Here is a 59,514-nt window from a genome sequence, read left to right on the forward strand (position 1 = left end):
AAAAGGCTCTATCAACCGTTCAAAAACCTCATCACCAAGGTTCCGACGAACAAACTCTTCAACCGATTCCTCATGACCCTGTCACCTTTGTCAACATTATATTCCATGAGAAAACAAAATTAAGAACAGTTGCCCTTTATCCTTCCGGACATTGCATTTGACAAACAAAATCAAAGAAAGGAAAGAGGACACACTGGAGGAGGAGGCCGAATTCCAAGCGCACCAAAGCCAGCCCTGATTTTGCCACCAATGCTCATCAAGTCAAAGAAAGGCAAATCAGTCAGCTTCCCGGGCACCGGCCTCAACTTCCTGTTCCACAACACAAACCGAGGTGCATCAGGATCCCCCAAAACAAGCTCATCCTTTAAACCACTGTCCACCTGCCAAATGCAAAAACCAAAACTACATTACCAACAATTCAACTGCGAGGAGTGCTAGAGACACACTATTTTTACTAGACACTCTACTAATAGTTAAAAATTATTGAAAACTACAAAATAATGATAAAGACTCATTAAGTAAGTAGTGGGACCAATGAAAATTTGTAATTTCCAATAAATTTCAGACAACACTCAATGGTATAATGTTGTGTTAGAAAGTACTACTTTGTTCCTAGCATTTCTCACTCAAACAAAGACATTGAATTGTGTTGCAGATCCCACATCAGTAATAATATGACCAAAATAGTAAGTGGAAGTAACCCTTATCCTATGAGCTACTCCCTCTATCCCTAAATAAAAGATAATTTTCAGAAATTTGTTTGTCCATTTTTATAAGATCAATTTCTAACTTTTAGATGCATTAATTATTTTTTTCCCTACATATTTTTACTTAATTATTCTCTCTGCAAACATCAATGAGAAACAATTAAGTGGATAAAGAGATAAAAAAAGATAATTTTGAAATGATAATACAAATAATTGACCTATTGAACCCGAATTAACTTTTAGGGTCAAGTTAGGCTCAAAACCGAATTCCGCGAAAGAAACATCACATACCACCATGGTGAGCATTGGATCAGAAGGCTGGAAGCTGTTGGGGCCTTCTTCCCAGAGGTATCCGTCCCTCTCCATCGTGGTGATGTTGCCGCCGACGCGGTCTCGGGCCTCCGTGACGACGACGTTGGCATTGGCGTGTTTGGTGGCGAGGGCCTGGGCGATGCAGAGGCCGCTGACGCCTCCGCCGACGACGACGCAGTCCACGGGGGCGGAGTCTCTGGTTTTGGGCGGAGACGCGGTGGATTCCTCCGCAATGGAGCAGCGTAGAATAGGGTTAGGGCGAGAGCGAGGGAATTTTCGAGTGGGAGAGGTGAAGAAAGAGGTTGGGGAATGGAGGGAGGGGCGAAGAAGGGTTTGGTTCGGCGGGAATAGGATCTCGTTGAAGACGGAAACCATGGTTGGTTACAGTAATGGCACTATTCGTTCGTTATCTTCAACACTGTGCTAAAGATAACCAAAATGTGCAACACGCTGATAGTACTCGGCCTTGGTTGGTTACAGTAAAATACACAATTGCCTCCATCTAAACTTTACCTTTAACGTTCTTGAAAAAATGTTTTCTAAGTACTTTTTTTATCTATTAGTTTTTTTTTTTTATCATATCATTATTATTATAAAAGCAATAACTTATTTTGAAGTCAAATAAAAGCTAATATTTAGAATAATTTTTTTTATAGGACGATTATTATAAGATAAAAACAATAACTTATTTTGAAGTCAAATAATAAGTTTCGGACTTTCGGCACTCAAACAATTTATTTTTGTATTTGATTCGAGTTTAGTAAAGGAAAGAAACATAATTGAAAAATGACGTATCATTAAATATTTTTAGTAATTTTTTATAAAGATTAATCATTAAAGCTAATAAAAAATATAAGTCGCTCATTTTATTTTCTTTGTAAGTAGATATAGTTATTGAACTATTTATTTTAAGGAATAATTATTAAACTATTAATAATGGCAATAGCATCATCAAGTTACTCATGATCTTTTTTTATGTTTTGTTTCATTCACGAGAATCAAATTTCATATACAAGAATTTAAGATAGATCTCCTTTTATTATTTTTTATGTAAATAAATATATTTATTGAACTAATAACAATATAAGAAATTTGTTCTATTGAATTACAAATAATATACTTATTACCTATAAGAGAAGAAATATCATTCGGGTAATATTTCCAAAGGAATATTAGTCTTTCTTATTTCCATTACGATTAAATTTTTAAAAATGAAATGATATGGAATTGAGAATTCTTATAGATTCTTCATTGATAGAATGGAAAGAATTAAGGAAAAATAATTCCCAAACAATAAAATCAAATGGAAAAATCGAAAAATTGAAAGAAAATTTTCTTTTTTTTGTTTAATGCATAGAGTTAGCTACGCATTTTCTCTGAACAAATATAAAACCAGATGTTACTTAGTTTGATAAACATTTTTAGAATAAAATATAAATTTATAATATTATTGATTAAAAATAATTAAATTAACTATTCAATTGATCTTAATTAATTTATTTTTTGTTTCTTGTTTAAAAGTCCAGAAGTAATATTGTTTCCTAGAATAAAATGTATCTTAAGTCTCTTATAATTTGGTTGAAATTGATTTTAATTCCTTTTTTTTTAAGTAGTTTTAGTTCCCAATCTCTTTGTAAGCTTCTTAATCCCTCTTCTTTTTTAAAAGTGATAGAATTTGGTTTTTGAATATTACATTTTAATTTGACAAAATAATAAATAGATAAAATAGAATGATAGTTTTATAAAACTAACTTTATTAAATAGAAGAAAAATATTAGTATTAATATTATATTAAAAAAACTAAAGTAACATTTATTAGGATTATTGGTGGAAAAAATTAAGATTACATTGAAAAACTAAATGTGATACTTATTTTGGAATGAAGGTAATAAGGACTAAAATCAATTCAAATCAAATCTTAAAAGACTTCAAACACATTTTATCCTATTTTCTAATTAAGATTAAAGTTTCACTTTAGTAGCTTGGGTGATAAAAAAGGTTAAATTAATTTGTAAGTCCTTGATTATTTGATAATTTTTAATTAGGTTTATTGAACTTTTTTTTTTAAAATAGAGTCTTTGAACCTGTATTTATTTTGTTAATTGGATCCTTTCGTTTAACTTTGTTAAGGAAAATTAATGACAAATACTCAATTAAAAAACAAATATAAGTTTTAGGAACCATATCGGAAAAAATATTGTTTAGAGATATTAAAAATTTCTAAATACTTATAACAATGATAATGCTAATAATGATCAATAATAGTTATGATAATGATGACAATAATGATAATTATTCATATTGGTGGTGATTAAGGTTATGTTAAGAAATTTTATGGCCAAAGGTAAATTTTATGGACAACGCTCGTCCATACTTGGGGGATTTGACAAACTCGTCATCCTCTGCTTGTCAAGATTACCATTCTTGACATCAGACAAGCTCCCTCGACACGGGACAAAACTCTTTCAGTATTGGACAACCTCTTTCGCCCGCAAACCAACTCAGAGCTTGGGGGGCTTATGTTCTGTCCAGGACCCACAAATTCTATGTGGCATCCTACATGGCTACCAAACCAAGGAAACAGTGCTACTCAAGTAATTTCACATAACGAAGTCTCTCATCCCAGGGAAAGCGACACCTAAGCGGATCTACCCTCCAAGCTAGCCAGCAACAAGAAGGTTGGGCACCTTAAGACCATCATCCAAGAGACGCTCCAAACTGTCACCACAGATGCTAAGGAAATTATGACTAAAGAAAAGGAGAAACCAAACCGGATGACCCCTTATAAGAACTTCTTAATACGGGGGGTGGGGGTCCTACCAATGAATGAGGACGAAGCCCAACGCCTTAGACGAAAGACCAACTGCTAAGTCATCCTTGATGGCAAGCTATTCAAAAGGGGTTGACAACACCCCTACTCAAATGCCTAAACAACCAACAGGCAAACTACGTCATGAGAGAACTTCACGAAGGAATCTATGGACTCTACACTAGAGGACGCTCCCTAGCCACCAAAATGGTGCGAGCAGGCTACTACTAGCCAACACTGAGGGCAGACGCCCTTGACTTCACCAAGAGATGCAAACGATGTCAATAGTTTGCAAATGTGCCACATACTCCACCTAATAACCTTAAGCCTGAGCTCTCCTTGGCCCTTTTCCATGTGGGGAATGGACATATTAGGACCGCTGCCAAAAGCCCTAGGAGCTGTCACATACTTACTAGTCGCAATTGACTACTTCACCAAGTGGATAGAATCAAGACCACTTCGGGACATTACGACCAACAAGGTGGAAAAATTCACCTGAAATCACTTCATCTACAAGTACGACCTCTCATACGCCATTGTCACGGACAACGACACCCAATTCAAAGCTCAGACTTATGAAGACTTCTTGACAAGGCTAGGCATCAAGCACCTAATCACCTCTGTCGAGCATACCTAAACTAACGGACAGTCAGAGGCAGCTAACATAGTCATCCTCAGGGCCTTGCAAACTAGGCTCAATAAGTCTAAGGGCCTATGGAAAGAAGAACTCCACAAATACTCTGGGCGTACCATTGCACACCCTAGACAACCACCAACGAAACTCCTTACCGACTCACATATGACACAAACGCCATGATCCTCGTAGAAGTCAAGGAATCGTTGACAAGGAGACTACTATTTCAGCAATAGCAGAATGAAGAGAATATGAGGATAGAACTTGAAACCACCAAAGAAGTTCGCGAAATGGCAAGTATTAAGGAGGAAGCAGCTAAACTTTGAGCGGCCAGAAGATACAATACAAAGGTTCAACCACGAGCCTTTCAACCTGGCGACCTCGTATAAAGAGTCAAAGGTGAAGCCAGAAAAAATCCCCAAGTGGGAAAGCTTAGCCCCAATTGGGAAGGTCCCTTCTGGGTCACAACTAACCTCGATAACAGAGCGTACCAACTACAAGAACTGGATGGTAAAGCAATCCCACGAACATGGAATACCACCCACCTGAAGTTCTACTTCAGTTGACCTACACTCTGAACCCAATATTGTACTTTTTTCCCTACTCAAGTCTTTTGTCCCAAAAATACAAAATCTAGGGTTTTGGCTTGGAGGGTTTTTAATGCGGCTCATCTGGGGTAACAAGGGAATTTGTACTCAATTATATACATTGATTAAAATTTTGCATCCCTTCATTCTCGCATCTCTCTTATCAAAACAAAAACATCTATAGTCGTACCTATGAGACTCTTAAAACCCAAGGTTCGTCCTTGGTGAGCTCTTTTTCTAGCATTACGACTCCAGCGTGTGCCACGCACGGCGAGGGACACGAATGCAAGAGCATATCACGATGGTGACTCCAGTACATGTCACCCACGGCGAGTGACACACATGCAAGACCGTATCACGATGATGACTCCAGTACATGTCACCCATGACGAGTGACATGTGCACACGAGCACCCTACCAAGCCTCCAGTGTGTGCCACCCACGACAAGTGGCATGCCTGCAAGAGAATATTACTATCACGGATATAGTGTGTGCCACCCACGGCAAGTTACACACACACAAGAGCGTACCATCTATGACTCTAGTACATGTCACCCACACCGAGTGGCATGTGGACACGAACATCCTACTAAGCCTTCAGTACGTGTCATCCCCGATATGTGCGCACGAGCATCCTACTAAGTCTCTAGTGTATGACACCCACGATGAGTGACATACATGCAAAAGCATATTATCATTAAGACTCTAGTGTGTGCTACCCACAGCGAGTGACACACACGCAAGATCATAACACTATGTCTCCAGTGTGTGTCACCTACATCGAGTGACGCACATGCAAGAGCATAACACTATGTCTCTAGTATGTGTCACCCACGGCGAGTGGAATATATGCAAAAACATACTACAAAGCCTCTAGTACATGCCACCCACGACATGTGCGCACGAGCATCCTACTACAACTCTAGTATATGTCACCCACGACGAGTGGCATATATGCAAGAGCATATCACCACATCTCCAGTGCGTCCTTGGTCAATCCTCAACAGGGCTCGCAAAACCCAAGGTCTGCCCTTAGTGAGTCCCACTTATTCACACCATCAAGTCTCCATCACTTACCACTTTGTAAGATGCGCGTATGCAAGAGCAAGCCAGTTCATCTCCAGTACACGCCAACCACAACGAATGTCATGTATGCAAGAGCACGACACCTATGCTGCATACAAGACTCATCCAACTCAAAGCTTCATGTTGGGTGATCCTTATAGGTCTACAAAACCCAAGGCCTATCCTTGGTATGCCTCGACACAACTCCGAAGGTTTGACAAAACTTAGGACAAACACGTCCCTAGTCCAAGGCTCGGCAAACCCAAGGACCACCCTGGGGAAGCCTCACATTACTAAAGTTCCATCTCCATGGGAACTTAAGGTATGCAAGGTCTACCATTGACAATCCCTCATATTTCTAACTTTTATACGTGCATGAATGCAAGCTTATCTAAAACCCAAGGTCTTCCCTTGGTACCAAAACTCAAGGTCCACCCTTGGTATCAAAACCCAAGGTACGCCTTTGGTACACACTCTTGCAAAACCCAAGGTCTGCCCTTGGTACCTACCTCTACCGAACCCAAGGCATCCCCTTAGTTCGCTCACATGGAGCAGCTAGGACGATCACCGTCAATGGTCTAAGGTCCACCAAGCGAACTGTCGCCCCACTATTTGGTAAGACTTTTAATCAGGTCGAAGCTCGTACTCACTCCTCATAACCATTAGAGGAGTACTTCTATAGGTCAGGGTGACCCACCACCTGATTGCATGGCAAGACCTTCAATCAGGTGCAACTTACACTCATTCCTGATAACCATCAGAAGATACACTCAGCAAGTCCAACGACCTACCCCCACACTGGTTAGGCAATACCTTCAAACAGGAGCTAGTCAAATATAACTTCTTACAACCATCAGGGGAGAAGCTCCACAAAATAGAAGGAAGCCCTACCAGATGGGTGACAAGACCTTTAATCAGGTTGAAATCAAACCTGAGATGACTCTGCAACACTCTTTACAAGACCACCACGGTCCTACTTCTACATCAACAAGGTCTTGCTTCCTACGTTGTCTACAGCTTATTCATACGACCACAAGTACGAAGTGTTGCAAAGACAAAGGCAACATACATACATACACACAAGATATATACAGTTCAAAATCCGTCATCAAAGGAAAGCTTGTGCATTGAAGAAAAACAGAATAAATTGTCATAGTTACAAGGCCTATGCGGCCAAATTCCAAAACAAAAAAGAAAAAGACAAAGACAAAGGCAACCTAGACAATGGGATCATCGCCTTGCTCCGTAACACCCTGCCCTTCATCAGCAGCCTCCTCCTCCTCCTTAGTAGCAATCACTTCCTCATCAAGCAGGATGTCATCCTTCACATCCTGACCCAAGTCGAGGTCCTTTGCAAACAAACTACCCTGCCTAACAGCCTTTTCAAAGCCTTTCTCATGCTGCTCCACAACTTCCTTCTTGTACAAGAGCAACTCCTCTTCAAGCTCCTTGTCGGCCTCCCTCTCTTTGGCCACCCGTAACTCAGACTCTACCAGCTTGGACTCTGAATCAGTAAGTCGGACCTCTAACTCAGTAATCCTCTTGGCAAGCTCATCCTTCTCAGTCGCCATGCTCTCCACTTTGCACCCAAGTCCAGCTTTTCAACCTGCAAGCCCTTGCAGCGCTTAAACAGGTCATCACCATCCAACCAGGCGCGCAGCAGTTTGGCCAAGGCACTGCCAACCTTGAAAGACAGTTGACGGTTCATCCTTACGACCTCAGCAAAAGCAACGGTGGCACCGACCACCTTCAGGTGCTCCACTCGCCAAAGAGTCCAAGCAGTAACCCTTCACTTGGCAACCTCCACTTCCAGAGACGCAATCTTTTGCACCGCCTCTTGGTGCCGCAATTCATTCTCCTCCAAAATCATCAAGCTCCTTTGGAGAAAAACCTTGGAAAAATCAGTGGCATTCTGCACCCCAGCCGACGTAATAAGGTTTATGTCGAAGGCTGACACAAAGCCAGTCGGGGTCTTCTGCTCCGGCCTATAAGTAGTACCCCATAGTGAATCAACATAGAGGTGTACAAATGATCCAGGGAGATGTGAGGGCACAAGGACGAAGAAGGCGACACCATAGCCACCAAGATAACAGCAAGGAGAGCCATCGAAGTCGACGAATGAGGCATGCCATAGCACCAATGGTCGTTACATCGACACTTAGTAAAGGAGCCGCAACAGGCAGAACCACAACAAACCATCCTAAGCAGCTAGCACAACTACTTCAACAATAACAAGAGTAGCCTCCTACACAACATCAACAGTAGGAGGTGAATGGGCAGGGATAACAGGAGTAGCTTCAATAGCAACAGCATGAACCTCAACGGTAGGCGCAGTCGGAGGCACATCTTGCTCGGTTGGAAGACATCACGCAGTAGGCATCAACCTCGTGGCCTGCCTCATGGCGTGGAGGCTTATAGAGGCCTTCGACTTTTTACAGCAAGACGACCTAGCAAAATCGTCTCTCTTCCTCTTTGCCAAAACAAATGAAGGAGCGCTAGGGGTGACCAAAGCAGCAGCAACAACAGGGCCAAACACACCAGCAGATTAACTCCCTTCTCCAGTAGACAGAGCAACAAAAGACGGTGGCACGATCCCACCTGCAAGTTCGACCTGCTTCATGAGTGGCCTCCAAGCAAAGTCACCCATTATTCCTACAAAACAGCCAAGACAATAACACAAACACATGTTAGACATAGGTTAGGCACTTACCATCCAAGGCAACAAGAGGATCACTTGCCAACGGAAGAGACAAAATGGACCGCGCATCCAGTGAGGCCGACAGCTGCTTCAAGATTTCTTTATCGACCCTCTTCATAAGGGTCAGTAGATCCTCGTCATACAACTTGAACCTGGTATGATCATACTGCCAGTAAAGCAGGAAACGGAGCTCCCCGTCCCTATTGAACATCAATGGCATTCCATCAACCTCGACATCAATAGCCAGAACCTTGAAAAAAGGGTCCTTGAAACGGAAAAATACGCTTGCGTCAAACTCGAACAGCTTCTAGGACACACTATTCAAGGATGCCCATCTAATCTTGCCAAACAGTTTCATTTGGAAGAAAAAAAGAAGAACAACACACTAGGCCGGATGTTGAAGAAAGGACACAAGATTTCAAACACCCTCACCATCGCCCAACTATTTGTGTGAAGCTAGGACGAGGACGTATTTAAGTGCTCCACAAAGCACATTGAAATGCGGTCAAGGGCAGAATAACACCCAAGACCTCGAACAAGCATATGCACATAAAAAAGAAGGGCGTACAACTGGGCACCGCCCTCAGAAATGGGAAGTCATCACTCTTACAAGCCTGAACGACCAGCTTATAGGAGTCCTCAGCATTCACCATCTTTACCTGGCTTTGAAGCACAACGATGCTCACCACTGAGGTCAAGGATGACCTATACTTCAGCACATCGTCCCTCACCTACTCATACCCAACAATGCCCGAGATGGACGACAATAACACAACACTCATGCTAGGTCGAACACGAGGAGATGACCTCACATCTCTACTGCCACCAACTCTCCTCACACCCACAAAAGCAGAAAGGGAGATAATCATAGTAACTAGGATTGACTCCCCAGCAGTCGCAAAAGGTTACACCCTTCTGCGAGGGCGAGAAGTTGCCCCACCTGTTCAATGCAAAGTTCTTACCTTTTCCGACGAGGACGACTTGCTATCGGAGACACCTCGGCAAGTATCCTCAAACGAGGGACCGCCTATCGAGATGGCCTCCCGATCTCTAATGGGCTGCTAAATCGAGCCCCCTGAATCACTATCACCCAAACCAATGGTGGAATCAGACAAGAAGAAGACATGATGAAAGAAGTACCTTAAAGAACGAAGAAAGAATAAGAGGCCAAAAAATCTAAAACCACAAGAGAGCAAATAAGCAAGAGGACAACGAACAATGACCTGAATCAAATGTCCACCCCATTTATAGGGGGAGATGGACTTTTGGGTAATTGGTGGCAGCTAAAGTGGTGCTCTAAAATTTCGCACCATAACGTTCCCCCACTCGCGTACGACCATTACTCTAGTACGTGCCCACTCTGCGTGTGACATGTATGCAAGAGTACCTCACAAGTGTCGTACGCCCCCGTTACAGCAGATAGCCATTACGAACTATCTTAAATAAACTCTCCAACAGTCAAAAAAAGGGCAGAGTTGTCAAATCTGATGAATTACCTCACCTGACACATGTCCATCATGGACAACTTGGCAAAAGCAGCTCGGACAACACATGTCCAAGCTCGGGGGCTTAACAAGCCACATCGACTCGCAACTCTCACATTTTTCAAGGCTACCACGCTCGACACCAAACAACGCTCATCCACACTTAGGGAGCTTGAAAAACTCATCACCCTCTATTTGAATAGTAGTTAAGTACTCGACAACCTATTTCGCCCGCAAACCGGCTCAAAGCTTGGGGGGCTTATGTACTGTCTAGGACCCACAAATCCTACATGACACTCAGAGACACGTGTCCACCCTCCACGTCAGCCTTGCTACAGGAGTAAAAACACATGGCCGTTAGCAGTCGGGCTCCCCAACAAACAGGTTATCTCTAACTTAACTACTATTCAAATATATTTGAATATCTTATCTATTGACATGTATTAAATTATCTATAACGCCACACTATCTACAAGGTACAAATATCTTCTACCTTTATCTATAATTCAAATATTTATCTCTAACATTATCTTTAAGCTCCCAATTATCATCTATAAGCCGAAAATTATCTACAAGGCTAACAAAAACCCCTACAAACAAGGACTAGCACCCTCGCTCATCTTCTATAAATACAGGTTTCATTGAACCCCTTTGCATGCAGTCATACATGACCTGCTCTCACACACTCAGCACACGGCAACAAGCCTGTGCCCCTCTCTTTCTCTTTCGCTCATACGAGCTATTTACAACATTACTTGTTTTACTCTCCTTACACACATTCTTACTTGAGTGTCAGAGTCTTTTGTTTTGCAGGTCCCCTCTCCTATCAAAGACACCCTCAACGTCGATGGGCAAAGTTCAGGACTTCACTCAACCACGTCATCCCTGACGTGCCAAGGTTCCGGATTTTGGTAAGAACAATTACCAAAGTAGTTAAGCCACTAAAATAATTGATGTAGATAAATATACATGTTAAAACTACACTACATTGAAAAAGTTTTAATTTATAGAAGTTACTCATGCATATTTGATATTGATTCTATTTATTTAAGAACTTATTGGTGGTACGTCTTAAATGCGACAATTTGAGGAATGCATTGAGAAACACTTGCTTGAGGTGAAATTTGAAAAATAACATTTTTTTTTCTGTGAATGTCAATCTTGTGTGTAACATGGATTTTATGGATTAATTGTTTTCCTTTCATATATCTAATGTCCTGTACTCCTTTCCTAGATATTGATCAACATGATAATTTTGTCATAACACCTTTGTATTATACCAAATAGAGCTTTTATAGGATTTTTCACACCCAACACATGTAAAAAGATAGGATTATGATTTTTACTTAGTTTCATATACTCATTCCTCATTTGTTGAGTTTAAAAGACATTCCAAATCATTCTTAGCATTGTCTCTCAACGCATAAACATTAGGAGCATTTATTTTCAACCCACCATTGCCACACTTGCCTTTGGAATTCACTCTCTCTTCTAAAGTATAACATTTACCTTCAATATTAACTGGATATCAAACAAAGAAACACCCTCAATAGTTTTCCACATAGGAACATCACTAACTAAATTATTACTCATAACATTACTGTTTAAACTTAAATTCTCCTTAACTTCACACCCCTCAGTCGCATTCTTTGCATCAAAGTGCCGACACTGGCGAAGTCTTCTTTGCATTGCAAAGTAATGCTTCCGGATACTTTTAGCTTTCCTCTTCTTCCCACCACTGCCACCTTTGCCAATCCCTGTGGCTTTGCTGTACTTTGTGACCTCTAAATTCACCATCGCGGTTAGAGTCGTAGGGAAAAAGTCGGAGTCATACAACAACACTTACCACCGATCCCACAATTCAGTAACGAAAAACTGTCACCAAGAACCAAACCGCTCATTTCGCCAACGATTTTAGGACTTCTACGCCCTTTCACAACAACACAATCAACTAGAATTTTGTTGGGTAATCAATGCTCCTACAAATAAAATTACCCACACCAATAAAGGATCATGAGAACACCATAAAGATTACACCGTAGAAAAAATAATAACAAACACAAGAATTTTACGTGATTCAACACCTCTTACCTACGTCCACGGAACCATCTCAAAAGTATTTCCTCACAAAATGATTACAAAATTATAACACACCTTAAACTGTGTATCACTCTACAAACCCAAGCACTCCACTCAATGGTTACAAGAAATGACAACACTGTCACACAAAGATATTTTTCTCCAACAAAGTGACTTTGTTTCACAATGTCTATTCTCACACTCTCTCTCTTCATGTGTTATTTCTCCACTAATTCTATTTTCAATGCATCCATTCAAATAAGTTCTCTTGGAAATTGAAACAAAAATAATTTTCAATGCATCCATTCAAATAAGCTTCATATAGTAAAATACAATCTTCCACTTTGCATTTAAGCCACCTAAATCTTAGTGGTAAAAATTCAATTCCCAATATGCATGCACCTTATCTTTTGGCTTGAAACTCTACAAATTCAAGTAAGAAACAAAAAAAAATATCGTAAGACAACGAAAGTAACAGAAGGAAAAGGGATTCCTTGCTTTCATAAGTCCTTTTCCTTTTCGCAAATGTCAAATAAGAAAATAATGCTTAAGAACAATCCAAGACCACCAATAACTCAAAAAAAATAATCAAACTGATCAAAATTCGAAACATCACTCTAATCCATGTCAAATCAAAAAACTAAAAAAAAAAAAGAATCCTCCACAGGACATCACATATGTAACAAGAGAGTAAAATTTTAGTACGCTGAGTGAGTAAATGACTTCAAAAAGCATAAAACTCAAGGGGTAATGAAACTATAACTTAAAAGGGATAAATCTTCAATTATGTTCTACACTGTGGAGTTGAAGGGAAGGAGGCATAAAAATGAAAGAGTGGGGAAAAGCTAGTGGGTGACTACGATTACTTAGTTTTAGTTGAATGGAATGGGTAATCCAAATTTTGTATTTCTCATTTGCAAATGATTCTTGTTATTTTTTTTATTAAATCATGTAAAGACTGTTGGTGTTTATTAGAGATAAAATCGTCTAGAAAAAGTGAAGACAAAAAATCATTATCAAGATGGATATCCATTTATCTATTATTATAGATATTCAAAATATAAACACTAAATGAAATAATTTTGATTATTAATAGTTATAGATTATTAACGATTATAGATATCAGTTGTTCCCAATGTATTGGTTAAGTTAGTTAAACATCACTAAATTTGGCAAGATTGACACATGAACTTCAATAATTTCTTAGTTTGACAAGTAAAATCTAGTAAAGACATAGTATTAGTTCAATTTTTTTTATAAGCATATTAGTTTAGTTATGGGGCTATAAAAAATGAAATTATCTTGATAAATAAGTACCTAAACATTTTCTAATTAAACTTGTTTTAACTTAAAATGTTGATGCAGAGTAAGAATAATTTATTTAATAAGAAATTTGTGTTTAATTTTTATCATGGATACAATTCTCTTATCTAACAACTATCATGTACTACGAACAAAATTAGTCTTTGATTCATCAAATAAAAAACACTCGTATTCTCTGAAGCAAAGTAAAAAATAAATAAACTTATTGTAAATTCCTATGAACTTTCAGGGTGTTATTTAAATAGTATTACACGGTATGAAGTCTTGAATCTTTTGGTCTTTCCTTCCCATCAATTAATTAAAAATCAAAACTACTAGTATTTTTAATACAATTTTAAATTGTAATTCAAATATATATATATGTATAGTGAACAGTCATGCGCAATGCGCACCATGCTGACAATATTAACTCGAAGACGGTTTGGCCTCTCACACCCTTTTCCCGCCTTTTAGTTTTCGGGTTTTGTTTCCATTTCTCGTTGCAGTAAATCAAATTCACACTCCTCATTTACTCGCTCCACAGAAGAGTGAGTTACTCCGTAAGTGTGTTTCCTCCTTCGCGCAAATCTCTATTCACACTGCAGCCTGTTTCTACGTGCCGATTCCCAATTCTTCAATTCCTCTCTCTCGGGTTTCTGCTCAGGTAATCGATTTGCGAGTTCCGATTCTTAGTTTGCTTCGGGTTAATTTTGGAATTTCCTTTCCATTTCCCTGTTCGCGTTGTTAGTCCCTTTGAACGCGATATGCATGCTTTTTCTTCTCGATTTGCGATGTTTTATTTGCACTCTGTTTGGCTGTTGAGATGATAAGGAGCTTCCGAAACTGATGGTTTCTTTTGTATTTTGCGTTTTGCTGACTTGAACAGAGGCTTCAGGAGCAATTGAACCGAGTTTTGTGTGGATTTGTTCTATTAAACTTTATTTGATTTTTTTTGTTACTTTTTTTTCAGGTTAGTTAATCACGTCCATGCTTAGCGGGGATTACAACTGAAAATGGATGCTGAAGCGCGTCAAATTTTGCATGATGTAAGTGGCTGCAAACTTGATTTGGCGACTTTTCTGATCTGACTTAGTTTGGTCACTACTTACCTAATTTATTTATGCTCCTTCGTTAATTCATTTATAACAATATGAAACACTGGGTAATTGATTCGTTAGGTTTTGTTTTGTTGATCACTGCGGAATTTGTCCTGTTAGTTAGTTTGTGCTTTTCCTTTGTTCTGACTTCTGACTAGTTAAGACCTTTAATTAATTTAACTAGTGATATTAAATTTATTATTAATTTGTGCTTGTAATTTTTATTATTATGATTCTGGTTTCTTAATCTCTTCCTATTTAACTAATTAATTTATCTCCACTTACGGATATTTTTTGTAAAAAACGCTATTAACAAAATTGGAAGAGATTTGTTAAAAACGATGAAGAAAAGCTTCCCAATAATCGTTACAAAAAGCACCCGATAATAAGAAATAATCTGTTGTCCATTACTTTCCAATGCCCTTCTCACTGTTATTGCTGGCTACGACCAATTATAATTTTAGTTTCAGTGTTTCTATTATTGAGGGACAAAAAGTTAAGATATTCATGGATTTGAACTATGTATTCAGGAGCGAACGAGTGGTTGTAGGAGTTTTGGCAGCAATATCCATCCCTCTAGCCAGACAAGGAAAATTTCTGTAGGAGTTATGGCAGATTCAATTGGTAGCACAAGAAATGGAGCCATGAAAGGTGACGGGGCTGTCGCGCCAAATACAGAAAGGGTAACCTCTAAAGTGGGAAATTATCCTGGAGAAAAAAGTCAAGTTGAAGGAGTGACACCTTCCTTTAATATAGAGCAAACTGGAGGTCCACAAGAGGTGAAGTGTTCTTGGATCTCTAAATCCTTTTACCAAAGAACACCTACTTCTGAGGCCATTTTGCAAGCCAACCAAGCCTCTACTTTACTAGTCTCTCCTGGTGGCCGGGATGAGCCTAATGGGATAGAGTCTGCAGCTGGGAAACATAAGGTTCAGTTTTTCTCACATCAGACTTCTGTTTTTGCTTCTAATAATTACAAGAAGTTTGATGCGGACACTGCCAGAATGAAGGGAAGGAAGGGCGGGACCACTGAAAAGGAAAAGGAATTTACATTTAGCACTGCACTGCAAGTCTTCATGTCTGACAAAACCGACCCAGAAGACAAAATAAATAGAACAGAAAACAGAACTGAGAATTTGAGGATGAAACTTTGCCAAATATTGGGGACCACTTCTTCCCCTAAGAGTTGCCATTCAGGTTCTCATGCTCGTAACACGGATGAGGAATGTTTACCACTTGAGCAGCGTTTGTACCAGAAGGAAAATAAATCCACTAAGACCATACAAAATTCGGATACTATAGAAACTGATTCAGAAAATCCTGATTGTACTCCTCAGAGGCCAATAACTCGTTCTTTGAGCAGAAAGAGAACGTCTTCCAAAAAGCAACTGGGAAAAGATAAAAGTGGCCCATCTTCAAAAAACACAGAGAAGCATGGAGAGAAAACTATATTCTCTTTTGAAGAAAAATGGACTGGAAGGCAAGATGCTTTTCCAAATGATGGTTCCTTGAAGAAAAAGAGTCAAAGAAAGAATTCCAAAATTGGGAAAAATAAGATCTGCTTAACTGAAAATGACACCATAGATAAACTTCATCAAGACACTTCGAAGACTGATCTACCATTGCATGACAGGACAACATTTTCACTTGGGAAGGTAGCTGGGGGATATAGCTCACCTGAATATCAGACAAAATGCCCTCAGACAGAGAACATAAACCAAGAAAAAGAATTTTACCAGCTACCAATAGTAAATACAGATCAGCATGGAGAACTTGAGGTTTCAGAAAATGGAAACCAGCAAGAATGTAGAAGTAATCCAGTTATACAAAACGCTGCTGCCAAGTCACAAGACGATTTTCCAAGTCCTACTTTTCAACCTAAGTCACCTATTTTAAGTTTTTTTCCTGACTCAACACCGAAAACAGGCCAAAAGGAAGATGATGTTAATAGTCCAGCATCAACTGAAAGGACATTTTCTCTGGGAAGCATTCATACCCAGGCTTCAGAGCCAGACTTCAATGGGCTAGGAGAACAAATGCAACTTTCTGTATCCTTATCACACCAAAGGTCTCAAGTTGATAATTTTGAGTGTTTTGGCCCTGAACTGGAAATGTTGCATTTCTGTCTTTTGCCATTCCTTATTAGATTTCAGGATATGGAAGAGCTCAAGTCTTTTATTCCCAGAAAAGACAAATCTTCTGACACAGAGAAAAAAGAGCAGGGAGGTGGTTCATCTGATCCATCATCTGAAGAGCACAACTTTCAAGGATATCATGAAGGTTTGCCTGTAATTAAATAAGGATATAATTGATAATGGTTTTGAGGAATGAAATACATGCCATTGCACTTGATACACCATGAATAATTAAAATTCATCACATATAATTGTTAGTAGTATGTAACATTGCATGCCCTCTAAAATCCCTATGTGTTAGTTATTTGATGCATTAGTTGCTTTTACTTCAGTTGCACAAACTGTGTTACCGTTATCTGATATTCTGTAGTTTTCCTTCCTTGTACACCATTGTGTCCTTTTAAAGCAGAGCCATTTTCTTAGTTATATCTAAACTCTGTAAGTGTAGGTTCAAAAGTTAGACATGCTTCCGAGAGGAAAAGTTTTGCTCTTCATCCCATCAAAAGGCTGTGCAAGCAAGAAGGCAGTAAATTTAATAACAAGAGTCCAGCTTCAGTGTCTTCAAAAGGCAAAAATTCACTTCACACTTGATATTTTTATCTAAATATGCTATTAAGATATATGCAATTTCTATACTATAATTTTGCACAATTGATTAGGGATAGGAGACAGTGATTGGATAGATGAAGCTTCTGAGCAGAATCAAGATGGGTTTGTAAGGTGTTTTATCTTTTCCCACGACAAATTGATTAATGAGTCCAGAACCATACAAATTACTGCTCATGTTTACACATGATTCTTGTCAATTTGATAGGGCTGTTGAACTGTTAGCCTTGGAATTGGGCAAACTTCAGAGCAAACTTAAGTCAATGACAAGTCAGAAATCCTCAGAAATTTTGAAGTCTGTTGCTGAAGAAATACATCTGCAGCTGCAGAATGTTCATTCCCAGATTCAGACAGACATGTAGGTATATTAGACTGATGAATTCTTAAGCTTCCGGTATCTTACATTTATGTTTTTCTGAAAAAAATCTTTCAGGGGAAAGCTTACTAGTCTCGGTAAATCAAAGAGAAAACGTCTGGAAACAAGATTTGAAGGTAGCAAAATTTCGATCTCAAATGTTTAATATATTTATGTTTTGATTTAACTATTGTAGCTATCGTATATGTCTGTCTTCTAGAAATAGATCTCAGGTGTTCAAATTGTTTATGTCATGTGCAAGTTTTTGTGTTTGTCTCTCTTGTTAGACATTAAATAAATGGAGTCCTATAGAAACAAGTTGTGATACTCATACAATACAACAATTCATACAACACCATTTTTTGTGTCTATGTCGCTCCATCATTCTGACATATAAAAAATGATGTGGGGGAGGAGAGACACAAAATATTGTTGTACAAAATGTTGTATGAATTTAAATGACATTTAATGAAGAGTGATATAGACATAAATTTTGCATATAAGCTATCATGTACATGAGAGGACCCCGGTTCCCTTTCTCCTTTTCTTATTTGCCTTTTAAATTCAATAATACATGATATTCTAATTGTTGTACTATAACAATGGTCACTACAAATCCAGAAGAAAGTTTGATTTGAAAGCAGATATTTATTGGTAAGAATATATGAGGGCAACAGTTATGATGAAAGTCCTAAAATTATTTGTCACAGAATTTAAAAAGGACAATACAAAAGGAATGGAATGGTATAGTTCTACTGAAAGCGTCCTTACACTAGATCTTGCATTTAGTAGTTCTACAAATGACTATTTATGTACATATCACCTCTGAATTTTATATTCAACGTTTTCCTCTTATTTTCTTTTCTTAATGGCATTTTCTGGTAATATGATTATGTTAGTGCATGAATTTTTCCGGAGGTGTTTTCTCTTCTCTCTTTCGTACCTTTTCTAACCTTCTCTTCCTCTAACAAAAATGTAGATCAACAGAAACAGTTGAGGTTAATATACAATAGATTCAAGGAAGAGGTTAATCAGCATCTACAGGATTGCAGGAGCACTGTTGAAGATCTTGAAGCAGATCGGATAGAGATCAAGAGAACCATGGAAAAGCAAAGTATGAAAACACAGTATTTGTATTAGCTTATTTTGTGTTTAGAATAACTTATAGTTAAAATTTGATTGTAGCTTTTTTTCTAAATGCAGTTTTTCCCAACAAATTAATCTAATCCAAATATGCAAAAGATGTCTTTTGGATATAGATACGTCCTTTTGTTTTTTAAGTACAAAATATCTATAAATATCAACTCAGGGGTAGTGTTTAATTTAGTTTTATTTGAAAAAGAAAGATTAAATAAACGGTGTTTATGACTATTAGAGATGGAGTCATGTCAAGGGAGTAGTGCAATTCTTTCATATTTTCTCCCCCTTTAACCTTTCAAATCACTAGAGCCATGATACAGTTTGGACATATTTATGTTATCTTCTGTATTATTTCTTTTAATTATTTTGTTTTAAAATTTTAGTTACATAAAGATAGTGTCATAGTATCAGCAGCGCAAGTTTTTTTTTTTTTAATGAGAAGGGTCTCAATGTATTACACAACAAAAATCATGGACAATGATGTTTTGGAAAGAAAACTCGAGATATTTTTAAAGTTTTCTTTGTAAAGTTTTGACTGGCAACCACTTTGTGGTTAGCTTGATAAAGGATTAGAGCTTGGTAGAGCTCTTGGTTATAATCTCTTCCTAAAAAAGGAAAAATCACCATTTGCATTATTGGTAAGTATCATGTAGGTTGTGGCCTCATTTTGAATATATCTTGTGTTATAGGAGTAGCACATAAGAAGCTTCTGTCGCAAGTTGAAGCAGCAGTGCAGATCCAACTTGATGACGCTCAAAGGAAAATCACATTCACACAAGAGGAAAGTATTCGTTACATGTAGTTGCTATGTGCAGTACTTGGTTTTCACTCTCTTGATATGATTTTATATGAATGAGTTGGTGGTTGGTCATCAATCAATCGCTTGATTCTCGAATTACTAGTGTCCTGATACACTGAATCACACTATTGCGTTAAAATATACTTGAATCACGAGTAATGATATTTGTCAGCTTATAACTGGGGTGGACTGAGGTGAAAAAAGGACAAAAATAGGAAGAAAAGAGAAAAAGATAGAGAGAAAATGATAGATATGATGTGTGCAATGTAAAAGAAAGAGAAAGATAGGAAGAAAATAATGTGAAAGTGGGATGGAAGAGAAAATAGGTGATGATAAAAATTTCCCTTGAATCGTTGTCTGCAAGACTACAATCACTGAAGCCTGCAAAATGCTGGATAACCAACCATTTGGATTATGTTTGTTAGGCAGAGATCCTCTCCAGCCAAGTTACCATACAGCCAATATCCTTCAACATCTTGGCCTTTCATTGATCATTGCACAGCAATTAATTTGGAGAGATAATATATTGAATGGTTTTGGTTTTAGCTGTAGAGAAAAAATTTGGAGAGGCATGAGAGAATCCATACACGTAGAGAAAATAAAACTAAAACGCCAAGTTTTGTTGGGACCAGGCTCTTTTTGATTCCCTTGCATTGTTCATTGAATTTAGGATGTGAATGTGATATCTTGCTGGGTCAGCTGGCATTAGTTGTTCCCCTTGTTTAGATTTTCCTTTTACCTATCGATTGTCATTTCTTTACAACATTGCTGCAAATAGAGATAACGAGCAATTTTTACCTTGTTGGATTCTGATTGTATCCTCTTAATTGGCTGCAGAATGCGAGGGGGAAACTTCTACAATTGAAGCAGGTTGTAGCTATGTGCTTGAAAGAGGAAATACTAAATTGATATGATTTTTGCTGATTCTCTGCAAGTTAGGAAACTTTGCTCAGAAGGAAGTGCACCTTGAGATTTCGCTAGATCCTTAGGACTAATCATTAAAGATTACTCTGTACTTAATATTATGCCCCCTTCCTCTTCTTTTAAGTACATAGAATAGATAATTTGGCCGAGTTCAAGTAACATCACTTAAATTTTCCTTTATCAAACTCAAATTCTGGGTCTATTACTGTGTGTGATTTGTAGGATAGAAGACATCCTCAAGTGTCATTGAGAATTGAGATTTTTTTTTATTTCCTCAGTCATTTTCTGATTTCCCAATCGCAAGATGGCTGCTCCACTACACTGTTTTTACAACTGATAAATATATTTCAAATGCATGGTGTTTGAGTTTTAGGCTAAAAAAATGTTTTATGATACATTTAGTTTAGGGAAAAAAGTGAAAGGAAAGAAGAAAAAAAAGAAAATGAGATATTTTTAAAGTTGTTAGATATTTTTTTTTTTTATATGTTTCAAAGAGGGTTATATTTGTTTGAGTGAGTAGAAGAGGGAAGGATTCAGGAATGACTCTAGAAGGATGGAAAACAATGAAAATTGGGATTTTTCCACCTTGTGGAATGGTTCAACAAAGGAGGAAAAGAAGACATTTTATTATGGCCCTTTGAAAGATGTTTTTCACCAAATTGGAAAGAAAAAGAGAAGTTATTTTATTATGTACAAAATAAAAAAATACTCTTATTTATATTATATATATATATATATATATATTTATGTTGATATTGCCATTTTACACTCTTTTTTTTTCATTTTTTCTCTCACGGAACTACTTAAAAATTATCTCATTTTTTTTTATTTCTTTCCTTTCAACTTCTTTAGATCAAAGATCAAAAAAATAAAAAGTAGATAATATCCATGTTAATTTTTAGTTAAAAAATATTTTAATAAATCGATCACACCATTGTTGACTTTCTTATAAATTTTTTTAAAAGAAAAAGTAATAAATCGACTATGACATTGTCGATTTTCTAAACCAGTTGTTGATTACTTGATTTACTCTATTTTAAAAAAAATGCTTTTCAACTTACACCAATAGTGTAAATTATTTTGTTCCAAATACAGTGTGTCCGCTATAAAGCCTAGAAACTTCGAACGTGAGTTATTTTTTTGTTTTAGGAGGAAACTAAAAATGGCAAAAAAAGAGAAGCAAGATTCTTTGTTTGTATCTGAGGAGAGGGGATCAGTGGTGAAATTATTTGGGAAGAGAAGGTTTGGATTATAGTATAGAGTATAGACTATAGAGAGATTAGGACTCATCCTTAATCCACCCCCAAAGTGGTGAACAGAGTTTTAGATTGCATAATAATAAAATATGAATGAATGAGAATGTCAACATCGACCATGGATGTTGACAAGCATAGTAATTAGAATACCATCTTGGGGAAAAAGATGGATCGTTTTGACACCCTCCCAGTCCCAGTTTGTCATGGTGAAGCCAGCTGGACGATGAAATTCAAAGGAGTGAACACCGAAAGTACAGACAAGAAGAACCCTAGACACGTGAACCCAGTGAGTGTACCACGTGAAAGCCGTTGTCTCCTTCAGGATAGGGTGTGGCTTCCTACTACACTTCATTCTATTCCTAACCTTGTTGTTGGGTTTTATTTGGATGTGTTCTCACTTCTCATCTACAGTCTCTTTTGTTAACCTTCCTTGCCCTCCTGCAACCTCTCTTAGTTTCAACACCCATTTGCAAAAAATCCAGAGTTGATATACATGAGATACATCTTGTCAATGTATTATGTGTCTGTTCATAAATAAACGTGGATTTTAATTGAAGGATCATACCACGCACGTGACATGTTTGGCATTTTTTTCTTCTCATTAAAATATGAAATTGAATAACATTTTTTTTTTAAAAAAAAAACTAACATTTTTATTTGTGAGGCTTAATTGTATTTTTAGCATTATTGCAAAAGTTTTACCCCTCGTAATCGTGTAATTGTGATCCCTCCATGTCTCAATCCCTCGTTTTATAAATTTTGATAACATGACATTAGAAGATAAAATGATAGTTGTTAACACATATATTGATGTGATTTAATTATATTTAAGTTTTTTTTTTCAATTGTAATTAAGTTATGTGAACATATATGTAGGCAATACGTAATTATATGTGTCAAACAATATGTTAGTTGTCATGCCATCAATATGTCATACTTTAGTACTTAGCAAAATTTGTTAAATATTTATGAAAAATTTATAAAGAGACATTAGTGGCACAATTGTAATTCTTGAAGGACTTTGGAACCTTGGAAACCAAAATCACATATTTACTATATCTAAAAAATTAAAAGTTCAATCAAGTCTAATTTTTCTTTTAAAAAAATCAATTTAAGAGAATTTAGATTAATGATTTTTGACTGAATTACATTTTTAGTATTATTGTGAAAGTTTAGTCCTCAAGTATTGTATGTGTAATTATGATCCCTCCATGTTTCAATCTCAAATTAAATATATAATAAATTTTGTTAATATAATATTAGAAGATATTATGATAATTGATATGTTGAGTGATATATATTGACATGATTTAATTACACTTTTGATCTTTTATAATCATTATATCGAAATGATACAAGTGTAATTAAGTAATGTCAATATACATGTCAAATAATATATTAGTTTTCTCATAATCTAGTATCAAATTACTAAACGAAATTAATAGAGATGCAAAAAGTAGCACAATTATTATTCTTGAAGGACTTTGGAACCTAAGAACCAAAATTGCATAGTTACTATATCTAAAACACTAAAAGTTTAATTAAGTTTAATTTTAAAAAAATAAATTTAAGAGAATTTTGATTAATGATTTTTTTTCTTTAAATATTAACTTATTTTCTCTTCTCTCTCTCCATAATGGGTTCTTTGATGTGAGTCCTCCTCTTTTGTTTCTTTCTCTCTCCATCGTTGTTAGGTTATGATCATAGATATACTTTATTTCTTTGTCTTCTATTTCACTTTTATATATCTTTTTATTTATAACTTTTTTTAACTTTTACTATTCTGTTTCTTTATATCTCTTGTTATCATTTACACTCTAAAAAATAGTGTACATCAACATTTTCCATCTTTGCTAATCATTTTTTTTCTTTCCATTTCTCTCTCTCAAGACTTAAATCATTTTTTAAGTTCAGAAAATATAAAATGATAAATAATTTTTACTTTACCTTTAAATTTTCATTTAAAACTTTTTTAAAAATAATTTTTAAAGTTAATAAAACTAAACTGAGAATAGAGTTATCTTACCTTCTCATATGAAGAAATACAAAATTATCTCTTATGATCAGCTCTGAAAATAATTGTTTCTGCATTGGGAGTGAGGAAAAAGTCTCAACTTGTACGAGGATGATCAAATGGGGAAACATAAATGAGTAATAAAATAATTCATATAATAAGGTTTAGGGTTATACACAGAATTCAAGTTGCTTCTTTGGCTTGCTCATGATCCATTGATTGAGATTGAGATTTTCCAATTTTCATCTCCCATTGCTAGTTGCTACCCAACAAATTGACACTGGTCCACCTCACTCCCTTGACGGATATATCCCCATCTCATCTATTGGCACCTAACTCCCATAATATATGACAGATAGGATAACTAGAATTTTGTGGACACGATGCGACACTAGCTCAATTTTACATTGCTCAATGTACAACCTCAACAGTTATGAGGAGGACCACTAGATGTTATTATTAATTTAATTAACTAATTTCAGAACTATGATCATCCCTTCAATATTTCCTTATAACGTAATATTTTGCTTTTGTCCACTTCCATCCCCTCTCCATTTCAATACTACTAGTACTGCAAACTAGTATAATATAATTGTAGCTTCTTTATTTAGTATCTTTGTATCTGTTCTAGCTAGTGCTGATTATCAGTTACATTAGTCCTCACAAGTGAAACCGGTTACAATACAGCATATAGGTGAGCTTGTGTTGCACGCAGTTTGGTTTTTCTGTGAGCACCTGAAATTTCTTTTGGAAGATAATGTAATTATTTAATGGCTGCTGAGAAGATGCCTGATTCCACCAAACCAGGGATGACTAGAAGCACCTCTTATCTAGACTCCATGCAAGTTATTGCTACTTAAAGATTCGATTCTATTCTCTTTTTATATTCAACAAGCAAGTTTGTCTTTTTTTCTTCTTTTTTTCTTCTCTTCTTTATGGTTTTTAGTTACTAAAAGTGTGTGGTTTTATTATGTTCCAGTTATGGCAAAGGTTCCCTTGAGCTGGTATGGGAAAATGGTCAACTTCACGTGCAGCAAGGAGGTTCATCATCAACATCAAGTGTCGTCACACGAATGACTCCCTCGTGCGAAGGTTCCTTCAATGCAAAAAGTGCAAGGTTAAGCTCACTATACTCCCTCATGGACTTCCCAGTTCAAAGGGACTCTGCCTTGGACAATTCTCAACCAAATTCTCATCAAAGCAATGACCAAAATTCTGGTAAGTTTGCAAAGGCTGCTAATTCTAGCAGCAAAGGTCTTGATCGTTCCTTAGTGATAAACTCACCTAAAGGATCACCGGGAAGACAAAAGAACCCTTTAAATTCTGATACATCAAACATGGTTCCAAGAAGTGAGGAAACAACACCTCCTGATGAGCAATCTGAAGCTGTTGGTCATGATAGTATTCATGGATCTCGTGGTCAATATTTTAACCAAACCTCAAGCTCAGCAAGACATAGAGCAAAGGGAAAAGCTCATGATACTAAACAAAAATACTGTGATGAAGGCTTGTTGGAATCTTCTTCCCTATGCTCCATTGGAGCCTCAAATAACAGAAACGTGTGTAGCAGGACACATGATGATATCGATGACTCAACGTATTTAAGCAATGTAAGTGGAAAAGTATACTCTATTTTTTCACCTTCTTAGTAAGCATAGCATTGTTATCAGGTCTCATGAAGCTTGATAAACTTGGTGCAGAATGATGAAGAACCAGAAGATGTAGTGAAGGAAAAGCCTGCTTGGGAAGGCACCGGTGTCAAGAGAAGTAGGAATGCAGAAGTTCATAATTTATGTGAAAGGGTGAGGGAAATAATGTAGGAGATTATTAGAGAAAGAGTAACTTGGAGATTATTAGATTAATTAGTAACATCTTGTTGTGGATGTTGGCAGAAGCGAAGAGATAAGATCAACAAGAGGATGCGTATATTGAAGGAGCTCATACCAAATTGCAATAAGGTTTGGAATTTGGATATACATAATCCCTTCCCCCTCCTTTTCTGAATATGCTATACTTTTTTTGTACTTGTTTTAATTCTATACTTTTGTCTTGTATGTCTCTTACTTAGACGGACAAAGCTTCAATGCTTGATGATGCCATCGAATATCTTAAGACCCTAAAGCTTCAGTTACAGGTAATTTTCAAGTCTTTTACCTCTTATCAAATTGCTTTTAGGCCTTGTTAGTTAAACAGTCATATATTAAGCTTAGTGTTATGATGCAGATGATGTCAATGGGTGCTGGATTTTGTATGCCGTTCATGATGCTACCTAATGCTGCTCATCATATGATGAACACACCCCATTTACATCAGTTAATGGGACTTGGTATGGGGTTCAGGCCAGGCACAGCCATGCCTTGTAGCCTCCCTCAGTTCCCTATTACACCTTTGCATGGTATCACTGACAACAGAGTTCACATGTTTGGTTTCCCTAACCAAGTTCCACCCATGCCAATTTCTCATGCACCTTTCATTCCAATGCTTGGAAATCCTTCTACACAACCCACCCCTCTTGCAACTAGCACAAACATCAACCTGGCGGAAAACCCTGCTTCTTCCCAGTTAACTACTCTAATGGCCTCGTCCCCCAAGAACTTGTTTATTAGTGGACAAGCTGAATATGCAACAAAGCAATAAGCACCGAGTCAGGTTTCCCTTCCCCACTAGCCATCAATTTGTATCCCAAAAAGAGAAGAAATAAAATTTAGCATGTCTAAGGCAATTGCTAGAAAAGTCGATTTAAAGATTGTGGGATCTGATAATAAATATTCAGCAACTAGACACTGACACTTCATGGTTGGATGCTTTACTGCTTAATTTGAAACACTGATGAAAATGGTCATTGGATTCATTGGAAGCATAGAAGTATGGTTCTTAGTTATCATCCAGTACCATTCTGTATGAATTATTCAAATTAAGGTGTCTTATTAGGCGATGAAGGCTTCTAATAACAACACAACATTTAGAAGTTAAAACTATTGCCAAGTGCTTCATTCACTAACATTAGTTGTGATGTGCATGCTAAATATAGAATATTGTTCATACTTCAACTTTCATTCATACTTTACAAAGTGATGTATCTAACATCTCATTTTTCGTAAACTAATTTAAAATAAAATTGTTATTTATAAATAAATAGAGTTTTAGAAAAATGATCAGGTTTTTATAAATAAATAAATAATGAGAAATAATGGTTTGAAGGAAAATAAAAAAAAAATTGATTTATTCGTTTGATAGGGAATAAAATAGAGTTTCTTTTTATAAAATATTAAAAATAGATAAATACAATAATAATAAGTTGTGTGTATCCAGGTATAAATAGTAATGTTAGGTTAGAACGATGTCTCCTCTTCTCCTCATTTTCGTTTTTCTCTCTCTTCTCCTCCCAAAACCTTCTCTTTTTCCTGCAGACCTCCAAACTTGTCTCAGAAAAATAACGATCTCGGACTCATTCACCGTTGGATCGTTGTGAAATTTAAATACAAGGTTCGCAATCCAATTCCGAGCATTCTCACCACTGTAAATTTCGATATCATGTCAGAACTAAGAGAAATACCCTTCACATCGTAGCATTTTCTTTTCCCGCAGAAACCCAGAGCTGCCTCGGTAAAACTACGATCCCAGTTTCGTTAACCGTTGGATTATCGTGAAATTTTGATATGTTGTTCGAGATCCAATTCTGCACACCTCCACCATTGTATTATCGTAAAATGACTCTCGAACAACATCTCAAAATTTCACTACAATCCAACGTATAACGAGTCCGGGATCATAGTTTTACCGAAACAGTTTTGGGTTTCTGCTGGAAAGGAAAAAGCTATGATGCGAAGGGTATTTCTCTCAGATTCGACATTATTTCAAAATTCACAACGGTGATAATGCTCGGAATTAAGTTTCAAACCTGGTGCTTAAATTTCACGACGATCCGACAGTGAATGAGTCCGAGATTGTTGTTTTTCTGAGACAAATTTGGTGGTCTGTGGGAAAAAGAGAGGGTTTTGAGAGGAGAATGGGAGAAGCGAAAATGAGGGAAAGAAGAGGAAACGTCAGTGTGAAAACTGACCTAACACTATTTATAGCTAGGTTTATTCTATTTATTTATTTATTATTTTATAAAAACAAACTCTATTTTATTCTCTATCAAACAAATAAATAAAATACCCTATTTATTTTCTCTCAAATCATTATTTTAATTAATAATTATATCTTTTTATTTATTTATTTATAAAATCACATTATTTTTCTAAAACTCTATTTATTTATAAATAATAATTCTTTTTAAATTAGCTTACGAAAAATGGGATGTTACATCCCACAGTCGATCCAATCACAATACTCATCACGCATTAACTCGTTACCCTTAAAGGGTCTACACACAATTCATCAGGCTTCCATAATCTCAAGACAACACATTATCACGTCTCATGTATCATATACATGTCACACAATAATAATATTAATATGTTATGTTCATATGATTAAATCCTTCAAACAAGTTCACATAATCATATCAAAATCAAATGAATCAAAATCATAGGTAAAAAATACATAAACACCAAGAACACTAAATTTTATCAACCAATTCGCATCAAGGCATCAATTGGTCCGTCAAACATAATAATCTAGTAATTATAATCATAAAGACAGAATTACAATACAGTAAACATCCCAAAATAAACCCTAATTTGATCTTCTAAGGATCCCTACACATATTCATTCTAATCTCAATTGCGATAAACTCATCATTTACCTCTAAGCAGGCTCACGTATGTAGTTTAGTAGTGATAGCGGCATCTCTAGTGGTTCCTTAATATTATTGAAGCTTTTCTTCTAGTTGCTTTGCTAAGATTTCCAAGCATTAAATAGAAGCAGAAGGGATTGGAGCCTCAATTTCACTGTCTCTATGTGAGGGGTATTTCTCTCTCTACAGACATTATTTCACAAATCTCAATAGTGAGAATGTGTGAAAATGAGTTCCGAAGGTGGTGTCCAAATTTCACCATGATTGAACGGTTAACGAGTCGGAGATCATAATTTTACTGGAACATGTTTGGGTGTATGCATGAAAAAGAGAGAGTTTTGGGAGGAAAAGGGGAAAAAAAATTTGAGAGAGAGAGAGCGTAGAGACGTATTGTAAATGTAAAAACTGGTCTAATATGTCTCTATTTATATCTAGGGTACTCTCAGCTTATTATTTAATCTATTTTTTATTTTATAAAAAAAATATTTTACTCTATCATTGAATAAATAACCAATTAAAACATTGTTTTATTTTCTAAAACATCATTTTACTCTATTTATTTTCTAATACTATGAAGCTCTTATTTTAATTAACAAAATTTTTTCTCTCTCAATTATTTAATTTCTAAAGATTCTATTAATTTTTAAATAAAACTCATTTTATTTATTTGACAAAAAATAGAGTGTTACATGCGTGTCATTTAGATATTGGAGCTTGGCCTTGTCGGTTTGATGCTAATTAGTAATTAGGATCTCACACTAGTCATATACTCATATTTACTTAAACAGTCTGACTCTGATCTACCACGTTACCAAAGTGCGTATAAATAAGGTTTAGTGGTGATCTTATTGTATGTTGGTATCATTAAACATGATATCCATATTTAAAATTGCAATCAGCCCATTACTAGTTAGCCATCCAACCCAGCTTCAGTGCTACATGGAAATGTGATGAGAAAACACTTAGGTTGATGGCAACACTTCATCGTATTGGTTGTTTAACAACTTCAACTTAATCACCAAAGATTTTATCCTTAATAGTTAATACTGTAAATATTCATTGACAATATTTGATGATATCATATTCTCATTATAAGTTAAAAGTTGATGTAGGGTTTTAAGCCAAAAGATAAGGTGCATGCATAATGAGAATTGGATTTTTATCACTAAGGTTTAGGTGACTTAAATGCAAAGTGGAAGATTGTATTTTACTAGAAGAACCTTACTTGAATGGATGCATTAGAAGTTGTTTTTGTTTCAACTTTCAAGAGAACTTATTTATTATAGTTGGTGACAATTTTCGCTATAAATAGAGAAGAGATTTAGTGGAGAAACACACATGAAGAGAGAGTGTGTGAGAAGAGAGATTGTGAACCAAAGTCACTTTGTTGAGAGAAAAGTGTCTTTGTGTGAGTATTGTTATTTCTTGTAACCATTGAGTGGGATACTCGGATTTGTAGAGTGATATACTATTTGGGGTGAGTTACAATCTTGTAATAATTTTTGTGAGAGTAAAATATTTTTTGAGACGATTTTGTGGACGTAAGCAAAAGGTGTTGAACCACGTTAAATTCTTGTGTTTTTTATTATTTTTCCTACGGTGTAATCTTTGTGTGTGTTCTCACGATCCTTTGTGGGTGTGGGTAATTTTATTTGTGGGAGCGTTGATTACCCAACAATTGATCATTAACGTTGGTTAGTATACAGTCTTCACTTTTCATCACTAACAATAAGCTATTCAGAGTCTCTTCAATCTTTGCAAATGTCGGATGAAAGGTACTGGTAGCATGGAAAACATAAATGCGGTGACCCACTTGAATCCAGCTACTTCCTGGTTTTTTCTCTAACCCTTTATCTTTTATGATTTTTCTCACCTTTGACATGCCTTCCCATCTTTTCCCATAAGCATATAAATTTGACAAAAGAACATAATGGCCTGGATCATTAGGATTCAATTGGAAAATACGCTCTACAAGAAGCTAAGCCAATTTCACTTTGTTGTGAAGTCGACAAGCACCTAGTAAGCTCCCCAAGACATTAGCATCTGGTGTCATATGCATCCTTGTGATGAACTTGTATGCACCATCGAGATCTCCTGTTGTACCAATGAGATCCACCATGCACAAGTAGTGTTTCATATCTTGCTCAATTCCATAATCATAGTCATAGAGTTATACAGCAACCACCTTCTCTGTCAAAGAGACATGCATGACTACATGCAGATAACAGTGAAATAAAAGTGACTTTGTTTGGTCTAATTCCTTCCTCCTCCATTTGCTCATAAAATGCCAAACCCTTTTCACCTAGGCCATGAGCTCCACTGGCAGAGATCATAGTGCTATATGTTATGACATTCCTTACCATCATTTGTTTAAAGATCTTCACTCTGAGTTCCAGAAATCCACATTTGCTATACATATCTATTAGAGTTTCCCACAGAAACATTTAATCCTAGACTAGTCTTGGTCACATAACCATGGATTTCCTTTCCCTGTCTAAAAGCTTCCATTTGGGTGCATATAGGAAGGATGCTTACTAAAGTAATGGAATTTGGCCTATGTTTAGCTCCCCAAATTCTTCTAAAGGTAAAGAATGTTGACTCAGAGTCACCAACTAAATTATACCTTATTATCACTGAATTCCACACCATGATATCCTTATTTGACATGCACTCAAATATTGACTCTACTTCCTTGATTGACCCACAATTAGCATACATATCAATCAATGCACTTCCTACAACAACATTAGGCATGAGTCCTTCTATAAGAACAAAGTTGTGCATATCCTTCCTTTGTTTCAACAACTTGAGTTTTCCAAAAGTAGGAAGAACACTTGCAACAACGATTGCATTTGTTGCTAAACCCACATTTACCATTCCAGTATACAACTCATAACTCTCTTGGTATAGGCGGTTCTGTGAGTAGCCAACAATCGAGGTACTCCAAGAAACTACATCTTTATAAACCATGCGACTAAACACCCGATGGGCATCAAATGGATCACCACATTTACAATACATGTCTATCATTGCGAAGGAGAAATACAAATCACTCTCAAAGCCACTCCTCACAGCACACCCTTGCAATGCCATCCCCAATTTCACAGCCTCCAATCGTCCACACACTGGTAAGACAGATGTTACAATCACCGAATCAGGCATCAGACCTTGTTCTCTCATCTTTCCGAATAGTAGAAGCGCTTCAAGCCACTCATAATTCCACATGTTCCCACATATTAAGGCAGACCATAAAGCCAAGTCTCTATCCGACATTTCGTCAAACATCCTACGTGCATCCTCAATGTAACATCCCATTTTTCGTAGACTAATTTAAAAATAATTGTATTTATAAATAAATAGAGTTTTAGAAAAATGATAAGGTTTTTATAATTAAATAAATAAGGAAAAATAACTTTATTAATTAAAATAATGATTTTAGAAAAAATAAAGAGGATATTTTATTTATTCATTTGATAGGGAATAAAATATAGTTTGTTTTTATAAAATAATAAAAATAAATAAATAGAGTAATTAATAAGTTGTAAATGCCCTAGGTATAAATAGGGACGTGTTAGGTCAGTTTTCACACCGACGATGCCTTCTCTTCCCCTCATTTTGGCTTTTTCCCCTTCTCCTCCCAAAACCCTATCTTTTTCCCGCAGACAACCAAATCTGTCCCAGAAAAACGACGATCTCATACTCATTCACCGTTGGATCATCCTGAAACTTAAGCACCAGGTTCGGAACCTAACTCCGAGCACTATCACCGTTGGGAATTCAGAAATCATGTCGGAGCTGAGAGAAATACACTTCACATAGTAGCCTTTTCTTTTCCCGCAAAAACCCAAAACTGTCTCGGTAAAACTATAATCCCGGATTAACTAACCGTTGTATTATTGTAAAATTTTAATATGTGGTTAGTGATTCAATTCTTCACACCTTTACCGTTGGGATTTGTGAAAAAGTATCCACTGAGAGAGGAAAAAGAATCGCACGGAGACAGTATAAAATGGAGGTTTCAATCCCTTCTCTTTTCTCTAACGTTTGAGAACCCTATCAGAGCAATCAGAGGAAAATATTGAGGAATCTCAGGAACTTGCTAGAGATTCCGCTATCATTGTCGAAAGACACGTGAGCCCGCTTTGAAGTAAGGGATGAGTTTATCGCAATTGGGTTAGAATAAACATGTGTAGGGATCCTTAGAGGATTAAATTGGGGTTTATTTTGGGATGTTTATTGAATTACAATTTTTCTTTATGATTATAAATACAATATTGTTGTGTTCTACTTACCAATTGATGTTCTGATGAGAATTGATTAATAAACTTGAGTGCTCTTGATGTTTTTTTATTTTGACCCATGATTTTGATATAATTGTGAGAAACTATTTGAGGGGTTTTACTCCCCATGTTGTGATAAATTTTTTGTATAAATTGTTATGTTGAGATTATGAAATGATGATTCAAATTGTGAGTATGTGATAAATTGAACATGTGATGAATGATGAAATACATGTGTATTGAGATGAGATGTGTGTATTGAGTTGTGAGTTATGAACTATGCAATCACATAATTGTAAGACCCTTTAAGGGCGATGAGTATTGTGATGAGATCCACTGTGGGAACCTGACGAGTTAAAATGATTTTGAAAACAATTGAGCAGTTGTGTGTATTGCATAGTTCATAGGTAAAATGTATATGATTCATGAAGTGTGGTAACATGTTAAATTGATATTATACCATTGTGATTGAGATTGAGTGTATGTGATAAACTGAATATGCACGTGATTTAGATGTTGTGTGCATTGAGTTATGAACTATGAATTGTACAATCACACGACTATAAGACCCTTTAAGGGCGACAAGTTAATGCAAAGTCCTTTAAAGGGCGACGAGTTACAACTATTTTGAGAACAATTGAGGAGTCGTGTGTTTTGTACAGTTCATAGATAGAGTTTGTGTGCTAAAATGTTTTTTGGGTTAGACCTGAATCAGGAGGGAGAAACCTTGACAGACTCTTTGGACTATAGGCCTTGGGGATCACCCGGTTTGAGTGCTCCTTTAAGCCTATGTTGATGCCATATGGTTGGAGCATTCTCGCAAAACACTGTGACCCTGACTAGTCTCCCTATGATTTTACCTAGCGAGAGTGACCTGACTTACTAGTGTGTGATTTGTCTTGTCATGTACTCCTAGGCGTCCGACGTGGTTTTTTACTAACATGGTACCACATTGCATATAGGATACAAGAAAATATATCTTTTGTGATGAAAAAAGTTGTGACTAAAACCTTAAAAAATCGTCACTAGAAATATTTAGTGACAATATTTTGATTTGTCACCAGTCGTCACTAATATGCGAGCCACTGTTATAATAGTGACGATATTTTTTGATGTCACAAAAATACTATTTTATTGTGAAAACAAATATCGTCACTAATATTTTTATATAATTGTCACCAATGTCCTATAAGAGTTTATATTGACAAAATAATTAATGATAAAATGTTATTGTTAGTGTTAATTTTTCATCACAACTAGTTACTAATTGTAATTAGTATGATTTTTATTTCTATTTTAAAATAAAATATTGTTTTATTATCACTATTATTTTTTAAATATATCAATAATGATTGAAAATTATTTTTAAATGATGGAATAATTATCATTGAAATAAAAGTAAAAAAATCAAATAAATCAAAGTTTACATTAAAATACAACAAAGTCACTACATGTTGAACGATAAACTAAAAGAGTAGTATCCAAAAATACATAAATCAAATACATTAATACAATATTTAGATTCTCATAAAAATAATAAAGCGCCAAGTAGGTGATTTCAATAATTCTTTCCAATATGCCTACAATAAGTAGTATCTTCGTACGTTTCAATCCTGCAAATAAATATAAAAAAATAAATCAGATAAAAATAAAAATGATATTTTGGTTTTAGAAAAATGACCACATAATAAGTCTAAAAGAAAATATTCAATAAAAGAGCTATGTATTACTAACCTGAGCACTTGAGTTAGTAGGTGATTCAGAGGTTGACAGTTCTTCCAATATGTCTACAATTTGGCGCTTCACTTCATTTTCAAGATTTTGTTTCATTTGTTCTCGATTAGTTTCAATCAACTCTTGTTGGGATTGTACTTCAATATGAAGTTGGGTAATGACATCCTCTTGCTTTTTTGTAATATTTGTTAACTTTTGCACTTCCGGCTCCATATTATTTGCTCGATTTTGTGCATTTTCAAGTTGATTTTGAATAATTTGTTTGTGAAAACTTCTTTGTTATTGGTGCACTACCAACACCTAAATAATGGTTTGACTTTCTTCCTATTTTAAAATTTCCTCTTGATATATATCACCCACATTCTCCAAAGCTTCTTGTACAATGTGAAAAAAGTATGTATAATTTTCATAAATACATTAAAATCTTCACATTATTAGTTGACAAATGGAAAGAAAAACATTTCATAAAAATACAACTAGATATGATATCATAATACAATTAATGTCTTTAATTCTAATATTGACATCAAGACTTTAAAATGAATTTTTTCTTTACCATGATTTTTTCTCCTTTTGGAATGCACCAAGTTCCATTAGATCTCATATGTGTAGCCTTCCAAACTTCTACGGCATCTGACCATTCACCAGATTTTGAATCTTCTTTCTATTAAAATTAAATATAGTAAAAGACAAATTAAATAATATAAAAATAATATAATCTAATGTATGATGTCTTTATATAAATTTCACCAAACTTTCATATATCATATAAAAAAATCACAAAATAAAAAAATGAGTTATTATTATATAACTTATAAGAAAATGAATATAAAATATTAAAAGATGTTACCATTTCAAATGTCTTTTGCACAATTAATTTTGTGCCAATAATTGATTTTATTTCTTGCTTGCTTCGATTACCTTTGTTTGTCAAGCTTCTTTCCTACATCAAAGTATAAATGATTTTATATTATAAGTATAAACCTATTAAAAAAATTTGTTCAAAATAATAAAATAAATTTACCTGAAATTTTGAACCACTTCACTTGTTTTTAATTAGCCAATTCCAATCTTCTGGAGAAACGTATTTTGCTCTACCTTTTTCTTTAAGATAAGCTTGATGTAAATGATAAAGCTTATTTTTATATTGAGATTGAATTTGCTTCATTGCATATTCTTTCACCTCCTCAGTTAAACTAAAAGCATCCTTATATCATAGTTTTTCATCAAAAAAGTAAAAATTAAATACTATCAAGATACATTATCAAACCAATTTGAAGACATAACTAATATTCAAATATATAAATAAATTTAATATAATTGATCTAAGTATATACTGACCTTCATATGACGCCACATTTCATCTACATCATCCTTACTAATTTCACTCCAACCATTAATTTGTAATGGAGCTTTCTGGCAAATACACACTTGTGCCTCAAACTTGAAATATTTTGCATGTTTTCCTCAAATCTTATAAAATGGTGGAGGAAATTGGATGTCGATATTTTTTCCCTTTGCCATAAGATTTTCCTTTTTCTTTTGAAATTTTGCATTTACTGTATGCCCACGTCCCTTCTTTATGACATGCTCGCCTAAAATAAATAAGATAAGTTATAACACTTTCAATGATAATTTTTTATTAAAGATTATTCTACAAAGGTACCTGCATTTGATTCAACTTGTTCTACATTGGTAAATTCTGAGGCATGAGATGCATTATTAGGTAAAGACTCCTTCACTTCTTTATCAAGAGAGTGGTGTATGGATGAATCATTATAAAATCTTTTAGAATTTAATATCGATTATTTCATCACCTATCAATTACAATGATTAATCATAAAAATAAGAAATAAAATACAAGTTAAACTTGTGTATAATATAAACTATAATTGTAATAAATCAAGAAAGTAATTTTCACTTGTAGCATTATATTGAAAAAATTTTAAGAGTTACATTTCTTTTCTGTGACTCAAGATTATTTGTAGCAGCAAACTCATCAGGTCTGTCATCCACGTAATTTTCACTTGAAGACTTTGATCCAAGTCCCCCTCTATATTCAGGTATGTAGTCTTCATCATCATCGTTGGCCTTCTTTTTATCCTTTTTTTTAGCTTTTTGAATTCTATCCTTGAAAATGGTGACCAATTTGGACAACCCTAAAACTTCCATTTTTGCTTGATTCTCTTAAATTCTCTGCATTCTAAGTTCCTTGTACTTGGAACCTTCAACCTTTGACATTATTTTCTCCTTCTTCTTCACTATGAGGGAAGGTAACTTCTTTGGGGGGGGGGGTGCTTTTGGTTTGGACCTACGTACGTAGGTGCAAGGTTATAGTGGTTATAGTTGAGTTTTTTTTTGAGAGAGGTCAATTAATAATGGGGAAGTTATAACTTCCTCCTTTATCTAATGGATCCAAATAACATGCACGGTTTGAGTGATGGAATCAAACGTAGAAAGAAAGAGGGAATTGAATGAGCAAATGAAAGGAACAAATAATGTGGTCCACGTGATCTTTAAACCAAACAGAATATTTCCATTTGCAACAAACATTCACAACATTAAATTATTTCATTGATTAGCATGAATGGGAGCACTCGTGAATGAAGAATTTTTTACTAACGAGGCAAGACATAGTTCTAATTTTATAAAAATGTTTATGTTTTAGTCCATAATAAATTAGTTAAATTTTATTTTGGATTTCTAATAATTTTTTTCATCGAGTTCCTAGTAATACAAAAATTTTATTTTTAATTATTGTTATTTTATTTTAGTCCTTATAAAATTTTGTTCATTTTCTATTAGTCTCGTTGAAAAATACTCGATAGAGACTAATAGAAAATGATCTACAGACTATAGAGACAAAAACAAAAAAAATTAGATATATTAGAAGGATTAAAACAAAAATCAAGGACAAAAAATTTATTTTCTTATTTTATTAGAGATTTAACGGAAAAAAATAATTTTATTAGAAACCAAAAATAAAATCTGTTAATTTATCAAGGACCAAAAATATATTTAAGTAAAAAAAAAACTCTAATTTGGTGGATAAATTTTCCTTAGTTTGCAACTGTAAGTTGTTACTCATGTACGGTACATGCCTCCATATTACATGGAATTTTCAAAATTTGATTAACTCAAGGGAAAAATGAAGTATTATATTAAGTTTAAATTCAAAAAACAAAAAACAAACAAAAGCAACTACAATGTGGAAGTTGAATTCGCTTTTAATGCTTGAAGTGAATATGATCATTAGTAGCTGTTTTGTGTTTTCTCTAATACAAAGATTTAATTTAAATTTTACACAAAGATAAATATGATTGTTAAAAATACTCTTATAAGATAAACTATATAAAGAGGTGACTAATAAAATTGTATAAAAAATTAAAGAAAACATTAAATATTATACAAGCATAAAAAATATAAGATACTTTATATATATATATATATATATATATATATATATATATATATATATATATATATATATATATATATATATATATTATGTGTGTGTATATATACAACTGCATTGAATGCTCAAAGTGCACTAAGTTCAAAAATCATCTAAAAATAATCATAAATTTAGATAATTAAATAAAAAAACAAAATTAGACTTTTAGTCGGTTTAAAAGAAAAGATAGATCCAGATCATTAAATCTAATGTGATAAATTACCTTTTAATTTTTTTTTAAAATGTTGATAATGTTATTTTCTTAACCAAGATAACTTTATCATCATAATTAATTTATTAAATATATATTTTGTCAGACTATTATTTTATCATGTTCATTACATGAGTCTATTTTAATGTATAAAATTTATAGTTATCATTAAAGTATTAAATTCTAATTAAGCTAAATAAATATTATGTATTAAAAAATATTTTTAAAAGTACAAAAAATCAAATTATTTACTTAAAATTTAATTTTTATTTTATTTTTGGGTTAACATTTTTTCTTATAACACAATTTTGTTAAAAATATTTTTTTAAAAAAAATACATAATTATTTTCAACCAATTAAATAATGAGTAATAACAGTTAATATAAAATGACAGCAAATAAATAAAAAATGATAAAATAATAGTTATAAATAAAGCAAAAGAGATAAAGATAAACAAATATTGAGAAAAATTAGGAAAGATATATAAAAGCAAACCAAGATAAAAAAAACAAACTTTCAATTTCTTCCGTGAATTTTTATTGATGAGTTTATTTATGTTAACTACCTTAGAATGCACAAGATTTATCCCTGAAATTGAATTTATTTCTCTTCATCTTTTTCATTCTTCACTATTTTTTCTTTGATAGATATGGAGTTAAATAAAAGTTGGATGAAAATAACTGATAGGACGACTTCTCTATATGACAAAGGAGTTCAAGAATTTATTGATTTTGCATTCAATAGTTTTGAAAAAGGAAAGTTACTTCGTTGTCCTTGTAGAAAATGCAGAAATGATCTTTTTTGTGGTCGAAAAGTTATGTACGAACACTTGATCATAAATGGGATAAAAAGGGACTATGTTATATGGGAGCATCATGGAGAAGTGATTAGTGAGCCTGATGAATTTGATGATGATGATGATGATGATCAAAATAATTGCAATGATGGGGTTCGTGATATGTTACATGATCTTGGAAGTGCTATGAATATTGAGAACATCACAGGAACTGAGGAAATAAATTATACAACTGGCACGGACACTAATAGTGTGAACGAAGAAGAAGATAAGTTTTCTAAACTATTTTTTATTGCCGAACAAGAACTATATCCTGGTTGTGAGAACTTCTCTAAGCTATCATTTATTGTTCAACTATTGAATATCAAATGTGTCTTTAGCTTGAGTGGAAAAGCAATTGATGCCTTGCTTTCTTTGTTGGCAAAAGCATTTCCACAAGGAAATAAAGTTCATGTGTCTTACTATGAGGCTCGAAAATTTATTCGTGAACTTGGGCTAGATTATGTTAAGATAGATGCTTGCTTGAATGATTGCATCCTTTACCGAGGTGATTATTTGGAATCTACATCTTGTCCAACTTGTACTACTTCTCATTATAAAGATCCAAATAAAAAATTGCCCCACAAGGTTTTGCGATATTTTCCTCTAGCACCAAGGTTACAAAGGTTATGTGTGACTTCACAAATTGCTATAGAGATGTGGTGACACAAAGATAGAAAAATTGAAGATGGGTAATTGAGACATCCAGCTGATTCAATTACTTGGAAAACTCTTGACTCAAAATATCCATCTTTTGCGGCGGATCCACGTAAGGCTTGGATTAGCTACTGATGGTTTTAATCCCTTTGGAATTATGAGCTCTTCAAATAGTATTTGGCTAATAGTTTTAGTTCCTTATAACTTGCCGCCTTGGATGTGCATGAAAGATCCTTTTTTCATGATGTCACTTCTTATTCCAAGTCCTACGGCTCCTGGAAATGATATTGATGTGTATTTACAACCTTTAATTGAAGAGCTGAAGGAATTATGGGAGAAAGGTGTAGTGACATATGATGCATCTACCAAAGAAACGTTTAGGTTATATGCATCAATTTTATGGACTATTAATGATTTTCCGGCATATGGAAATCTATCAGGATGGAGCACTAAAGGGCGATATGCTTGTCCTTGTTGTAACATGGATACATGGTCTTCATGGTTACTAAATGGAGGAAAATTTTCTTATATGGGAAGTCGTCGATTTTTGCCACATGATCATTCTTGGAGAAATAATGCAAAAGCATTTGATGGTAAGAAAGAAAAACAATCTGCCCCTAAACCATTGTTCGAGGATGATATAATTGAACAATATCAACATTTTGACCAGGTTAGTATTTTTAATTGCTTAGCCTAAATTTCAATTGAGAGCCATTTACTGTGTATATTAATTTATTAGTTTACACTCTTCAAATAAATTTAACGACAACAACTTAGTTATATTAATTTATATGTTTGGTTATCTATTATATTTATCTATTTAAATAAAATTATAAAATTAACATAACTATATTTTAACTTGTGAATTGCATATCAAATTCAATTCTTAAATTTTATAATTCAACAAATAATAACAATAAAAACAAAGTCTTATTCCATTAAATGAGATTACCTATATAAATCACACAATATTATTTGACTCAGTTGAAAACCATTTTTTTTTAAAAAAATTATAATATTTATAGTTATAATTAATTATATAATAAAAGGTAAGACTCTCTAACCAAAATTTACTTATTTTTTTAATTTTATAATAGTTGGAATTATAATTACTTATATGATAAAAGATAATTTTAACCAAAATTTAAACTTTTCAAAAAATTTATAATAATTAGAATTATAATTAATTATATAATAAATAAATTTAATTCTTGTTAGCGTAATAAATTTTTAAACTTACTTATTATACTAACCATTGCACCATAATCTATTGCTAGTGTACTAACTCTATCTAGCCACAACATGTTAGAGCTTCATAGGAGATAAGATTCTCTACCCAGAATTTGAATTTGTTTTTTAAATTTTATAATTTTTAGAATTATAATTAATTATATAATAAAAGATAAATCTAACCAAAATTTTAACTTTTCAAGCATTTTATAATAATTAGAATTTAATTAATTATATGATAAATAAATTTAAATCTTGTCCACGCAATAAAATTTTAAATTTACTTATCATACTAAATCTTTAACCATAATATATTGATAGCCTAATAAAATCATAACTACCTATTTGGTGAAATTAAGTTATATTAGTTCAAATTCATCCAAAATTCAATTTTAAAATTATTGACTGAAGAATAACGCATAGATCAAATTAAAAGATTTGTGCCTCTTTATTTTTTTTAAAAAATAATAATAATAAAAATCAGAAGTTAAAAAATTAAAAAAATATATATATATGAAAAAAAGTTAATACTAGGTAGTTATAAAAGGTAGAATAAGTATAGAAATGTGGACACCATAAAGTGGTTGTAGAGAAAGTTCTCCCCTAATTTACATTATTATCAATAAAAGATAATGCTAAATTATGTAATATTAATCATTTAAAAAAAATTAATAATTAATTTAGTTGACATTTTATTAGGTGAAAATGAATCATAATTATACATAAGTTTAGTTAAATTCTAATTTAAAATATTTAAAGATCCAGTATCATTGAACATATATATATATATATATATATATATATATATATATATATATATATATATATATATATATATATATATATATCACTTTATAGTAAATATGAAAAAAAAAGAGGAGGAAAGATTCAATTGCCTGGGAATTGGAAGAAGAAAAATATTTTCTTTGAATTGCCTTATTGGAAATGTCTAAAGTTACGACATAATTTAGATGTCATGCATATCGAAAAAAATGTTTGTGACAACATAATAGGAACACTAATGAATCTTGAAGGGAAGACAAAAAATAGTATAAAGTCTCGTTTTGATATAGAGTGTATGGGTATTCGACATGAGCTTCATGCAACCCTGATTGAAGAAGGTAAATATACATTCCAACATGCATGTTACACTATGTCATCTCAGGAAAAACGTGCTTTATGCCAATTTTTAGTGGATTTAAAGGTTCCTTATGGTTATTCATCCAATATTTCTCGATGCATAGATGTCCAAGATGAAAAAATATCTGGGATGAAATGTCATGATTCCCACGTGTTTTTACATGGTTATCTCCCACTTGCAATACGTGGTGTTCTACGAGGCATTAATTGAATTTAGTTTCTTTTTTAGAGAGTTATGCTCTAAGACATTGAGTTTGGAGAACTTGGATTTGCTACAAAGAACAATAGTTCTAACTTTATGCAAGTTAGAGAAAATATTTCCTCCTTCTTTTTTTAACATAATGGTCCATTTGCCCATTCACTTAGTAGATGAGGCAAGGATTGCTGGGCCAGTGCAATACCGTTGGATGTATCCTATTGAAAGATACCTACGAAGGCTTAAATCGTATGTCAAAAACAAGGCCCGTCCAGAAGGATCTATTGATATATTGCACAAGAATGTTTGCATTTCTGTTCTAGGTACTTACATGGAGTTGAGACAAGATTGAATAGACCTGAAAGAAATTATGAAGGTGATTTAGATCAACTGAAAAATTCAAAGTTGAATTTTTTTTCACAAGTTGGCAAACCATTGCTTGGGAAAAAGTATGTTGAATTGAGTTTAGTAGAATGCATGCAAGCAAGGATTTATGTTCTTCAAAATTGCGATGAAGTATCACCATTTATTAAGTAAGTAATTTTATTAAATTATATATTTACATTTATTATAATTACATATAATTCATCATATTTATTATATATGTGTTCAAATGACTAGACTACACAAAGAAGAATTAGAGAAAGCAAATTCTCAAAATGTGGAACAAAGGCATGAGAAGGAATTTTTGTCGCGGTTTAAAAATCATGCAAGTATGATTTTATATATGTTCCCTATCTATAATCTATAACAATATATAAAGGGGTACCATGTTGTGTAACCACCGTTTGATATATACATTTCTATGTCTATTATACCCTTATAACTCCCCATTATTAATTATTTTTTCATATATATTTTTTAACTTCTTATTTTTTTTCTTTATCATATTATTATTTTAAAGATTTAGGGAGGTACGGAGTGCCTCGTTATTCCCCTCTAGTTATAATAACAATATGATTTATTGTTGTTATTAATTATTATTATATAATTTAAGAATATGACCAGTTATATTTTTTCAACAGATTGTGACACTCTTGAAAAGGCATAGAAGAAGAAGTATAAACCAATTATTGTTTAACCTAGCTTGTGGACCTGATACACGTGTTTTTCGATACACAAGTTATCTTATAAATGGTTGGAGGTTTAATATAAAGGATCGTGATATGCATTTGAAATAACAAAATAGTGAAGTTTTAGTTAAAGGTGATGAAATTGCAAGTAATTTAGATTACTTTGGTGTCTTAATATATATTATTGAATTGAGTTACTCTGGTGGAAACATTGTTGTTTTGTTTAAATGTGATTGGTGGGATGTGCCCTCCAAGAGAGGACACTCGATTAACAAATATGGATTCTTTCTTATTAATAGTAATTGTAAAATGAGGACTAATGAGTCATATGTCTTAACTAGTCAAGCTCAACAAGTATATTATGTTAAAGATACCAAAGATCCTAATTGGCTAGTTGTTGTGAAAACAAAGCCTCGAGATTTGTATGATGTTCCTGAGAAAGCTACACTTGAGGCTTGTTAAGAAAATGATGATATTGGCTCTATTCCTTTTACATCTAATGTCCTAGATAATAATCAAGGATTGTCTTTGGATAGAAATGATTTAGTCCGATCCATAGTTGATGAAAACCAGTGGTACCTTCAGAAGTTGTCGACCGCGAAGAAGAAGAAGAAAGTGATGACGAAATTATTGATTTAGCAAAAGATGAAGAAAGTGATTACATTGATGAAGCTAATAATAGTATTGTATATATTTATTTTAATTTTTGTACACCAAACTTTATTATTAGTTACTTTTAGTATTTTTTTAGTTTATAATACACCAAACTTTGTTGCTTGTTACAATAATTGCTAGTCTAAAGGTTATACATTCGTTTCTTGTCATTTACTTTAAATAATACAACCAAATTTAAAATTTTAATTTATATTTTTAGTTTGATAGAAATAATAGATGAAAAATTTGATTTAATAGGCTAATGTTAAAAGGTAGTTAGTATTCTAACTATCCTCAGATCCACCACTACATGGTTAGTAAGGATAAAAGAGAAGAAAATAAGGTGGTTAAGATTTTACTATAATAATATGTTAGTGGTCTATTTTCTCACACATGGAAGTTAACTGTCCAAAGTCCTCGTGACATTCTATTAAAAGATACCCGTGCAATCAAAATACAATATTATATTCTAATAATATTTTAAGGTCACAAAAAAATTAATATATGTGTTTTAAAACTCCAATAAATAATTTAAAAGATAATAAATAATTTAAAGCGATTTTACAGCTAAAATTTAAAAAATCAACGGTTAATGATAATTAATTAATACAAAAAAATTGAAATTGACGAAGTTTGAATAATTTATGTGATAACCAATATATAATTGAAATATTTTATTATTTTAAGTTTTTTTGCATATAATAAGTATTTTTAATTACTTATCTCAAATCTTAACACACTGATAATTTTAAAATTTACTTTTACAACATAACTAATATTTCATTAATTACATTTTATTATTTATATTTGCATCATTATATTTTTTATTATTTATATGATTTTATTTATGTTTTCTTATTTATATTATCTTATTTATACTTTTTTATTTATAAATAATAAGATATAAATAATAAATAAATAAAATTTATATATTAAAAATATAAATAATAAAATACTAATAATGCAATATTAATAATACAATATGCAAATTTATAAAATAAATAGAATATAAATAAATTAATTAATTCTCACTTAATTTATAAGAAACAAAGGTGGTTTAGTGGTTTGGCTTGCTTCTCATAGTAAGAGGTCATAGGTTCAAATCTACTTTTTGCTTTAAATTTTGAACAATGAATAATTTGTCAATTACTTATTATCTCATAATTGCTTTAAATTTTTAATGATGAATAATTTGTCAATTGTAATTGAAAACAAATAGACTAAAAAAATATAATATTTATGACAAATTCATTTTTTTCTTTTTGTCATAAATATCTTAATTGACTACTAGAATATGCATTAGTAACAATTTTAAATATGAAAATAAAATATGTACATATTAGTGACAAATATAATTATTTGTCACTAATAATAAAATTAGTGACAACTTTTTTGTCACTATTGTAAATAATATTAGTGACAAAATAAAATTTAGTCACTAATGATATATTATTAGTGACAACTTGAATTTTCATCACAATTTTTAGTCACTAAAAATCACAATTCTTGTAGTGGATTGAGTCTTAGCATAACTGTTGCATAACGCTTGTGTATTAATCGATATGGATTGATTGACTTGGTGATATTGTGTTTTGATCATTGAGTACGTGAATATTGTGAAAATGAATGAGACGTGTTGTGTTGTCATGTGATGTTGGGTGGCAAAATGGTGAAATGACGTGAGCTATGTTTAAGTAACTTTTATTTTGTTTATATGATATTTATACCTACATGTTATCTTATTCTCTCTATTAGTTAGGAATGCGATAACTCACTTCCTGTGTGTTATTTGTGTTTGAATCCTAGGATGATCTCGAACTTGGTGTTCGGGGGATCAGATAACTAGGTGAATTGCTTTAAGGAACCTTGTACTGAAGGATGTCGGGACACAATGCTCTGATAGGATGCGACATTGCGACAAATTTTTATATTAATTGTATGATGTTACTTTATTTTATTTTACCTCACTGATTTAACAAAACATTTTGTAAATTTTGATGGCCTTGTTTTGAGTCGAATATATTTTTAATAAGTTTTATTTGGTAATAGTGAAGTGAATGTGAACCTTTTACCGATGTGTATTTGTTTACTTATATTTTTATATATTTTATTTATTTATATATATATGTCGAGGTAGAGGGTATCACGCTCAAGGCTTCCACACTTAGCAAACATGCCAATCACAACACACTTAACATAAACATTAGCCTTTGTTTTACAATGCAACTCATTGTACAACATGGTGTCATGAACCCATCTTCCTAACTCAAGCACACACAAGGAAGAACATGCCTTGAGGACAAGAGGGTATGTGTAGTTATCAGGTGTGACCTCATGTTGGAGCATAGAGTGAGAAAAGTGAATGGCTTTGGTGAAGTGACCAACACCAACCAGGCCTCTGAGTATTGCGTTCCAAGCAATGTTGGGCTTGTGAAGCAGTGCACGGAACGTGAGAAACGCGTGTTGGAGGGAACCAAAGTTGACGAAGACATTGACAAGCTGTGAAGCAAAGGATGATGTATGAGGACACGTGGGTTGAAAGAAACCCAAAACGAGAAGAAGAGCGTGCAATGTTCTGGCTTCGTCAAGATTAGTTTGAGGTTGAAGCTTAATCCCGCAACAATCAAAACTGACAAGAGTGCGATGCAATATCCTATTACTCCACTAACCAAGAATCGGGATCACGTTTTGTTCCTTGTTCTTTTTGGTATACGCTTCTTCTTTTTTTCTTTTTCTTTTTTCTTACATATTTTAGACACTCCATTATTTTTCTATTGACCTTTCATTTCTGGTTTTAGCTGGTGATAATCACCCTCTTAACCTGAAAAACCATGGATATTCTATTCTTTGATTAAGAAGTGAAACCTTTAACCAAAAACTTAAGCTTGTGATTGTTGATCGGGGACTTGCTTGAGGATAAGGATTTTAAGTTTGGGTTAGATGTAAAGCAAGTTATAATAGGATTTCCAGGGTAAAAACAAAATAGAAAATGAAAAAACAAAAAAGAAATGTAGTAACAAAAAATTTATATATAAAAAAACGGGAAGAAAGAAAACAAAAAAGGAAAAAAAAAATTAAAAAGATTAAAAGAGACATCTTGTCGTCTGAAAGGCAAGGCATTATGGGGATTTTGGGCTCAATTGAAAACCTTTGACGGAAAAAAAAATTGCTAGGCTTAGTTAGTTTAAGGAGGCACTTTTACATTAGGTTAGGTTCCGCAAAATATTTTACATAGTTTTTAACTTTATTAGATGAAAAGTTGATTTGTTTTTTTTAAGTAATTTTTAATATTTTTTGAAACGTTATTAAAAGTAGTGTTTTTTAAAATACTAATTTTTAGTTTTTTATTTTTTATTTTATTTTTATCTTTATCTTTAATATATTTATTTTTATTGTTTTCTTTTTTAAATAAATCATGATTTTATTATTTTTCTATTATTTTTGAAACGTTATTTGAAGTAACATTTTTTAAAACGTTAATTTCTAGCTTCTAACTTTTTATATTTTGTTTCTTTTTATCCTTAATATATTTATTAAATTTTATGTTTACCCTTTTTAAATAAATCGAGATTTTATGGTTATTTAATATGGAATAATAGATCATAGATTTACTCTAGTTTATTTTATTTTTACATTATGTTTTGAATATTGTTAGATTACATTCTTAATTTAATGATTATATTATTTATTTTATTAATTTAGCATTATAAATCAAAGAGATTGATAATGATAGATGATATGTTTATATTTTACATTTTTTATGTTACATTATTTATTTTAATCATTATACATCTTATAATATTTCATTTATTATTTAAATACTATATTTTGTCTATTATTTTTTGATTAATTTTATATTAAATGATTTATTGTAACTATTACATTAATTAACATAATAAAAGTATAATGTATACTTAAGTGTATTTTTCTTTATTATTTTTAACTTGATTAAAAATATTTTAGGAAATAGTATAAAATGAATAGTAAATTACTTAACATGAAAAAAATGTAACATAAAATAGTAGAATATAGATATGTTTATTTATATCATTTTACACTTTTCAACTAATTTTATCGAATACTTTTAATTTAGGATAAATAGTCACTTTTGTCTCTCAATGTGTAATTCGCTGATAAATGCATCTCTAAAAGATGAAAATATAAAATTTAGTCCCTGAAAGTGTAAAAAGTGCGACAAATATATCCGCCCGTTAAATTTCGTCTGATAATGTAGCCTACGTAACGCAGAGAAACAAATTTGTCACTGAAATGATTATCAACGTAAATTGTCAGCATAGGGGCATATTTGTCAATATTTTTTTTTTTACTTTTCGTCTTCGTACTCTGCTTACAAATGCGTCCCTTAAAGATGAAAATGCAAAATTTAGTCTCCGAAAGTATAAAAAATGCGACAAATATATACAGACGTTTATAATAGATTGTGACTAATTATTATTATTATTATTATGTGTTTGTAATTTATTATTTCTATTCGTTTAATACTTATGCAATATATTTTTTAAATTGCCTTTTAATATATATATTTTTATTATTTTGATTTCCTTGTCAAACCTTAATATTTGCTGTTAAAAAAAACTTTATCTTATATCTTATAATTTTATCAAAATTTTACTAAATTTTTCATTTTTAATCTTTAAAATTATTCCATATCTCAATTCCAACTTAAGTATCCTTATATTTAGATTGAAAATAATAAGTGCGAAAGTTTTAAGTAGAAAAAACACAACCGGTTGCGGGACTAAATTTATTTATTTATTTTTTTTAAAAAAAATTAATCAACTATTTTTTTTTAAAAAAAAGTCTCACAAAGTTTAAACTAGATAAAGCTAAAGTGGAATTATAAGTATTTTTTCTTAATCACTAATATACATACATATATATATATATATATATATATATATATATTTATATATATATATACCTTAAATATGAAAAAATCTCTTGGATAAAACTTATGTGCTTTCACTCGAGACAACATTTATTATCCATAATATGAATGAAATAAAAATAGTTACTAACAAATAAAGAACCCAAATAAATTTAAATAAAAAAATACAATAATGCTTAAACTAATACAGAGGTTAACTTCAAAACAAAAAAAAAACACTAATACAAAGGTTTATTCTTTGCCTTTGGGACGTAGTGTTATATCTCTCGCTGATTTAGGGGCTACAACGACCTTGTATTCCATTTGATATACTGTGGCAGAGTACGTAATAAAGATTATTAATTAATTGAAGAAACAAAAAATTTCAAGAAATAAAAGGCTTTCATTTTTTAAAATGGTAACTCAATTTTTTTATACAATAAAACTAAAGAAATTTATTTTATTTTGGAAAATAAGTAGTTATATTGATTAATTAAAAAACTAATTAACAATTTGGTAGATGGATAAATAGATAGATAATCAAAATATAAGAGTTTAAATCTTAAGCTGTATTTTACTGTTTTTTTACTCATTTTTCCCTAGCTTCTCTCCTATACAATTAATTATTAACGTCTGGATATATTTGTTGCACTTTTTATACTTTCGGGAACTAAATTTTGCGTTTTTATCTTTCAGTGACGCATTTGTTAGCGGAGTGAGAAGACAAAAAGTCAAAAAAATATTACGACAAATATGTCCCTAGCCTAGCAATCCACGTTGACAATCATTTTAGTGACAAATTTGTCCCTCCGTGTCACGTAGGTTATTTTATTAACAGTGACGAACAAAAGTTAATAGTCGGATATATTTATCACAATTTTTACATTTTCAGGGACTAAATTTTGTATTTTTATCTTTCAGGGACGCATTTGTCAACAAATTATATATTGAGGGATAAAAGTGATTATTTATTCTTTAAATTAATAAGCTAATTTTTCAGCTTTCAGTCACTAGCTACCCGCTAGTTTTTCAATTAATTTGCCGAATATAACATAACCTTAGTAAATCTAAATAACCTTAGTCCCATTTTTAAATTAACTATGGTTAAAAGTATCAATTACTTTAATATTTTATCCATCCAAGGTTTTTTTATTTTTTTATTATTATCTAATAATAAGAATGATTATTTCAAAATCAGTAAAAACTGTTGTTTTTCAAAGAAAATATTATCACATATCTTGGTATTTTTCTTTGGGGGCAATGTTTGTTGGGATCAGGCTTGCGGCCCAAATATATTAAAAGACCCGGTGCCTATGCATTTTTGGGCTTCGTATTGTAATTCAACTAATGGGTGTTTCTATTTACATTGTTAAAATTATTAAGTACACCTCTTTTCTTATTTTTTTATTACTCAAAATATTCTTTTGTATAAAAATAATAAAAATTCTAAATTTTTATCCATATTCATTAATATTTCAGCCTTATTTTTCTATCATGCATTTTCATCATTCTTTGAACCTTAATTTTGTACTTCCATCTTGATTATTCTTTAAATCTTAATTTTGCATCTCATCTTCATTATTCTCTAATTGTATATATTATTATAAATGTATATACAATTTTTTTACTTATGTGAATTGGTATGTCAAACTATAGTTCTATTTTTTAGTGTTTGAATTGGCTATGAATGACTGAAAGTATAGTTATGTGATATGTCATGCATAAAAAAAGTTGTATATTTTAATACAATTAAAAAAAAATATGTTTTTAACATTGATTTTTACCATAATCAATATAAAAAGTGAATTTTTATTTCAATTATAACAAAAACTAATAGAAAGTCTTCTTTCTAAATCAGTCATTCTAAAATTAGTGTAAAAGATGAACTTTTAAATTAATTATCTTTGATGTAGAAAATAATTTTTCTACACAAATAATAAAATCAATCTAGACAATACTCACTAGTTGATTAAAATTCTACATTTTTCTCTAAAATAGATATAAAATTAAATGACAAACGAGAAGAATTTTCCCTTTTTACTAGTGTGCCCCTCCTGAATGCTTATTCCTTGTTGGCTTCGAAAGTTAGTCAGTAGTTACCAGTGCTCTATCTGCATACTTTCTTTCGTGATCAACAACTGAAATTGTCCAAAACAGATCAATGCCTAATTTGGCTTGAGTTTTGATAAAAACAACAATTTTATGGATTGATTATGTGGTGGGGAGTTATATATATAGTACAAAAACTCAATAACTCCATGGTTACAACAATATTTTCGTAAGAAGAAAAAATCATCATCAAAATAAATTATTTTATAATATGTAATAGGTAAAGCTTGTCTAAAAAATCTCTGCCGTTTAAATGAAAGTATGAAACCAGTTTCGGCTTGGTCGAGAATCGAGATATACGGAAGAACATTTTACGTTATATCACCATATCATCATTTAAATATGAACATTCAAATACATTTACTCTTGTATCATAAATTAGAATTTTTTATTTATAAAAATAAAAAATAAATATAAAATAATTTACAACAATTCACACTGTCATGCACCATACTTACATAATTGAGCTAGATCTCTAAATAGTTAGAACATTTAATTCTGATAGTAAAATTCTCAATCTTCTCACTTTTTTAATTAGTGATACATTCTCCTCATCATCTTTCTTCCATCCTTGAAAGGTATATATCACATGTTATCATACAAAGATCTTTTTCAGTCAACTCAAACTATTATCTAGTCTTTTATCAACAATTTATTAATGTAAGTGGTACTCAATTCAATTTTCTTAAGTAAGATCTTGTAATAAAGTTTTTGGATAAAAATAATATAATTAGAAAGAGAGAATCTCATTTATTAGGAAAGGTTAAACATAATTAAAATGAATGATAGAGCTAAATATTATTAGTCAAAATAATAATTGGGGTACAAAGTATCCTTATATAAAAGGAAGCTAAAGAACTCTACAATGTTATCTTCTAACAAACTAACAAATGTCCTAAAAAATTAATTATGAAATTAATTTTTTATATATTTACACATATAGTATATTCACATACACCAATATCATTAAAGGTCATCAATTAATTTTTCGCCAAAAATTAATCATTGACAAAAATGATGAATACTCACCAATAACATGATCATCAAAAGAAAATAGTATCTCTTCAACTCATCAAAAACTACTATCTTTTCATCTTTATGCATATTTATTTATTTTAATTATAATTAAAATTATTATTATATAAAAATATATTTATCAAAGTGAATTTGGATGGCTAAAATACTAATTATGTTTGGATGGTGAATTTTAAGAAAGAAAATTAAATTTAAGTAAATTTAAAATACCCTACATCAAAGTGACTTTTTTTGGATATCAAATTCAAATAAATTTTAAATTATGAGAATTTGATAGGAGATGTTTTTATAGCAAAATAAAGGAATTTCAAATAACACCTAAAATGAAAGAATTCTTTTGGTGATCTTAACTTGAATACTCTAATCTCAAAACTTTGACGTGTTCTTTCTCTCTCTCTTTTTTTTTTTCTGTCTCGCCCATCTCCCCTTCTCTCAATTTACGTTTTTATTAATAATAAAAGCTATCATTAAAAAAAAAAACAAATGCTTAACAATAGATTTTGTATATGGAAACTAAACTACTTTATCCAAATAAAAAAAGAAATATAAGAAATTTAAATTATTTTATCTAAACAATTTTTAAAAATAAAAAGAATTTAACTAAAGTAATTAAATTTCATGTTTTTAAGTTCTTTAAAATTTTAAAGTCTCTTATCCAAACACTAATTGGGGAAAAAAATGAAATTCTATTTAAAATTTCATTAATTTTCATTTTACTTTGGATAATGGCCCACGATTGATGGAGAATCATGCAATTTCTTTTTTCTCCATTGAGTGATAACATGATGTTAGGCAACAATTGTCAACTCATTTTGAGACATAAAAGCTATTAAAACTTCGGCTAGTCTAATACTGGTAGAGTTACCAATTTAGGTTCCAATGCAGAAAATTCGCCTACTCTACAAAAGCCCCGAAACTCTTAGCAGTTACTAACACACAATAGACATTGATACACCAATAAGATGGCAACACACATTATTCACTGAATCATTAGCTGATGAGACTACAGCTCCAAAAAAAAATGCAATATGAAAATAAGATACTGCTCATTAAAAACCCAATTATATCGCATATATGGTTGATAATCAGTGATGGAATGGGTGATGAGATAGGTGACTCCTATTTATTTCCCACGAGCAAGAAGAAGAGATGGATTTTAGTTTTTTAGTTAAATTATTTTGAGCACTTATCTTTCATATCTTTTTTGTTTGTATGGTAAAAATTAAATTTCTCTAGCTTTTTTTATTAATCACAAAGATAACTGATGAATCTCTTGAATTTGAATTTGAGATTTCAGATTAAAAAATCAAAATAATTTTACATTAGTTGATTTACGTGTTTGAATAATAATTTTTAATTATTGAATTGATCAAACTTAAAATTTAATTAAATAACGTAGAACTTTCTTCCATAGAGTTAAAGTCAAATTGTAATAATGACTGTTTGATACTCTATCTCTTTCCCTTCCCGTCATCTTTTCGCTTTATTTTTCAATATTTTCCCACCAAACTTAAACTAGATACGTACGTAGTCACATACAAGTTTTCCCCCCTATCCCCAGATTACATCTTACACAAGAACACATTCTCCTATTTAAAAATGCTAACAATATATTTCTCAACTAAATTATATTAAAAATTACAAAAAATATAGGTTTCATTTCTCATTTAATGAATTCTATTAGTAATTTTATAATTTTTAATAAATTTTAATATTAATAAAAATATATATTAAAAATTGTGTTGTTAGTATTCATTTCTCACATTGTGAATTATGAGATTATAAGTGTGTATACAATTACACGTGAAAATATCAAATCAATTATAATTAGATAACAAGAGTTTAATAAATGTAAAATAACATATATGTAAAATTTGGCATATAGTTTTATGAGTGAATATGTTTTATGTTTTATCTCATCACAAATCACAATGCACAATAAATTTATTAATTTTTATAATAATGATTTTAAAAATTATGCAGATTTTTTTTATTGGTTTATTGTTTTTCCTTTGTCTCTAACAGGTAACATCTTATATATATATATATATATATATATATATATATATATATATATATATATATATATATATATATATATATATGTGGTACAATTAAATCACACCCAGATTGGTTTGATCGCCCCAAAAAGAAAATCAGTCAGATATGTGTGAACAAGAAAGAATTATGTCGAAAGTAATGGGCAGTATTTCACTAATTGTGGTGTCAATTGAGTTTATGAGATTGATAATCAATCAGATTCAGATTTGGTGCAATGAATAAGAACTGGAATCTCTTTTTAGTATTTTATTAATTATTAATTGGCAATTATGTCTTGTAATACGATCAGATTGCATATCAGTGACATGTGCATGTGCTAATGTTGCTTTTAACGTTAATGGCCCTTCATTAAGTGGGCTATATTAGGGGTCTTCTCGAATAGACACTTCTAAGTGGCATAATTTATTAGTACTCACAGGAACATGGGGTGCTTCCTGGAATAAAATGTTGATCTTTTAGACGTTAACATCAAGGAATCTCTAGTAGAGACTAAAGGCCATGGACCAGAAGCAGCATACACTATGTAAAATGTCCAATAATGAAATAGGACATAATAGATTACGGATAATTTTCATTCTATTGCTGGATAAAATTTATCTCTTTAATGATATAATAACATATTTACTTCTGTAAAAAAAAAAAAACATATTTACTAAATGATAATATAAAAAAATTGAATTAAAAATGGATGAAGTTCAAACTCATAAATTATTGGCAATAATAATGAGAGCTAGCTAAGCACAATGTCTAATGCTATTATCCCAAGGCGATGATTGATATTTCTTGTCAATTGGTTGTCATCGTTTGAGAATGGATGGATTAAAGAAAGTGAAACGAAGCAAATGGTGGCACCTGTCACTCATTTGTTTTAAATGACACATAAATGATGCCTCTTACGATTTCAAGTAATATGTTGATTAGAATCTACAGAATAGCTTAATTAATTAATTGTGACCTCCCTCTACTTAAAACCAGTCCCATCAGTACCTAAACACCGTGATCTTTTTTTGTTCTCCTTTGTTCGTTCTTAATAATATTTGAATTTTTTTAATTCGTTTTTAAATCTTATCGTCGATATATATTAAATTATGATTTTAAGAAATCACTTTTTAATATCAATAATTAATAATTAATGTGTTAAAGCTAAGATTAGATTGTTTGATTATTATCTAAGTTTGATCTTTAATAAAAATAATTATTATTTAAATTTTAGTTTTATCTTAATCGAATTTTGAATTAGTAAAGTTTTTTTTCCTTATAAATGAGAAAGTTAAGAGGAAAAATTTATGATTTTAAGAATTATAGACACATACAGTATTACACTGATTCTTAAATACTAAATATAAAAAATTATATAATTTAAAATCACGATGGAATTTTATAATCTGACTACCAATGCGCCTCTTGTTAAGAAAATTTAAAAATTAGATTAGGAGTTTATTTAATAATTATATCAATTATATTAGGGGTGAGTTTGAGTTTAACCAGAGGAAATGCACGTTTAAACTAATTAAAATTTTCTTAAAAAACTCATTAAACTCGTTAAAATGGCAAAATATCCAAAAGAGTTCTCATGAGATCTATTGTTCTAGAAAGAGAAATAGTACAAAACTTTTTCAGAGGAAGGGAATACCTAGAGATTGTTATATAATACGGCGAAAAGAATGTTCGATGATAACAGCGAATTCCAAACAGATGAAAGAAATCAGAAAGAATAATGAATAACGAAACAAACAGTACGCGATATTAGTAATAGATTAGTAGAACAACTCCAAGAATGAAGAAATGAACAAATCAGGGTTGTAGTCAAAACTTTCAATACGGAAAATATATCAATTGAGAACATGGTATGCTTCCAAACAAAACTACGTGCTTGATATGGGTTAGATTTATGATATTTGATTTCACGTATTTAAATTTTAATTGACTTTTTTTTAACCCAAATTGTAATTGACTTGATGAAATCAATTCATTTGTTTGGGCTAGGGTGGGAAGGGTTAGATTAGTTCATATTCACTACATTTTCTAGATTCATTCTTATCAAAGGTTCTTTTTTTTTTTTTCCACATTGGCATTGCATGCGGAAATTTCTATACATTCATATAATGTAAAAACAAAATTATATTGTCTATACTCTCAAACATGTCGTTTTAACACGTTATTTGGCAAATAAATTACACTCACATCTTTTCTGATTTAACTTTAATTATTATTATTATTATTACACTGTCTTTCTGATTCATATAATTATACATTAAATCAGAGTAAATATATGTTAACAAGAGATATATATCATATTACATATTGACATATATATTAAAGAATATCTTTGTAGGACTAACAAAAATACTATTTGCTGTAAAAAAAATACTATTATTCATTATATCATTAAATCTTCTATGTTGATAATTATTAAATGAGTTGGAGGATAAGAAATTAGTCTTTCATTATCTATTTAAGAATATCTTTGATAACAGAACAAAATAATTAATTGCAATTACAATAGGAAATGTAAGACACAATATGTTGAATCTAATTGCAACTACAATAGCAAATATTACATTTACTTTTTCTTTTTTTTACACAATATCATGTTGGATCTAATCGAGCTTGACTTTTTTTTGTCAGATTTAAATTTATTCATATTACTTCCTTTAATATCATTTATATTTTAAAAACATGTAACCACTTATGCACATAGTTACTTCTCTATTTTCACACTTAAATTTTATTATCTATGTTTTAGCTAGAACAAAATTTAATGACCATTTTATCTACACTTATGATTTAACAGTTGTTTTAATACCAAAAAAAAAAATAGTATCAACATGGCCTATACAATTTCAAGGATCATGGATTCATGGTACAAGATAATCTTAAAAAAATTATCAATCTGTCTTCCCCTCCCTTTTCAAGAAATTAGTTGAAGAACAAAGCATATCAACTAATTTGCCAAACCTCTAAGTTATACCATCAAAGATTATGATCCTATTTTGGTGTAAGCTTCTCTAGAAGCACTTCTAAAAGAAGAAAATAAGAAGAAAAAAATGAAATGAGTTTCTTCATTAGTTAAAATGAGTTTTTCATTAACTAATTTATAGATGTCATCTCATCTTTTAGAGAAGTTATATTGGTGAATTTCTAAAAATTAGCTCATGAAGAACTTAGTTTTATTTTTGGAAAAGTTCATCTCATTTTTTTTTCTTTTTATTTTTTTCTTTTAAAAATATTTTTAAAGAAGCTTACTCAAACCTACCTGTTTCCTTCTTGCCCTCTCATCATATACGTCCCGGGTATATATACACATGGATATGTAGTTTGGACTTTTGGAGTTGGGGCGTTGACAGAATATATGATGTTGCTTGAAAGTAATGATGTTTTCCTTACGACATAGATCCCATTGCCTTTGAGCGTCCACTCTACTTATGACTTGGTCTGTCTCTAACGTGGGCCTCTGGGCCCAAAAAACAGAACACTAGTACTTTCTCCAACTTTTTTAACCTCACCCAGAAACTCTTTTTTAGTTATTTTTTTTCATTTACTTATTTTAAAACATATACAATAAAAATGATCAATAGAGTTGTGTTTAGTGAGAGGTATTAGTCTCTCACAATGCAACGAACCAATGTTTGAATTTTTGTTGAATGATATGTCCATATTTAGTATCCGACAATGTTCGAATAAGATTATATTCTTTCATAGTAAGAAAAGCTTAATTATTTTCACTTTATTCTCCATTGGAAAGCAATTCTCGTTTTGGGCTAGAGTGACCACATCTTGATTACGCTTTTTTTTAAAAAATAAAATAATTGCATATTTTCAAAAATTAATAAAAATAAACAATTATTTCTCTAAATTAAAATAAGTTAAACTAAAAAGGCAAAGCTTTCACTTGATTAAATTGAATTGAATTTATTTATCTCATATGAGAAGGGGAAACATTTGCCACTCCATATGGCTATATTCAATTTAAGGGGAAATATTTGTCACTGTCAAAAGTTCAAATACTGATGCTTGAATTGATCCCATATAGACTTATTTAGAATTTAAGATGAGAGGAATGTGAGGAGCACACTCTTGAGTAAATTTAGTGAATTCTAATATATATATATATATATATATATATATATATATATATATATATATATATATATATATATATATATATATCACAAAATTTGTCCCACAATTTAATCAATTAAATTGATCTACAGAGATAAATTTCAATACGTTTTGATTAATAATAAAGATACCCTATCTATTTTTTCATGAAATTAAATGCGTCTTTTGTAAATGGGAATAAACCCACACGCCTAATTTACAAGGATATGATGTTTTACGTATTGAGTTGATAAAACAAACAGTTGTAGCTCACAAAAAAATAAAAAAAAATTCTCACATGATAAAAAAAACAATCAGTTGTAGCACAAAGCAAACGCAGTCATGATCATAAACTTGATAGATTGGGGGCAATAATTACTTCACCGTTTTGCACTTTTCGTGGAGAACAGTGTGTAGCAATACGCTCACTGTTGTGTTGGATTGAGCGTTGTTGTGATGTTGTAATGTCCGACATGTCTTGCAGAATGCAAATCCATCAATATTCTTCGCCAAGGAGATTATTATTAGTACTATCTCACTCTCATCACATCACTCGATTAATGAATAAATTAACCATTAACAAATGGGTTAAAGAGGGATTTGCCGACAACCACTGTATGGTGAACACGTGGCAAAACATCCACGGCAAGTTAACCACATTCACATCATCATATCTATCAAAAAGAAAAGAAAATTGTAAAACAATACTCAATGATCGTATCCACGACTTTGACTAGATTACATTTTACGTTAATAATAATAATAATAATATTACCTCTCACTTCTCTTGAAGGCTAGCTAGAAAGTGTCCCCCGAGAGGCAGATAAATCCTGTGGATTGGATTGGATTGACATTTGAGTATTTGTCAGTGCGCAATGCAATGCATGAATAATGAATGATAGATAGATAGATAGATGAAAATGGGGTATTGTTGGAATTAAGATATAGTGTAGAGTATATAATGCAATGCATGGCGAATTTTGATGATGGGTATGCTATAATTAGTTGTACGGTCTAATCCAACCTTGCATCACGTCAGTACTTACTCATTGAGTTTGGACCCATATTATGGGGCCATGGTTGAGATCGTGTGTATTTAATTGCATTGGGTC

The 59,514-nt window shown here is 32.1% G+C and overlaps 4 protein-coding genes across 8 annotated transcripts in view; 2 read left to right on the forward strand and 2 right to left on the reverse strand.

Moving 5' to 3' along the window:
• LOC100810190 (protoporphyrinogen oxidase 1, chloroplastic) overlaps positions 1-1,507 on the reverse strand; it is a 5,470-nt gene extending 3,963 nt beyond the window's left edge. The window contains exons 1-3 of the mRNA XM_003535957.5: positions 999-1,507; positions 195-380; positions 1-78 (exon numbers count right to left, since the gene is read on the reverse strand). The exon at positions 1-78 is cut by the window's left edge and continues 7 nt beyond it. Coding sequence (XP_003536005.1) covers positions 1-78; positions 195-380; positions 999-1,394 — 660 coding nt within the window. The 5' untranslated portion in view covers positions 1,395-1,507. The remainder of the gene's footprint in view (positions 79-194; positions 381-998) is intronic.
• Positions 1,508-14,084: 12,577 nt separating this feature from the next.
• Positions 14,085-21,002, forward strand: LOC100816945 (meiosis-specific protein ASY3). Its single transcript, XM_006589033.3, has 11 exons — positions 14,085-14,341; positions 14,648-14,723; positions 15,305-16,822; positions 16,928-17,054; positions 17,358-17,477; positions 17,569-17,629; positions 17,724-17,873; positions 17,949-18,007; positions 18,850-18,984; positions 19,700-19,791; positions 20,647-21,002. Exons 2-11 carry the CDS (start codon positions 14,691-14,693, stop codon positions 20,716-20,718), a joined length of 2,367 nt encoding a protein of 788 aa, XP_006589096.1. The 5' UTR covers positions 14,085-14,341; positions 14,648-14,690; the 3' UTR covers positions 20,719-21,002.
• Positions 21,003-24,384: 3,382 nt separating this feature from the next.
• On the forward strand, positions 24,385-26,928 carry LOC100818543 (transcription factor PHYTOCHROME INTERACTING FACTOR-LIKE 15). Of its 5 annotated transcripts, none has more exons than XM_006589028.4 (6): positions 24,385-24,844; positions 24,983-25,613; positions 25,704-25,805; positions 25,896-25,961; positions 26,072-26,137; positions 26,227-26,928. In XM_006589028.4, the coding sequence occupies exons 1-6, from the start codon at positions 24,774-24,776 to the stop codon at positions 26,638-26,640; spliced, it is 1,350 nt and encodes a 449-aa protein (XP_006589091.1). In that variant the 5' UTR covers positions 24,385-24,773; the 3' UTR covers positions 26,641-26,928. The 5 variants fall into 5 exon arrangements, with proteins under 5 accessions (XP_006589091.1, XP_006589093.1, XP_040861652.1 ...); XM_006589030.4 differs by having other exon boundaries at positions 24,387-24,901; XM_041005718.1 differs by having other exon boundaries at positions 24,387-24,897.
• Positions 26,929-31,153: 4,225 nt separating this feature from the next.
• Positions 31,154-32,059, reverse strand: LOC102670373 (pentatricopeptide repeat-containing protein At1g71460, chloroplastic). The gene has a single exon (XM_006590086.1). The coding sequence runs from the start codon at positions 32,057-32,059 to the stop codon at positions 31,154-31,156; it is 906 nt and encodes a 301-aa protein (XP_006590149.1).
• Positions 32,060-59,514: the final 27,455 nt, after the last annotated feature.

This window comes from Glycine max, chromosome 10 (assembly GCF_000004515.6).
Source record: "Glycine max cultivar Williams 82 chromosome 10, Glycine_max_v4.0, whole genome shotgun sequence".
NCBI classification, from domain to species: domain Eukaryota; kingdom Viridiplantae; phylum Streptophyta; class Magnoliopsida; order Fabales; family Fabaceae; genus Glycine; species Glycine max.

What these genes read in the sequence shown, in the direction of transcription:
- LOC100816945 (XM_006589033.3), top strand. Translation starts at nt 14,691, where the DNA reads ATGGATGCTGAAGCGCGTCAAATTTTGCATGAT. An exon ending in GAGAACAAATGCAACTTTCT is followed by an intron (nt 16,823 to 16,927) that starts GTATCCTTATCA and finishes ATTAGATTTCAG; the next exon opens with GATATGGAAGAGCTCAAGTC. An exon ending in TCCCAGATTCAGACAGACAT is followed by an intron (nt 17,874 to 17,948) that starts GTAGGTATATTA and finishes AAAATCTTTCAG; the next exon opens with GGGAAAGCTTACTAGTCTCG.
- LOC100818543 (XM_006589028.4), top strand. Translation starts at nt 24,774, where the DNA reads ATGGCTGCTGAGAAGATGCCTGATTCCACCAAACCAGGGATGACTAGA. An exon ending in ACTCAACGTATTTAAGCAAT is followed by an intron (nt 25,614 to 25,703) that starts GTAAGTGGAAAA and finishes AACTTGGTGCAG; the next exon opens with AATGATGAAGAACCAGAAGA. An exon ending in TTCATAATTTATGTGAAAGG is followed by an intron (nt 25,806 to 25,895) that starts GTGAGGGAAATA and finishes GGATGTTGGCAG; the next exon opens with AAGCGAAGAGATAAGATCAA.
- LOC102670373 (XM_006590086.1), bottom strand. Translation starts at nt 32,059, where the DNA reads ATGGGATGTTACATTGAGGATGCACGTAGGATGTTTGACGAAATGTCG.